Genomic DNA, 72,089 nt, shown 5'->3' on the forward strand with positions numbered 1-72,089 from the left:
TTTAATTATTTTTTAACTTCCTCAAAATTAATATTTTGATTTATTATTTTATTTTGTACCCTGAGGTTTTATAGTCCAGTTGAACACACCGTATAGTAAGATTTGGGATCAGTGAAGTATATGCCTTTCTCATGTGTAGCAGGAGTATTATAAATGCCTGTGAGCTCTCAGGTAGATCAATTTAAGAAAAATAATCGATACAAAGGTTGATGGTTTCCTTAAAACTATCTCTGCAGAAGTCTTTCCTTTGGAAAATCTTCCTGTACATTATGGCCACCTAGTTTGAAGACCACTGGAATGGTGAACTGTGGAATCCCAGATGGATAGAAATGAGGACAAGAGGGTGATTATCACTGGAGAAAAGCAGTAGGGCCACTGGTTTAGAAGCCTTGTTGGAGTCGAAGTTGAATTCCTGGCAAGGTCAAAAAAGGAAAACAAACAACAAGAACAAGATGATGACAAACAAAATGTGTTTTAAAAAAAAGACAGAGGGGTACCTGGGTGCCTCAGTCGGGTAAGCCTCTGACTCTTGATCTCAGCTCAGGCCATGATGTCACAGTTCATGAGTGTGACCCTGCATTGGGCTCCATGCTAACACTGTGGAGCCTGCTTGGGATTCTCTCTCTCTTCCTCTCTCTCTGCCCCTCCCCCGCTAATGCACTCACTCTCCCTCTCTCTCTCTCTCAAAATAAATAAATAAATGTTAAAAAGAGACAGAGAAAAAAAGAAAGAGAGGGAAAACAAGAGAAAACTCAAGCCAAGAGTTTCCGCATGCTATTTGGATGGGAGAAAGTACCAGGACCACCAGCATGTTCTGGAAGGTCTGTTTTCTCAGACATCCTCATGATGACCAAGTCCATTCCTGCTCAAGTCTATCTTGTTCATGACTGTGTACAAGTTCCCAGCACATGGGAAATACTCAGTAATTATTTGACGACTAATTGAATGGATTTAGGAAGTTTACACTGCAAGGTACTATTCAGGCAAAATTTTCTCTACCTATCTGCCTTGTCTATCAGTGCTAGAAGTGAAAATAAGATGACCATATTTATAGTTTAACAGCACCATTTTCCGAAACGTATTAATTACATGTACTTTGTATAGAAATATCTCCTTGAGCTTTTCTAAAAGACATTTTTAACACGTGGAAAAAATAGCTCACTCTGCAATAGTAACCCTATTGGGTCCACTGCTCTTCCCTCCCCTTTTCCTGAGGGGCTAATGGAAGTCTCATGCTTTATAATTCTGCACATGAAATACTCTGCTCATATTTACTGTTCTGAAAACAATCAAGGTCCAATTCTGTTTTCTTCTTTTCTTGACTTTACAGCACATTTGCTCAAGAAGCATATTTTCTCCGGCTACTGATTACTGATTCATTTTCACCTGGACGTCGGGGGAGGAGGTGCCTGCACACCAGCTCTCCACCTGACAGTCAATGCCATTCACACACAACACTCTTGATAAGAATTCCTCTGAGTAAAGCCACAAAATAAGGCAAAGGATACAGCAGATGCGTTTAGCTCAGAAACATTTCAGTAACAATCTTCTTCTATTTTCTTACAGATGATCAACTCTAGAATTGTCAAGCTAGACTGTTGTTTGTTTCTTTTTTTAAGTAGGCTCTCCAGCCAAGGTGGGGCTTGAACTCACCCCAAGATCAAGAGTTGCATGCTCCACCAACCGAGCCAGCCAGGTACCCCTATACTGCTGGGTTTTTAACTGTTTTGCCACAAGGGCAAATATATTTTAGTCATGCTGAAGGTTCCTGCCTAAGTAGATGTTCCCAATAGTGTTTGAGGGTTACACTGAGAAACGGATAGCAAAACTCTCTTGCCAGGCACTGGGAATTCCCAGTGCCAGGTATTATGGGGTAGAATTCAGCCTAAATATTTCACACACCTTTAACTCTTCCCCAACTCAACGCCCCCCCTCCCCCAACTTCTTGCTAATTCCTTCAAAGTTAGCTTTTCTATCTTAATACCTCCAGTTGCCATTTTGCTGTTATGAAATTCTAATCCGCGTCAAGGAAAACCCATCTTTGAGAAGTACCTAAGTGCCACATTATGAACTGCAAAGCTCCCACAGAGCAATTTAAAATGATGAATATCCTTTTCAAACATCCTTTTCAAAATTGCACATGGACTTCAGCCAGTCACAAGACAGAGATGTGGAGGATGCATTAAACTCCCCATCTGTTCTTCACATTGCTCATCATTGATTTATAACCCACAGTAAGTCATTTGGCCACACAAACAGAGCTGACAGGCAAGTGCAACACCCAGCAGCTGAGGTGCAAACCCTACGAAAAGATGCATCTGTGGCATTAATATTTTTTTCCTCCCTGCACCCTGATGTGACGCATTGCCATTCCAAATACAATTCTACCCACTATTCTCAGAAACACAAACAAACCAACCAACCCTGGGGTACATTTTAGACTTTGAGAAAATAAAGCTCCTCGGGGATAACTTCAGACTTCTGCTTTCATTAAAGCAGCTTCAACACATTTTCGCTCCCTTCAAACACGGCAGCAAGTGTAAATTTCTTCCTTCCTGTGTCATGTCCTATTAACAGAATCACTGTTTTTGCTTTCTAGACTGTGTACCATTCACTGATTAGGTGAGACATAAAGATATTTCCTTTTTCACAAGCCATGAGAGGGCACCGTGTGTTGCAGGAGATAAAACAAAGGCCACAGATTCATGCAAGTAACTCCAAGGCATAATTAACATTGGTGTGATTTCGGAGCATTATCTCAAAGTAGGCATATGGGATAGCCACCTTCCTCTGACACTTCCAACCGGCCCCATCTTCTATAAGAGCTGAAGGGTAACAAAAATTATGCAAGGTTATACTGTGGAACTGACAGAAGGCCGAATGTGAAGTGGGAATGTTTGGTGTTAGTGTTCACCTTGTTGCACAGCTGCCATTTTGGCCCCAGTGACCCTTCACGTTGGCAGCCACCAGGATTTTTCCCTTTTGGGAATATTCCATAGGACAGTTCTTCAGAATGTTCCACGGACCTCTCACTGACATTTTCTATTATCTTCTCTCCACCCTTCCCTTCCTGTGCCCAACCTTTCTGTTCTATACCTAGCTTCACCCATAAATATCAGACCCCTAACAGTTCCAATTTAAGAACAAACTCATGTAATATGCTCAGATGCTCATGGCTAACACAGAAATACCTCTGGCTTTTCACTCCCACAAGAAACTACAGTACATTTTAAACAGGGGCTTCTAATAAACTATTAACTTTAAGCCTAGAGAAAGGTTCTCTTGCTGGAAATTTCAAGTAAAATAGGAAAAAAGAAAGTACGTTTTTGGAGAGGAAGGTCAGTGACTTCTAAGATATACTATTTCACTATTGTTTCCTGGGTCCTAGCCATTTCATGCCTGTAATCATTGGAACGCTTTGATCCTAGAGAATAGAATCTTATCCTTGTTACTTCAAGTAAGAAGGGAGTTACTATAAGGATACATATCGCAATAAGAGCAACTGGAATTTTAAAGGACCCCAGAAATAGCCAGGGTTAATCAGCTTCACAGAAATAGAAATGTAGTTTGGAAACTGGAAAACAGTTCAGGATCCAAGACAAATCCAAGGACTGGGTTAACTTGGGGTCCTCTTGAGAGCAGGGATTCATCTATTCCCTCACCATCATGGGGACTCAGTTCCCCTTGGCTTCTGTTTCCTTGTGGCTCTGAGCCAACCACCTCTCCTCTGCATGTATGTAGATTTTTGCTAACTCATTACTTTTGCTTATTCATAACTTCTGCTTACTCATAATTTCAGCCTACACACGGTCCTTGCCGTCTCATAGTCCAGGGGTTGTGTCGTTAGCTTCTGTTCTGGATTCCAACTGACCACCTCTAATATTTCCAGTTTGAATGTCCTAGCAGGAGAAGTTACCTGAACCAGTTAATTAGCATTCTTCTTATTGAGGTGGAGCCTTGATACCCAGCGTCAGCCAAAGTATTCTTAGCTAAGAATCAAGTTGGCTGGTTTAAGCAAAAAAGGAATTTAATGAAAGGATATTGGATCAGAGAAATGCTCAGAGAATGAACACATGAACAGAAACAGAGAGGCTGAGCACCCAGAATCCCAACCAATCATACCTCCAAATCAGACAAGTGGGAACACTATTGCCATCACTGAACAGTAGGAGCCACAACTCGTAACTGACACCTGGGCACTGAAGACCCGATGTCACTGCTTGTCCCCCTTCCCCTGCTGGCCCTAGGAACTGGATGTTGTTGCATTCACTGCCACAAAGCACTCTTCTTATCTCAGCTCCCTTGTACGACCAATTTCCAATTCTATCTCTAAGGAAGGTACATTTGATGGGCCAAGTCTAGGTCACATGCTCTCGCTCTAGCTGCATTGGGGGTTGGGGTGGAGATGGGAAAAATGAGAATGTGCACGTGGCCTTTTTGGCTTCACCAATTAAGCCCATCTCATCTGCTCAGGAACAGAACATGGCTCCTCACTCAGCAGAGGACTGTGGGTAGGGTGGGCATTTTGATTGGCTGGTCCAAGACAACCTCATAAATGAAAAAGTAAAGGAAATTCTTTCACGTGCTCTATTGGCTTGACGCCCCACACAGCACGCTCAGATTCAATGTAGGTATTTATATGTTTGTCTGCCTTATTGGATCAGAAGCATTTTAGGGCAGAGACTGTCTTCTTTATTTTTATCTCCCCAGTGCCTGGGGCACTGCTTGGCATATAGCAGATGCTCCAAAAATGTCTGTTGAATTTAATAGCACTTAAGGTCCAGGAATCTGTCCATAGTGTTAGATAACATAAATTTCTCCATGTTTGGGGGAAGACTGTGATTTAAACAAACACACAAACAAACAAACAAAAAACCAAAGGACTTATTGACACGACATGAAAATGCCAAAGAAGTAAAAATTTTTATGACCTACCCTCTTCTCAGTTACCTCAGTTCCTCTACAGGGCAAAGAGCTCTGAGATTGTGGAACATGAGAACTGCTTGAAAGAAGAGAGATTAAGGCATGAGAGAGAGGATAGAGTTTGGGGAGGGAATATCAAAAGGGGGCAGAGATGATGGGATCAAGCAAAGGGGGGCAGAGAATTAGTCTAGGGAGTATTGGAAACAGAACACAAGCCTTCCTGGAAGGAAATTCGAGAATGGACAAAGTAATTCTGAATGTTGCCTTGATGACAGCACCAAGAAGGAAAGACAGAGGCAGCATTTTTATGCACTCTTTATATGCAAGACAATAGCTAGGAACTGTGTGTGTGTGTGTGTATGTGTGTGTGTGTGTGTGTGTGTGTGTGTGTGTGTGTGTTTAAGTTTCACAACAACCTATGAGAGTTCGTCTGTTATTTCTATTTTATACGTAAGGAAAATAAGACTCAGAGAGGGTGATTGGCTTAATCACACAGATAATAAGTGACAGCATCAGAATTTAATGATTCTCCATCTGATTCCAAATTCCACTCTTAAAAACAACAGCAACGACAAAACCAATCCATCCATCCCTGAGTAAGACAGAAAAGGATCAGAGAGACAGTTTGAATGATCATGAATGATCATCCTAAAAGCTAGGATTATGTCTCCAAACTGCCTGCAAACTCCCAGTAACTTGAATGGTGCCTGACCTACTTTTGAAAACTTTCTATGTAAGTAAATCTGACAATTAACATTTTTGAGATCTTTTATATATGAAATTAAAAAATAACGAAGACAAAAGAAGCTTTACCTCTCATACTGGTTGTTTTTTTGTTTTTGTTTTTTCACAGTTTGTGGTCATTTGCTTCAGTAGCCATAGGCAATTAAGTTCAGGAAATGTCAAGAAAAGCCTTACAGATTACGTATTTATTCCTTACTTCTTTTGTATTGAAACACAATCAGTATATAAAAACCGAAAATTTCTTGGATGTAACTATTTATGATGAGGTTACGTAAAAAAATCTAAGGTAGAACACTGAAGGATATAGATGGATGTGACAAAACTCATGGGAGTGGCATGTGAATGGGTCAAATTTAGAATGCAAACAGAAGTGTGTTGGGAGAGAATCTGAATCTCTGAATTCAGAGAATCTCTGAATCTGCTCTCTTTTCCATACAGCTCATTGCACTGCCCTGCATTTTACATGATACGAAAGATTCACAGAGAAAAGATGAACACAAACTCACAATTCCCCTGGAGAAGGAAGAGGGAGCAATAGAGCCTCTGCCCACTTACCAAGGGGGCCTCAGAATCTGTCCCTACCTAGAGAACCAGTACACATGGGCATGGCCAACATAATCCCAGGAGAAGGGCACTGGTAAGTAGGAGTAGTTGTGCACGTGTAAATGGTCACTAAGACGTGTGCATCATCCTTCTATACTGATTTGCATGATTCATTTTCCTAGCCATAGTTGGACCCCGCTCAGGGTGAGCAGCAGGACAGGAGGGAGCAGGGACTGGAGGAAACGGAGCCATACCTTCACAGGGGCTCGGCCCTTCACCAGGCAAATAAGTCAGAGCCAACTGGATTGTTGAATTGTCAGAGCAGAAGAGACCGCAGACATCTTAAATGATCAGTTGAAGTAAGTTTTACAGTAAAAACAAAAAACAAACAAAAAACAGGCATCCAGAGTCTTTAAGTGAAGATCACGAGGCTGACTGGTAACCGAAGTTCGTCTTGTCATTGAAAGGCTCCCTCCCTTCCCAGAGTTCTTTTAAGGTCTATGACCCTCTCTAAGCCAGTTACCCCGTAGGGACTTTTACGGTTGCCGGTTTCCCAGGCAGTGATGGAGACTGCGATCCCGTTCATTTCATCTGATGGTCTGGCAGAGGATTCAGAGGGGAAAGAAGAGAAAAGCACGGAAGGAGAGACGCGTGAGGCGAAGCCCGACACAGGATGGGGCAAAGTCCTCATGCTGCTCAGAGCTGGGCTTGCTGCGATCGACCGACCGGGGCTCGTGGTTTGGAGTGGGGGCTGCGCGGGACTCATAATAGATGTTTGAGTAAGAAACTTGGCAGGAAGCAGATGCTTTCACCTGCTGAGAAGTTCCTGAGCCCCCCAAAGAAACTGCACCCCCATAACTCCCCCCCCCCCACACACACACAAAGTTAAGGGCACCACACCTGCCTTCCCCAGATGGGGCTCCCTGTGCGAACGCCTCCTCGTCCTCCAGGATTTTCCAGCGCGGGCTCAAGCTCCTCCCTCGCCGGAGCGGGGCTGCTGTCCTCCAGCCAAGCGCCAGCCAGAGCAGCGGCTGGGGGGCGGCGGGGAGTGGGCCCCGCTCGCAGCCATTGGCTGTGCGGGCCGCAGGGGCGGAGGGAGACCCGCGGTCCCGCCGACTCGGCGGCCCCGGCTTCACTCCAGCTGCGCCCGCCGCCCGCCCGTGCGCTCCGGCAGCTCACCGCACGCTGCGCCTGACTTCCCCGCGGACGGCTTCGCGGGCGCGGATCGCAGAGACCCGGGGGCCTGCGAGGAGCTTGGCGCCGCCCTAGTCCCACCCGGGGTGCCGGAGCGCGGCCGGGGAGGTCGGAGCGTCCCGACCCGCAGGTCAGTGACAGGCTCCCGACGCCGCCCGCGCGCGGAGGCAGAGGAGTGGGGAGCCGGGGACGCGCGGGGTGCCGAGCGCCGGAGGAGGGCTCGCCCTCGGCGGGGAGCGCCCCGACTCCTCGCGTGGGGCGGCCTCGAGTTGCGGAGCTTCCACTCCCTCCGGAGCCGCCTCCCAGACTCTCCCCGGCTCCCGGAGGTTTGGCTCCTTCTCTGGACACCCCGAATCCATCCCATTTGTGGCTGACCGTGTCCTTTGCGGCCCCCAGCAACCTCCGCAGGTCGGAGGTTCCAGATTCTCGGGATGACCTCCCTGGGCGACGGAATGCCCGTGGCCCCGGGAGCACCCGCTTTTGTCCCGGACCCAGAGAGCCGGGAGGACCTGCCCCCGCGTCCGCTGCTGCACAGATTGACTCCTCTGTGCAAGTGTAGACAGTTCTACACTTTGCAGAACGTGTTTCTAGGTGCATGGTTTGCTTTTGCCTTTGTGGTTCGTGCGGTCACCTCTCCGGATTTCCAGGGTCATCCGGCCATTCCTCTACTCGCCACGCGCACACTGCCCGCTTTGCATCTTCCTGTGTTTGCGGGAGTCTTTTCACCCATCTTGGGTGGCTTCAAATCCGGGGAAGTTTTACCTGGTGCTGAACACTTGCGTTCCCCAGCGGTGGCTTCCGAGTTCCCGAAGAAGCCAGCCGCGCCAGCTACTTTCCCCTTTTCCCGGGTCTGAGGAGATGCTGGAATCCCGTGTTTCCCTGTCGAGGTGCGTGGATTACGGACAAATGACATCCTAGATATTTAGGAGAGAGGTGTGTGATGTGCCCCACTCCGGGTAGCAGAAGGATGCGTTCATTCACAGAAGCATCTTGTTGAGGACCAGGTTTGTGGCTGTACCTGCGCGCTTTCTGCCGCTGCTTGCCTGCGGCCCGCCAGGCTTGGGTTGGTGTCAGACTCCGGGGGCAGGGTCTGTTTCCTAACCTCCTTCAGGTCCTCTGCCTGTTAAATGTCCTTCGTTATTTATTTATTTATTTATTTACTTATTTATTTATTTTACTGAAGTGTGTAAGTACTTAGGTGGTTCTTTGTGGAGGATAATAGGATCCTATGGTTCTGGACATTCTCAAAGCCTTTTGGTCCAGTCCACGCTGTAGGTGCAAAGGGCAAAACCCGCAACGATTACGCCCTGGGGCCAACCCCAGGGACCACTCCTCAAGATGTTTCTCCTCTGGAGCTTTTTGCTTTACATTTTCTAGATTCGTTGTCAGACAACAGCCGATCAACAGAAAAAAAGCAAGATAAGTGATAGCGTTTTCTTAAACGGTTTACCTCCTAATGCAGTCTTGATGCCCAGTGCATCCCCCTTAAAAAGAAAGGTATTTAATTAGCTTAAAGTATGCAACTAGTCTGACTGTTTTAGCTTATTTGTACTCTAGCTCCTACAGATTCTTAAATCTATTTCGTGACTAAAATGCTTCATTTCGCTAAGTACAGAGGCGTCTTGTCCCCCTACCCCCACCATCCCACATGTACACAGCACCGCACCTAGTTATAATCAGCACCTAGTTGATCCCTTGATGCACATCGCTCTTTGAAGTGTGTATTAGTGAGTCCAGCTCGTAACCAAGTTGCACTGCCACCACTCCCACAGGGCACGTCCTTCGAATGCTGGGCACTGTGGGGATGGAGAGCCATCTGCCAGCCTCCGAACATTCTGGGAATATGGAGCTCCAGAAAATGGGTGGGGTATTCCATTTCTGTGTTTTGATTTTGAGGCTTATTACTTCTTTGGGTTATGTATTTATTATTTTTGATTCTTCTACATAAGGCAGAGTGCTCTGAAGAGCTCCACACTTGCTCATGGTTCTCATTAAAGAAGATTCATGTAAGGTAAGATTCATTCCATTTTCCCTGCTGTTAGTGCAATTCAACAGATTTCATTTGATGTCTGTGATGTGCAAAAGCTTGTCAGGGGTTAAGAGATAAATAATGGTGTGATGACATATGGCATCGAATCCATAAGAGGGTTTATTTGCAGGTTTCCTAGGACTTTTTTTTAATGAGGGCAGATGAAGGATGGCAGTTGATTGGTAAGAATGATTAACCATACTAATCATTAAGTAATGTGGAGTCATACATTTATTCTTTTTAAGTTTATTTATTTATTTTGAGAGAGAGAGAGAGAGAGCACACACATGCACACAAATGGGTAGGGGCAGAGAGAGAATCCCAAGCAGGCTCCGCACTCAGTGCCGAGCCCGACATGGGGCTCAAACTCATGAACCATGAGGTCATGACTGGAGCCAAAATCAAGAGTTGGACGCTTAACTGACTGAGCCACCCAGAAGCCCCCATTTTTTCTAAGAATGAAAGATTAACCCATCACAAGCAAAACTCTCTGATTTGGCCTCTATGTAGATCTATGTCAGCCCATTTGATAATATCCCTTCTTCTCTAGGCTTGCTCTTCTCCTTGCACTTGTATTTTAATATCTTTTTCTTTCTTTTTTTTTAAGTTGTAGACTTTAAGCATTTTTATATTTAATTTGTTATTAGGGAGAAGCAAAACTTATAATTGAGTTTTTTTATTCTGCTCCTTTGAGTTTTTAAAATAGTAATTTAAGAACCTGGAAAACTATATTCCTAAAAGTCCCTTGACATCAGGTACTGTGTAGGTCCCACTTGCCTGGCTCTTAGCACTGATGAGCCATTCAGTAAACGTCTGCTAAATGAAACCAGAACCCAAGAAAGTAGTGTTGCAGAAGAATGCCATTTTCTTCAAGTAGACATGTGTGGAGCATATTATATTATTATATTACTATGTCAATATAAAGCATCACGGGCTTAACTTTTATTATTGTTATTATTCCTAGTGACAGCTAAAAAAATAATAAAGCCTTTAACTTAATTAATGGAATAGGGAACATAACAAAGAAGCAGCTCAAACTAAGTGCATGAGTTGGCAAGATTCCTTTTAGCTAACGGATGTACCTAGAGAAATCAAGCCAGAGACATAGGTGCAGAAGTCCGTGATATGTACACATGTGGACCAGCCTTTGATTTCGAACTCAGGAAGTCTATGTATGCATTCACTGACCATGTCAGATCTAGGACAGCAGGCTGATGAGCCAAGTTCTGGGAGCCCTTCAGTTCTGATTGTGTTTTGTGGCAGGTGTGCCTATGGTATATAGTGTTCGGAGTTACTCAGTCTCAAGACACAGTATGCCTCCTTCAGGAGTTCCTATGTATACGGTCCATGCTCATGTTCACATTTGGAACCGGAAAGTAATCACTGTTTAGTCTAATAAGTTTTTTGGCAACAACAAAAACCATTAAAAAAATGGAGATTCTGAATAGTCAAGTAGCCATATACAATGTAATAGTATCTCTAAGCATGAAATGGCACGATCCAACCAAAACAGTGCCAATATTTCAAAGCTCTGAATTTATATCAGGAACAGGATAGACTGCCATTAGTATTTCCTGAATTCCTAATTTTTAAATTCTCACCTATTAAGTTATATTAAAATGGGAAATCAGTGGGCCCAGATTTGTAATTTACATTATGGGCTTGATTGTTGACCCTGTTGATGTTGTTGATATTTTTGACTGTTTGATAGTGTTATAGGCAGTAGTGAATGGGTATGGAAATTATAAGCCTGTAATACTTGCTAAACAGGGTAACTTAAAGTAAAATACCCGTGTATAATTTTTGATGTGAAACAAAAGGATAGGTGGCTGTTAGATCCTGTGTCAAATTCAGAAAGACACGAAGATGATTTATTCCAAGGTTAAAACACCAAGACAATTCATTCAACATATAAATTTGCTCCTCAGGGAAAGCCAAAATAGCAGCTTTCCTGATTAATTTGCCACAGTGGTCTGATACTGATTAGAAGTGCCTGGTAATTTATTAACTATTGCCCATTAAACCAGTTTGGTTCTTAATCACTTTCAATTTCCCCTGTGACCAGGATTCTAGCAGAGGGATCCACTCGTTTCTTTTCTTAAATAAAACATTCACGGTATCCCATAAAATGCAACTGTAATACAAAGAGCAGTTAAGCCCTAATGGGCAGATTGACTTATTTGTCTCAGCCTGAGAGTCTTAAACTTTGAAAGGAAAGGTACAAGTGAACCATTTCAAAGGTTTGTGTTAAGTATATGCAGTACAAAAAGGAATAGGAGGAGGAGGAGGAGTGGGGTGGGGGAGGGAAAAAGGAGGGGGAGGAGAAAGAGTTCTGGGCTTAAAAGCCAGTTGCCTTTTCACTGCATATGCTATCATTAAATTTTATTTCTATTTTTCTAATGAAAACACCTTTATTGGTTTTTTGCTGATTATAAAACAGTATATTTCTGTGTACCAAAATTCACATACATGCACAAAATAGGATGTAACCAAACATACCCATATTACCTGCTAACAAGAAATGTTAATAACTTGGTGCATAATCTCTTGTTTAGTTTAGTTTACTTTTGCATGCCTCTAATATTGTGTAGCAGTGCTAGTAGTTCTTATTTTGTGAAAATGGAATCACACTATGCACTATTCTGAAGCTTACTTTTTGACTTAGGCATACGCGTCCAGCATCTTTCCAGGTTCGAAAATGTAGTCCTTTTTATTATACCAGAGTCCTCCATTGCATGATCCTAACATCATTTAGTTAACCAATCCTTGACTCACGGACATCATGGTAGCTGCAGTGTTTAGCTACGGAATGCATCTTTGTGCACGCACCTTTTAAATTTGTCTAACTTTATCCCATGGGGTAAATTCTCAGAATGTATTATTTATATTGTTAGCCTACAATGCCGTACATTTTTGGATGAAATGGGAAGCACTCAAATAATTCATCAGATAAGGCTGGCACATTTTCTGCCCTTAAAAAAAAAAAAACATTCTGGAGCATCTGGGTGGTTCAGGCAGTTAAACATCCGACTTCGGCTCAGGTCATGATCTCACAGTTCATGGGTTCGAGCCCCACTTCAGGCTGTGTGCTGACAGCTTAGAGCCTGGAGTCTGTTTCCAATTCTGTGTCTCCCTCTCTCTCTGCCCTTCCCCCATCTCTCTCTCTCTCTCTCTCCACTAAATAAACATTAACAAAAATTTATAAAAAAACAAAAAACATTTTTATTGATTTTTATTGATGTTTGACATTCATATAAAGGAGCACTCAATGTGAGTATTCATGTGCTCAACACACCCATGTAAATAGAACCCAGGTTAAAAAATATATATTTACTAATACTCTCCTTGATGACCTTCATATACCTTGGTAGCCTGTCATTCTAACAATTCCTCATGAGAAAGTCCTTAGTGAGCTTGTTGACCTCGATTTCCATGAGTCAAGTGCAAGGTTAAGGGCACACTTTTAGATGACAGTGGAATATTGACAGATTCTCAGACCTTCAAAAGGACTACTTGGCAACAAAGTTGGTCTGGTTCACTGAAATGAGTTTCCAAGATCTTTCCTTCTGTCTCCTGTCTAGTATCCTTATCATTTTTGGTCTCAGATTTGGACCTTCATGGCGTATATTTTGATTCAAATGATGAATTAACCTCTGAATGACAAAGGAAACCGAGTAACATGTTTTTCACCTAATTTCTTCTTGTTGGCTGCCCAACTCAGCTCTGAGTATAGAGTGGATTTGGAACCAGGAAAGGATCCTAGGCTCCTAATTTGTGGTTTCAGCCACTAGCTATCTCCTTCCACCATCCTTTTCCAGAAGGTATATGAACAATGACCTTCAAATTTTAATTTACTTAACTTTGGAGACCTTGGCTTCCTGATTTATAAGTACTTCTAGTTACCCAATTCTATGAATAATGTTTTCCTTTTGTGGTTGCTTATTTACTTTTTGTTTTGGTATTGTTTGATTTTCTGAATAGAGGAAAATTAATATTAAGAGAGATCACAGGGAAAAAAAGAATAACTTATTATATGATAAATGACTTAAGTCAGTTCCAGAATGAATGAAAAGAAAAAAAAATTTTGCTTCTTTTCTGCTCATGTGTTTTCATTCTTTTTGTTATTTTTCCAAGAAGCTGAGGTCTGGATTAGGGTGTTAGCACAATACCGCTTAGGATATCACTGCTCACATCACCATGACTATGATCCAGATGGAATGGTATTCAGAGTATGGTCCATGCATCAGTGCCAGCCCTTGAATCGTTACTCACTCACCATGAGATATGGGACTTGAGCCAGAATATAAGGCACTAGTATACTTTTTAGTTTAGCTTTCTCCCTCCCTCCCTTCCAACCTCCCTCCCTCCCTCCTTCCCTCCTTCCTTCCTTCCTCCCTCCCTCCCTCCTCCTTCCTTCCCTCCCTCCCTCCTCCCTCCCTCCCTCCTTCCTTCCTTTCTTCCTTCCCTCCCTCCCTCCTCTCTCCCTCCCTCCCTCCTTCCATCCTTCCTTCCTTCCTTCCTTCCTTCCTTCCTTCCTTCCTTCCCTCCCTCCCTCCCTTCCTCCCTCCTTCCCTCCCTCCCTCCTTCCTTACTTCCTCCCTCTGTCTGTCTTCTTTCTGTAGTAAGACATTTTGGATGCTGGAAGCAGTGCTTTACAAGTTCCTCATTTCACAAGGACTCATGACCCACATATTCCTGACAGAGGCAAGTGGCTACTTTAAGTAGCAATGATCTCCAGTGTGGGGCTTTGTAGTTAAATTGAGAAATTTATAAAACTGTAAACATTTTCCATTTCTGTGCTGATTTTCTGTTGAATTTTGTTTTGCTCTGTTTTGGCTTTTAGGTTCTTTTGGTGAGGGGAGAGGTGAGCTAATTCTTGAGGTAGAGTGACTAACAGAGTACCACGGCATATGATGTTCCTGAATGAAGTAAATTAAAATTCTCTTCCTCTGTGATGATTGGAAAGTGGGTATTGTCCTTGATCCTGTTTGTCTCCACAGATGAATACAGTGCCAAGCGTTGTGATTGTAAGGGACTTAGTAATTTTCAAAGGATGGGATTATCATGAAGTTTAACTGAAAGAACATTTTAAATTAAAAACAATGTGTTCTATTTTATATCCAGTCAGGTCTTCACTGACTCACTATGGTAAACTCTCATGATTTTCATTGTGCTCTTCAAAATACATTTGTTACAATCCCTGATCTATGTTCACAGTAATGAATTTCAATATTTACAGCAGATTCCTACATCCTTTCCTTGGTTATCCTGGTGGATACTTGATTAAATAAAATTTTTGTTGACACAGTTCCTTGATAAAAAGTACGCTCAGAGTTTGCTCTAGAACTTGAAACTATAAATTGTATTGCCATAACTAAAATAGTTATAAAATTTAGGGTGTGTTCCACATTATTCTTTACTATTGAGTACTTATCCTTTGAGTAATTGGTATGATTTTATACAAAATCATTCATTCATTCAGTAAATATTATTGCACATCCAAAAAATAGAACAAATATGGAATACCTCTTCAAGAAGCTTCCAGTTTCTTCATTCCCTTACTCTTTTATTCACGCAACCATCCTACAAATGCTTATTGAATATCTTTATACAAGACACTGTGCTGGTTCATGGTTATAAAGATTAGTGAAATGGTATCCTCTATTTATGAGTTCATAGTCTATCAAAGTTTTAGAGAAACAGGTAAACAAATATAATAAGTATAATAAAATGTGAGAAATGCTAGTGTGAAAAGGTATAGATATTATCATGAGAATGCAGAGAAAGGAGCCAGAAATTTGCATAGAGAAAGTAGGTGGGGATTTATATTATGAGTGAATAACTAGATGAGACAGGAGGGAAGGCTTGAATAGAGTCTTGAAGAATGAACAAATTGGATTTTGGGTGGAGTTAGGGAGAAGACATATATAAATATAAGGATTAAACATATATGCTTTTTAAAAAATGTGGGAAATCAAGAACAGTTTGATATGCTTGAACCACCAATCTTAGGAACAATGGGAAAAATGAGGCTGGAAAAGTAGCAGGTAGCCTGATAAAAAGGAACATATAATATAGCACAGGTAATATAGGAAAGGTCTTTTAGATTTGTTACTCAAGATGGTCACTATAAAAATTGTATATGCAATAGACTCATGCATATAATAGTAATATTTTATCACCTTCCTGTACATAGTTAACAAGTATTTGTTGAATGAATAAATGAATGCACTAGAAAATATAGTTTTTCTTAACCAAAGGCAATACCACTGTCCCATTACTTGTATAATGAATTGTTTTTTCCCATTAGAAGTAATGAGTTAGTCTTAATATCTTTACTATCTCTTACATGTTCCCACTTTAAACCCTTTGTGCATACTGAAGTTATAGCTGGTCAAGACTATCCTTACACGGTAGCACCTGATCATGTTCCAGATTATTAGGGAATATGTTTTTGGCCACACCAGTAGCTAATTCTCATCCCTTTAAGCCTCACTCTTGCATGAAATTAAAGTTCACCAAAACATCCTCTACAATCTTCTTGCTGACCACTGCCATGAGGGGGTTTTAACATATTACATAGACAATTCATGCAACTCTAAGTTATACTCAGAATTTGGCTTCTTTAATTTCTTGAATACCAAGCATAACCTCTGCTGTCATAGTATAATAAGACCTTACATCAGTCAGTAGAAGGTAGATAATGGCTTACAACAACAAGTGCCAAGGGACACCTGGGTGGCTCAGGAGGTTAAGCATCCGACTCCTGGTTTCGGCTCAGCTCATGATCTCATAGTTCCGTTGAGTTTGAGCCCCACCTTGGGCTCTGTGCTGGCAGGGCAGAGCCTGCTTGGGATTCTCCCTCTCTCTCTCTCTGCCCCTCCCAACTTGTACTGTCTCTGTTTCTCTCAAAATAAATAAATAAACTTAAACAATTTTAACAGAAACACACACAAAAAAACAAGTGCATTCGTCATTAACACTAAGTATTGATAAGGCCAGCAAGGGTGGCGGTCCTCACCCAGCTCACCCCGGGACAGAAGCTGTCCTGCACTTAAAGAGTTACTGCAGCAAAGGGAAGGGATGTGGCAAATCTCACATGGGCCTTACATTTTCTACCTAGAAGTGACATGTCACTTTTTCCAGATTCTGTTGGCCAAAACAAGTCATGTGGCCACCCTAAATTCAGAGGGGATGGGAACATGCAATCCTACAACATGTCTGGAAGGAGAAAGGAACAGCAGAAACACATGAACAGCATGAATGACCACAAGTCTTGAAATTATCCCTCTTTTACCCTCAGGCTCCCTGGAGAGAAGGAAGGTAGTGAATATAGAGCATTTGGAGACACAGGGATACAGATTTGAATTCCAGCCCTGCCTCTAAGTGGCTGGATGATCTTGGGCAAGCTTTTAAATTCTCTGATCCTTAATTTTCTCATCCGTTAAAGAAAGGTGAGGAGCAATAATGACTACCTTAAAGAGCTGTGAAGATGAGAGAAAATACACATGCACAATGCCTGTGTACACATGAACACACATACAAAATTAGTATATGCTTTTATTTAATAAATCCTGGCTGCTATCATTGATATTCTTACTGCTGTTTTCCTAAACTGGCGTGCTGGACATTCTTTCCCCTACGTAACATCCTGGGTATACCTTCTTCTGCCTATCATATCCTGGAGCCATATATATTCCCATTCTACAATTACTAGGGTATGCTCCCCCCACTCTCTTTCTCTCCCCTCTACCTCCTCTACTCTTCTGACACGATTTGCCCCCTACATTCCAGTGCACACCATTGAAATAAAAGAGAACTAAGACTAGATATAAGACTAGTGAGGGGCGTCTGGGTGGCTCAGCCAGTTAAGTGTCCGACTCTTTTAGCTCACGTCATGATCTCATGAAGCCCCATGTCAGGCTCTGGGCTCACAGCGAGGAGCCTGCTTGGGATTCTTACTTTCCGCCCCACCCCCCCCACCTCTGTCTGCCCCTCTGCTGCTTGCTTGCATGGTCTCTCTCTCTCAAAATAAATAAATAAACATGAAAAAAAAGTAGTAGTGAGTGAAGTGTGGACATGTGCTTCTGACCAAAGCTATTCCTACAACTGAATAAAACACAGAGCCCACAACCTTAAAAGTAGATAGCCCCACCCTGATAAAGGAAAAAGTCAGTTAAATCTCATATAAGAGATACTCATGGTTCCCTTAAATAAAACAATATTCCTTTATATTTTTAAAAGAATATATAACTATTGTGGTGGTCTTTTTTCTCCAAGTAATTCCTAATTATTTTTCAATTTCACCTCCTTTTATGTTTTTAAGTTAAAAACACATTCTGGGAGAATTTGAGCCTACACTTGTTTATTGCTTCCCTATTGTCTTTGACAGATTCTTGAGTCGTTATCTAAAATGACAACAGGCTGCTAAGGACTTGATTTCCTCCTACACTTGATAGCCTGCCATATCATTTTGTTCCATGTTACAAGGAACATGTAGACATTCTCTTTGTTAGCCAGACTTTTGAGTTCACTGTACTGCCTGAGATAGAGACAGACAGACAGACAGACAGAAAACGAGGGAGATAGCATTAAGGCAAGCACTGCTGTTTGGTCCACACCAAGGATTAGGAGGACCACAGGAAGTCCCATGTGGGAATACGCTTTCCTCATGAGGACACAATGTCCTCTTTTCTGTCCCCTGCCCTCCCTGGTGTACCTGAAAATCCTGGTAGATGAGTAATTTCAGAGCCATAAGAGAGCACTTTGTCTCCTTATAGTGGTGTTTTATGTAACCCCTGTCTAAAATCTGACTCATCTCGTACTCATCATTTTAGGGTACTTACCTATATTCACAGTCATATGATTGCTGATGACTGGCAAAAAGCACTATTAATATCAGTGCCCTCTTTTTTCATTTGTAGCCGCATTTTGCAGTGATGATTGATGATTTAATCAATCATGCCTATGTAGTGAAGCCTCCATGAAAACCCAGAAAGACAGGGTTCAGAGAGCATCCGGGCCGCCGTGCTGGGACGTGCTGGGAGAGGGGATCACTCGGCATGGAAGCTCTGTGCCCTTTCCCCATACCTTGCTCTATGCATCACCTGCTGCTGTCTGGTTGTTTCTGAGTTATATCCTTTTACAATAAACTGGTAACCTAATAAGTAATATGTTTCTCTGAGTTCAGTGAGCTGCTCTAGAAAATTAATTGAAGCTGAGGAGGGGGGCTTGGGAACCTCTGATTTATCACCATTCAGAAACACATGTAACAACCTGGGGCTTAGGACTGGTGTCAGAAATGTCTATATTGCAGAGGAGGGTGTCGTAGGATTGAACCCTCAACCGGTGAAATCTGATACTATCTCCCGATAGTGTCGTCGGAATTGGGTTGAATTATAGGACACTCTGCCAGTATTCCTAGAATTGCTTGTTGGTGTGGAGAACAGCTCCCCAGTTCTGCCTCACACACTGGAATTGGTACCAGATCCTATTTAACCTGAAACTAATATAATGTTATATGTCAATTACATCTCAATAAAAAAACCCCAAAACACCAACTATTCTTTCTTGACTCAAGATGCCTCCAGAGTCCCTAATATCTTTGGGTATTTAAATTGTAGGAGAGATGTCTGGCTGCTTCTGAAGATGACTGATGATGTAAGACAAACAACTGGATTTCATGATTCTGGAGGTCCAGATTGAGATTCAGACCAGTGGGTGATGGCAGGAGTGAAGTTAGGAATAAGGCTGGCTGGCAAGTCACCATTCCTAGTGTTTAGGCAGCATCTCCCACCACCATGAATCCAGTTTCTCCGGCATATTAAACTTCCTCTAACGCTTCACCTCCAGTAACCATGGATTAGTGGGCATAATGAGCTGATGGTAGCAGCAAATATGTGAGGTTTTTCCAATGCCATTTGAAAGATTCCTTTGAAGAATCAGGCTTCTATCATTGTATATTTTTAAAAGCTCCTAACATTTTAGCTCACTTACAAATATCCTACCAAGCCTATTTTCATTAATAGCTTTGGGGACAAGTCATTTTTCCCCACAACTTGTATGTTGAGAAATTCCAAATCTACTGAAAAGTTGCAAGGATAATAACCATGCACACCTATAGATTGTTTAACTATAGACTTTAACTAGACTAAACCAATTGTGAACATTTTGACATATATGCTTTATCATATTTCTTTCTGTATGTGTGTATAAGTGTGTGTGCTTGTTTTTTGGGTTGTTTTTTTGTTTTTGTTTTTGGCTAAAACATTTGAGTGTTATTTGCTGATTATTAGGACACTTTTTGGCTACAAACTTTAACATGCATTTCCTAGTAACAGAACATTCTCCTATATCACTTAGGAAATTTAATATTTATATAATACAATTATCTAGTGTGCTATCTATGTTTAAATTTCCCCAGTTGTCCTCATAATGTCCTTTATAAGAAAGCCATTTTTTCTTCTAATTGGCCAAAGGATCTTGCATTGCATCCGGGAATGGATCTTGAAATCTGCTCCCTATTTCTTTTTCTGAATATTCATCTGACTCCTAAATAATGTAATATGGCCAAAACTGGCTGGATCCAAAACAGCCTGCCTAAGCTGCCAATTACTAATCATTCTTCCTAAATACCCATTTTACTGTGGAAAGCATCATCATTGACTGTCAGCCATAGAGGACCGGGGAAAAATGGAGAACTTATTTAGCGAAATTCATATGTATATATTATGCTAAATACTGGGCTAATATCCAGAAGGGATGGGCAATTTACATACTATGTAATCAACTAAGGTTCTATTTGTAGTTATATTATGAGGGACAATGGCTCATTAATTCAAGTAAATGCTGTGCCTTGATTAAAAATGTCATCATGTAGAAACTCTGTGAGCTTGAGACTTAAAATGTAAGACCTAAAACATTTATATACATTTGTAATATTCAAATCTATTCTTAAGGAGTAGACTAGAAAGCATCTTAGTTTAAACAAATACATGACTGTAGTTGTCATGAATAGTGGCTTACTTAATTATTTGATAATACTCAAGTTCTTTTCAGACAACCTGTGTCATCACTTTTTTTTTTTAATTGTACCTGTACATGTGATTTTATGGATAGAGGATAGCTATTAGTCTTTGGAATACTCTTATTTGCAAAACCAGAGAACTGGATATATCATATAAGTTATATTCCTCTCTTCCCTCTGCTTCAGTTATCAAGATATTTTAAGTAGAGGTGAAGTTTGGGGGTTAATTTATGGAGTGAATGAAATATTTACTACATATCCATTGTTATAAATTGAAAGTTTATGAGATGATGAAAATTTACAAGAAAGTACATATAAAACAACAGGCATTTACAGAAAGAGGCAAACCTAAAGGTCCTCATTAAACACATTAGTTTGGATGCCTATGGGAGATGGAAGGAAATGGAATGAGGAATCAAGATAAAGAGGAATCAATGAAGACAATACGCTACAAACTGAGGAATCTACCTACTTAAAGAATTAGGCAGCAGTAGACACAAACGAAAGTACTGGTTGGGAGGGATACAGCTTCACATTTTCCCCAATTATAGTGTGTGGTCCATGGCTGCCCACTTGTGAGGAATCTGCTTAGACTTAGAGGGGACTTCATTAAATGGCTGTTGAAAAACAAACGTCCAGGCTTTTCCCTATTCCCTTACAGCAGTTTTAGAGGAACCCACAGTTCCCTGGAGCCTGAGAGAGGAGACTGGGGATACGTAGTGGTCTACATGTAAAGATTGAAAGAAAATTGTAACAATCACAAAATTAGGTTTACAAGGACAAATTTTCCCAGTGTCATACTCTATAAGGGGACTGTTACGAGAAATTCCTGATTAAACAAAAAATATATTAGAGCTAAGTTATTTTAGAGGCAGAATGACAGACCATGGAAGAGGAGAAAACACCATTCCATTCTGCTACCAGAGCATGATTTAATGAAAAATTTTTTATATGTGTCCAATCTTATTAAAAATAAGTAAGGTTTTTAAGTATACTAATGGTATGATTTAACCAATTTTAGCTGCTCCAGTTCTGGTATATATGCTGCGGGAGAGTACACTAGCTGTTTTTCTTAATACACTTCTAAAATACTGGAAAAGATCAGATCCTAGTGGAGGGCGAGAACTGACCTGAAAGCCCTTACTAAAAATACTATAACATCTTGAAAGGCCAGTCTTGCTTCCTGCCTTCTTTCTTCCCACTGACTCATTTGGACATTGCCTATGATCCTCAAGTCATCATTTCTCTGGCTGTTGGCTTTTCCTTTAAATCAAGTGTTTAAGCACAGTGACCTTTCCTCCCTCTCCGTAGAAGATTTTCATTGTTCTGCTGCTTCTTACTCAGCTCATGCTTCCTTCAGCCTTCAGGGTGCTACTTTTCTCATTCTGATTTGGATTAATTGTGTTAGCCTAGATGGGTCCAATATCCCCAGAGGGTAGGACCCGAGCCCTTCCTGGTCTTTTCTACACATCATAAAAGAATCATGACAATGCTATGCCTAGACCTGTCTTTGTATTTGACCTGTTTTTTAACCAGAGAATTATGCATTTAAACTATCTTATTCTAAAAGAGTGACATTCTTTTATTATTAAGAAGCAGTGTTTTGGTCGTGAAATTTCACATGGAATATAAATACAACAAAAATTCATTAAGAATAATACTTGGAGGGGCGCCTGTGTGGCTCTGACTTCGGTTCAGGTCATGATCTCACGTTCGTGAGATGGAGCCCCGTGTCGGGCTCTGTGCTGACAGCTCAAAGCCTGGAGCCTGCTTCGGATTCTGTGTCTCCCTCTCTCTCTGCCCCTCCCCTAATCACATTCTGTCTCTCTCTCTCTTTCAAAAATAAATAAAGATTAAAAAAAAATTAAAAAGACTACTTTGATTTCTCCAGAAAAACAGTGTTATATAAATGCAAGGGAGGTCATACTATAATTACATTTGAGGTTGTACAAGATGGATGGTCAGTCATGTGTATATTCCCTTTTGAAATACTTGCTTGTATACATGTTTTTTTTTAACTTCAATCTACACCACTTTGTATATCAAGAAAGGTATATTCTGAATATTTTGTGAGTTATAATTTATGTAGATAACGATTTTTTAAAGAATTAGTACAAACAGTTCATCTAGCATAAAAGCATTCTGAGTATAATTTATTTTGTTAGGGAAATATTTTACTGGGCCTGAGAGTAATCCAGATTACCCTTACCACCAAGTCCTCACCAAGATAGAGAGAATTAGGAGACTGGTCTGGATCTAAAACAACTTAAAGACCTACCATAGAAATTGATTTTTTAAATGTTAAAAAAAATTTTTTTAGCTGATACTAAATTACTACTTTGTCATTTTAAAAATTTTCACCAAAGTACTATGAAAAAGCTCTGACTATATTCTGATCGTTCATTTGAACAGTAAAGAGAACTGTTAATTTTAATTTTTTGTCTAACATTATCAGTCCAGATCCATGAATTCCAGTGTATTATTCAGAATCTTCATATTCTATATTTCTTCTCACAAGATGGTCTTCAAATTCAATATTTGATAATACATAGACTCAGCTTATTTCATCACTTGGTTTTATTTTTTATTGGGCTATGACAGGGAATCATAAACAGAATTCACATATAATTCTACCCTGCTAAGTATTATACTGACAAGAGCAGTTCTCAGACAAATATATGGATGGCTGAATCATCTTTGAATAATTATAGCACATAAGACAATAAACTTTATTTTCATTATTCCAAGACCAGGGGTAAGTATTTGCAACTGCAAGTGACAACTGACATTTAGAGAAGTGTGGGTGGGGCATATGTATGTCAGCACCAACCTTCTCTCATCTAGCATGACCTAAAAGGCCATCAGCCAAAGAGAAAGCGTTCAGAGAGAAGATAATCGTGCAAATAGTAAAGGAGTGGCTCGAGGTCTCATAGAAAGCATATTGTTTTTTAAGTAGAACTAAAACCAGCTTTGCTTACGTGTGATAAGGTCCCTACTAGATTTTGGAAATGATAGTTTCTATGTGTTCTACAGAGAAAGAGATCCAATATATCATTATGTTAATCAAATTCTACATTTGTAGACGGAAATAAGGATTTTACCATGTCATGTTAATAACTTATCAACTCTATCAAATCATTACTGATGGTTTGAGAGGATAGCCTTTTGGAGAATGACATAGCAGGACTTGCTAATGATGAAAAGCTGATTCCGACATCCTAACAGCCAGGGTACTCTTTATGTCTGCAAGGCAACAAAGCAGCTTATCCCAGTTTTCCACAATAAAAACCTTTCAAATAGTTGTTCTTCACATAGAAATGTATTGAATAAAGGTCAGAAACAAAGCAATTGCCGTGCCAGATTTGAGGCTGACTGTGGGCTGAGTTGTGGACACCATTACGTTGTAGAAGTCAAGGCATGGCGTTGGCTCCACCCATATGCAGGCCACCAGAGGTCTTGCAGTGCTTGTGTGCGCAGACTCAGAGGTGGGGGCCTGTCGGCTCTTTTTCCTTTTACCAGGCATGAAGTACACATCAGAGGGTATGCTTTTGTTCTTCTGAAACTTTACAGTTCTCATAATGACCCCGTGGGAAGGAAAGCTTCCATTCTTCCAGAGGACTCACAGAGGCATGGTGCTGAGTGTCCTGGAACCAGAGACCCCCCAGTCTGCCCTGTCTCTACTGTCTCTCCACCTCCCTGCCCCACTGGGCTCATGGTGACATTACACATCCGCTCTTCCTCACTTAAGTAGGTGACTGCCTTTGGTAGATTCCTCCCCGGCACAGGTTTTTATTCCAAGACACAAAGGGAAAGCTGGCTGACCATGAACCAAAATATTTACACAAATCTTCATTTGTAATGTTTTGATCTAGCTGTCTCATTTCCCTTTCTCAAATATCACTTTTTGAGGATGGCTCAGAAAAAAAAAAAAAGAACATCATAATGCCCACGTGGCTTTAGGTGCCACCCGAAATGAGAGGACATCGATGCTGCCCTGAGACAGGTCAAGGCTATGCATTTAAGATGAAGTCTCTCTCTTCTTTTCTTTAAACCTAATCCGTTTGGGAGAAATGGCCCAAGGTGCATCATCTTGAAACGTTTGTTTGATTTCATTTTCACAGTGCTACCTTTGGCCTCATTCACACAGTCACAAGGCCTGAACATGTACAACCTGCTTCATCCTGAACATTTATACACAGATTGTCAAAACATTCACCAGAGAGAAGGAAGATTCACCAAATTTTTAAAACTTGAATAAGAAAATGAGAATCAGTGCCATCAAAACTAAAACACTCTCTAACAGTGCAAATATTCGGTGGTTTCAGAGTAGGACAGTGAAACAAAATTTGCATATCTGTCATTTAAAATTAAGAAGTATTCTGGAAATGATACTAAGTCTGAAATACTGGGAGGAAAACATTTAAAGGAGAAGGTATTTAATTGTGAAGTGTCGGACAATAACACAAACTTTCATTTGTTCATTTCTACCATTCTTCTAAGACCTCTTAGAAGATCAGATGCTCTCCCCAAATCTTCTTAGCCTCCTTTCCTGTAAACCATTTCACAGACAGTTGAGGCCCACAGGGGCCCTTTTGTCTGAAAGTGAAGATCTTCTTGATGTGGAAAGTTTCCTTGGAATATTTACAACGTAAAGAGATGCCTTTGTTTTAAAAAAGTGGTCTGGCAGCCAGCTGTGAGCTTCTCCACTGAACTGCTGATACCCTAGTGACACTGTCTGTGCCTCCAGCTCACCCCCAGAAAATGACAGTGTTGGGTAGCAAAGGTGGCTTTAGAAAAATCAGCCAATTCCAGCTGAATCTATGACCTGCACGTGTCAGAACTGTAGGACCAGCCGAGACTTTGAAAGTTCTAGCCATTCTAAGCATTCAGAAGGAACTATATGTCTACTGGGACTTTATGTGGGATGGTCTTTTATAATTTTCTAAGTATGTTTATGGAAATGTTATCACATCCTAGCTCAGGACCTCTTGGTGAGGTAGGAAAGGTGAGTTTTATTGCACCAACAGGAAAACTGAAATGCCAAGAGTGAACAGCAAGCTTGCCCAGAGTTAAGTGGCAGGTAGGAGCTAATGATGCAACTCTTCATCATTTTTCTCTTCCCATCACAGTTAAGAAAACTAAGAACACAGTTCAGGCATGGGGTCTAGTCCCTAGTCTGTCACTGTCTAGCTGTGTACCCTGAGTAAATCATGTCTTTGTGGCTCAGTTTCCTCATCTACAAAATGAGAATAATAATTCCTGCTCTACCAAGTAGCTGTGAGGAACACATAAACTGCTTAGTCCCCTCGTCACCCATGCTAGGAAAATAGGATGTAAAATCCTTACTACTCAAATGTCAGGAAAATTGAGACCAGATGGTATAAGGAGTGAGAATGGGCAGAAACCCCACGTCCTAGCTTATCTTTTAATGAGAGGTTTCTTTTGTCAGATCAGTTAGCTTCTTTGTCTCTCAGTTTCCTCAGCTAGATTTAGGAGGTCTTCCCAGAATACTAAGAATATTTCTTCTTATTCATTCAGCCCATAAGGTTTCCATCCTAGTTTTCTTTCCTAATGATCTTGCTGCCTCTGAGACTATTTTCCCTAAAGATGAATGGCTAGGACATTTACATAAACAGGCAAGGGACTGTCAAATCAGTGTGACACATTTTAGTCCCCTTGTGACTCTCTCTCTCTCTTTTTTTAAGGATCATTAGGAGCCTGTAGCAACTTAATGGAATTAAAATCACCAAGCAAAGTATAATGAGGAGTAGGAGTCAAATTACTTTAGGAACTACTAAGACACTGTATGTGGCCTACTCAGAGGAACTCACTAAGATCATTAGCCTGCATGACACCCAGCAGGGACAATCTTCTCAGAAGTGTCCCCTGCTTCCCAGGGATCATTAATGCTGCTCAGCTCTGGCCACAGTGGCCAATGTCAGACCCTCAAAGAATCAGCCACTTAATTAGATCTGGAGTACAGAAGGGAAAAGCAAGTTTTCAAGATAAAAATGCAGGGCAGAGTTTAGGAAGAGGGAAAGCCAGGGGCAGAGTGGATTTTTCACATTAGCATTTCATTCTATCTGACAGGAGGAGGTTTAGAAATTTACAACAAAGGGATCTAATGCCACAGAGAGCTAGGAAGAGCCTCTTTTCTCGACTTGAAGAGTCTTCTGCCCAGAGGGATCGATGCATTCCGCGCCTCCACGTGGACTTAGCGGGCTGGAGGCCGAGGCAGAAACCACTGTGACTTTGCCAGTCATGGAGGAGAGGGTGTCTGAGACATGCTACACCCACACTCGGAGCCTGGGGAATCATGCCATCTCCTGCTTGCTACCTGCCTGTCAGTCTGCTTTGCCTGTGTGTTCCTCACAAGGACCACGTTAGGAGCGAGAACGTGGTCAAGGGCATACTCTGCCTCCCGGCTGCCAGAAAATCATGCCTTCTCCACACCCAATAAACACACATACACACACTATCAACTCATTTTGGCCCAACCTCTACAATTCACAAAGTGCTCCCATGGCTGTTTTCTTGATAACCCAGGTGGGACAGGTGCTATACATTTTACAGATGGGAAAGTGAAGCTCCGAAAATGTAGGCAATTTGCCCAACTTCCCAAAGGTAAAAGGGAATTCGGACCTCAAACCTAAGTCTCTTGACAGCAAATCTTGTACTTTCCATCACTCAGAGGGAATCCAACCTTTTTTCTTCTAAATTAATCTGACGTTTTTATTCAGTGCTAAAGTATGCACTAGAACGTACACAGGTAGATAGAAAAGAAATATGAAGAAATGGCCCCTCATTTCAAGGAGATGAATTTTTATAAACAAATCAGAAAATTATAAATGTTCAACAAAAAAGCAAACTTACCTGCACGGCGTAATTCTTCAAAGTCTAGTAGAGATAAATCCTGGCTGGGAAGGTGCTAGTGGGCTAGAGGTGCACAGAGTTAATTTTCTGGAGAAGAGAGGTTTGGCACTGACTTTCTGGGTCCTATTCTCAGATCATCCACTTGGAGCATCTGTTGAAATCACAGCAGATGGAACACATCAGAAATGTATTTTCCTTTTTACTTATTTTAGTTCCTTGGAGAATCCTGGTACCTGGGGTACTGCAGCGGTAAAATGAAATAAAAGTTTATTTTTATATCATCATTTGTAATATCATAAGCATTACCTGTTCCTGGAGAAGTAATTGCATTCCCTTCCCTTCTTGAAGTGAAAACTGGAAATAAGACTGAAGTGTGATATTTTGTGAATAACGCATTCAGTTGTTCTTTTTTGTTGTCTGTTTGTTTTTGCAGTGCCAATGGACACCTGATCCCCTGCTGCCTTTGTTTGAAATCCAAGAAGTTTCCTTGTGCTGATTTAACTGCCTGCGATCTTTCCTATCATAAAAAGCAAAACAAAACAAAAAAATGCTGATTCTGTCCATTTTAACCCCTGTGTGAAACTGACTTTTAACATACTTGTGCGTTCTTTGACCCTCCATGAAAGATGTCTGAACCTGGCTCTTCATCTGTATTTTCGGGTAACGTGGAGAATGGAACTTTCCTTGAGCTCTTTCCTACATCCCTGTCCACATCGGTAGACCCTTCCTCAGGCCACCTGTCAAATGTCTACATCTATGTGTCCATATTCCTTAGCCTTTTAGCGTTTCTGCTTCTGCTTTTAATCATTGCCCTCCAGAGGCTCAAAAATATCATCTCTTCCAGTTCCTCCTACCCAGAGTACCCAAGTGATGCTGGCAGTTCTTTCACCAATTTGGAAGTCTGTAGTATTTCCTCTCAAAGGTCCACTTTCTCAAACCTTTCCTCATGAAGAAAACAGAAGAATTCTTGAATGCTGCAGCAGCCTCGGTTTTCCCTTGCGGGAAGTGTCACATGAAGAGTTGCTTCATGAAAGAAATAACCCCCTTTCTTTTCCAACCAATGAGACCTGTGTCTCCTCCTTCACCCCTAATCTCTCCTTCCAGTCATGATGCTTTCCATTTGTGAATGTAGGAGTTGATGCTGACTCAGAGAAATGTGTGCAAACCTTAAGGGGCAGAATTTCACACAAACCACCTGACCAATCCGGAGCGGACTTCTTGAGGGTGGATCAGTTCACTTCACTCTGCTGGACACCCGAGGCGGAAATCATGCGAGGCGGCCTCACAGTGGGTGCTGGATACAGACTCTTGCCCTTCATTTCCCTTACAAAACCGTGAAACCAACTGAGCTGGCAGGAACTGGCAAAATTAAGTCTGAGCTACTTAGAAGACATTTTCCATATTTAAAAGATAAAGTGGAAACATCAAATTAAAAAAAAAAGAATCAATTTAGATTTAATGTATAATATTCCTATAACCGGAGGCAAAATATGCTAAATGTTTTCACTTTAATAAATGAAAATCACATTTATTGATGAGTAAGTCACTATGGAAAAGTTTTGGAAGAGTAACTTTTAATAGCAAGACAAATATGTGTTATGATGCAGTCTGTAATGTATTTTTGCCTCTTGGTTTTTTTTTTTCTACTTATGTTATAGTCATAATACTCCTACTGTTGTAGAATTCTTTGTGATAATTGCTGTTACTAAGAGAAACACCCTAAGAGACACTAAGAAGTTTTTATTTTATAGCTATACTTTCTATTAGTGGAAATTAAGCATATGGAAAAATATTCATTTAGTTCTGTTTTCTGCAGTAATAACTCCTAGCAGTCACGTAAGCATGTTCCTTTATTCAGTTTCATAGTCTTTATAATTTTAGTGCAGAATTCTGTTAAGGCTCCCAGATGTCAGATGTTTGTTCACCCACATTAGATTGCAAAACTTAAGGGACTAAATTGCTATTTTACATATTATTATATACTCCATGAATGTGACATGTCTCTGATAATTAGTTGTTCTATGTTAACATAACACTTTGAATTAGAACCCCGGGATGTGGGTTTTTATTAGAAATTATAGACATTCAAATTGTGTAGCTGCTGAGAACTTAGTGATCCGGGGAGGCCCTACTATGTTCACCCAAACACTGAGCTTGGGGGCTTTGTCCATGAAGTGAGGCATACCTGTGAGCACAGACTTAGAAGACGGAAGAAATCAAGCTCCCCCTAAAAACAAAGCAAATAAACTACAGCTTCTTTAGAGTGAGAACTTTAATTTAATTTTAAAAATAATAAATGGCCCACAGCATAAACAATGAAATTCATCAGCCTACGGAACCCACTGCATCAACATGCCCCATCTTCCCATGGCAAGTGGATCATTTCTTGTCCAAAACATTTTCTAACCTTCAGTAGTGGAGTTTCAGTACATCCTTTGGATTGATTGTGCAGGCGACACTGTCTAGTAACTCGAATGGGATAAAGAATCCACCATTTTTACAAGGTGTATTTTTGTCATTCCAAAATGCTGAGACAGATGAGGACTGGTAATGAGGATCTGAAGGTTGTTTGTTTGTTGTTTTTTTTCTTAAATCCATAAGCTTCACTTTAAATCAGACCACATTGAACTATTTATATGAAAAAGGTTCCCAGACACCATAAGACCTGCACAGAGTTGCTGTCCTAAAATGCGTAATTAGTGAAAACGTGGTTTCTGCTGCCATTTCAAGCATGGCAATGTGTTGCAGTGTTATCATGTAGTGTAAATGCTGGACTAGAAGAACTCCATTACTTTAGATCATTATCAGCTGTCTCTGAATGTGTGTGTGTGTGTGTACTAATGTATATATATTTTTTCACACGCTCCCAATTAAAAATTCTGTAAAAACTACAGGATAACAGAGGCATCTGTGTTATCACCTTTGCTTTTTTGGTTAATTTTGTGCTATTTTGGTTATTGAGGAAGAAAGGATATGGATCAAGTGATTTAAAAAAAAAATAAAGTAACAAGTTTGCCACACAATAGGATAATCTGAGTATCATCTGTTCTAAGGGTAACTTTATATCCTTTCCTTCTGAAAAAGATACAAGGGCTTCTGAAAGTAAAACTGCCTTTAAAAAAAAAAAATCTGCAGGTAGATCCCCCTCCCTGCTGCTGCAGTGGTTCTTGCTCTCCAGATTAAGTAGAGTATTTAAAAGCAACATTCGAAAATGTGTATTAGGACTTGTCAAGCTTGCCAAGATAACGGATTGCACAATTTGAGATGAACTTGTCCAGGAAGTTCAGAAAGGTTGGAGGACTGGTTTATAAATAAAGAAGTAGAGCCCACTGAAAGCCTGGTTCTTCTCTTATTGTTTTCAGTGAGGTGGTCTTCCCTCTTAGGGAGGCTTTTCCATCACTCTGTCTGCACATCCTCTCTGAAGCAGGGTCCCTAATGAGTGAGTGACCCTGATCTCAGCCTCTCCCCACCCTGCAAGAGTCCCCACCCTTGGGCCAGTGAGTCGCACACTTCCCTGGTCAGAAGATTCACCTAGACACTTGGAAAATACCCTGGTATCCAGGCCACAGCCCAGACCTCAGGAGCGGAGCCAGAAAACTGGTATTTGTAAGAAGGGCCCTGGGTGATGCTTGTGATCAGTGGGACACATGGTGGCAAAGGAAGGGTCACATATATTGCTCTAGTGTATTTGCGGAGGTCAAGAGCTCTCACCTCTCATTTACTGCCTGAAACAACTGCTGTATCTCCAAGCTAAGTTGCCCTCCTATGCACAGCTTAAAGCACCCCCACCCCAAACCTACTCACTTTCCTGCAAGGGTCTGAACTCCAGGCCACCCTCCTCAGTGGAAAGCTATGGCCATCGTACTGGGCTCAATGCAAGAGGGACGTGAGGAAGGTCACATCCCTTCTTCCCCACAACACCATTTTCATAAGACCATGTGCATATAACAGACGATGGCAGACGACTGAGGGCTAACTGACAGGATTTATAAAATGAGAGAAAACATTTTACATTGTATTCTCACAATCCAAAGGAAAACAATGACACAACTGAAAAATGAAACATTCTCAAGGAGAAATGCCAGTTTCTAGAGTTGGCTCTGCCTCAGGTCTGCCTTTCCTGGAGAGGCTGCCACTTCAAGCCATTGCCAGGTCCCGCTCTGGTTTGCAAAGTCCTCTAGGACCCATCCCCACTGGTGCAGCACACAGACCCAAGCCCCCAGTACCACATTCCCCAGAGCCTGAGTTGCTCAGGATAGGATGCCAAGGCTGTGTGTGGAGGGGTATGGTGGGTGTTGGAGGGAAGGGAGGCTGTGGGGGAAGAGTGGAAGGGAGGCTCAGAGCCTCCCAGGACCAGCTCTCCTCAGAATCTCTCCATCTGTGAGAGAACAACTGCTTCTCTTTCCTTCTAGTTATCCAGTGGGCAGCTCTTAGAATCCCACACGTGTCTGTGTGTGTGCACAGACTCATACACACAGAGAATCCCACGCATATGTTCTCTTCCACACACAGCCCTCCTATGAACAAACAACATATCTCAATGTGCACCTCAGTTCTCAAAGTCCATCAACCTCAATTTAACCCTGCCTTCAATGTCAAGCAGAGTACAGTAGTGCCCCATGCTCATCCTTCTCTTTCAAATCTGTGTCTACACATCCACCCTTTTAAAAGAGAGAATTGCTAGTAATGCTCCTTTTTATTGCAACAGAGCTCACTGATCCCTGTAGTCACACTTGACTATATGAAGACCTTATCAAACCATTGCAAGTACTGACTGCTTTTCTATATATGCAGGTAAGAGCCCTTCTGAAGTAGGGTCTTTGCCATCCTGAACACTGTAAGGAGACAGAAGGCCCTTGTCACTAGACATAGCAAATAGATACGGTTCCTGCCCTCGTGAAGCTTACAATCTACTGAGAAAGACACAAAAGAACAAAAAATATGCATATTTACAACTGCAATTAGCACTATGAAGAGAATAAAATGGTGGAATGACAGACAACAAGGTGAAGTCACTTAAAATATGGTGGTCAGGGAGAGCCTTTTTGATGAGATCATATGTAAGTACTGAAGTGTGTTGGGAAGAATATTCTCTCAAAAGGAGTAGCATGGGGGTGCCTGGGTGGCTCAGTCGTTTGAGCGTCTGACTTCGGCTCAGGTCATGATCTCACCGTCTGTGGGTTCAAGCCCCACATCGGGCTCTGTGCTGACAGCTCAGAGCCTGGAGCCTGCTTCGGATTCTGTGTCTTCCTCTCTCTCTACCCCTCCCCTGCTCATGCTCTGTCTCTCTCTGTCTCTCAAAAATAAATAAAAACATTAAAAAAAATAATTAAAAAAAAACAGGAGTAGCATGTACAAAAGCCCTGTGGCAGGAAAGTTCTCCGCTTATTGGCGTAGAGAAGTCAGAGTGTTGTGGTGCAGAGCAGTGAGTTGAAGGTGGGTAAGGGCAGATTATGTAGGGCCTGGTAGGTTATAGTAAGAGTTTAGGTTTTATTCTGAGTGCAGTGGGAATCCACAGAAGGATTTTAAGCAGAGCTGTTAAATAACTAACTTTACATTTAAGAAATATTACACTAGCTGTTTTGTGGAAAATAGACTAGAGATGGACAAAAAGCCTTATTCAGATCCAACCTGGGTGGGGTATGCGAGTGGGTGGAGAGTTGTTCTCCCAGCTACAAATATCATATCTGTTCATCTTCTAGCCATGGAAACGGTCTTAGCTTAGAATTAGTGTCAGCACACAACTCCCTTCCCCTCCTCCTCCACCACATACTCATCTCCCTCACTCCTCCCATCTTTCTGTCTCTTTTACACGCACACGCATACGCACTCCTACCGTTTCCCTCCTCTCCTCACTTGTCCGCATTTGGCCCTCACTGACGTTCTTTCGATCATTTTCAGTCCATGGTATCTCTTATTCCAGTATCTTCAACATGATGTGTGACTAATGTTCCAATAAAACAATTAATATTCTAATACTGGAGTAAAGTTGAAGCATTAGAGCATTTAAAGTTTTGCTCCTTTCAAAATTCCATTCCCGAAAAAGCTGTCATTCTTTATGCACTCTATGGCTTAACCCTTATGATTCTAGCCTCTCGTGAATAGTTGACATTTTTGAAAAGTTTCTCCTCAGTTATCTGCCTGCCCTGTTTAACTAAGTCTACGTGCCATAGAACTCAGGGTGTATATTCAGAGTTTTGTTCAAATCCCCAAGTCCTAAAGACTACCTTCATGACCACAGGCAATCTTCCTGAGTCTCCAAACCTTGGTAACCTAAAGAGAAGAGTCATTTCCTTATGGGTTGTGAGGATAAGGAGAAACTGTATGTAAACTGTCTAACGCTACATTGCTTTCTACGTGGTAATATTACAGATGCAAATACCAAGCAAACATCACTTAGAACTTTTGGTCCCTGAAGGTTCAACTTTTCCCATTTTTTTCTGCTTACCATCTACTCTCCTTGCCTTCATGAATTCGATCCCTCTTCCAGTCTTATCTTTAAGCAGTGTTTAAGACTTTAAGCAGTCCACTGTACTGCTTTCACCTACCCCCTATCTAAATCTCCCTGTGACCTCAGTGAAGATCCATGAACGGAAGAAGTTGCACAGCAGTTTCTCTCAACAACGTACTTACTTATTCAGCCTTTCCCCTTCCCAAGGACTGTGCATGTTAGGGACAGAGTAATGTGTCATAATGTAAGCAATAGTGGGGGAGAGACAGATCAAGAACCAAGACTGCTGGTGAGCACCATCTGATTTATGAAGCATAGTAAATATGCTGGAGGGATTTGGGGTTGCAATCAGATGGATGATTTAGGAAAATCAGATTGGGAAGAGTCAAGCAACACTAAGGCCTCTGCACATTTGCCCAAATCATCCAGTGTTGGCCCAGTTAAGCAGCACCTCTGGACTCCCAGTATGAGCTGCTCAGCCGCACAGCATACTGTTGGTTCCCAAACTGTCTTTGTTTCCTTACTGTTAGGGTAGTCTTTGTGCCACTTATCCCTTGCATTCAAGAATGTAAACTTACTGAAGAATTTTTGCACATTGCTACTTCTGGATTACTATATTTCATAAAAGCAGTTTCTAGTTGCTTTTTATAATACAATCCACTTCAGGGGTGCTTGGGTAGCTCAGTCGGTTGGCCATCTGACTTCACCTTAGGTCATGATCTCAAGGTTAATGAGTTCAAGGCCAGTGTTGGGCTCTGTGCTGACAGCTCAGAGCCTGGAGCCTGCTTCGGATTCTGTGTCTCCCTTTCTCTCTGTCCCTCCCCTGCTCACGCTCTGTCTCTCTCTCTCTCAAAAATAAAACAAACATTAAAATCCACTTGACCCCAGAGCTGTACTTACCCTGAGAATTCAGAAGATAAGTCAAGATTTCCCAGTAACCCAGACATATCATTATAAACATCATTCTTATACCAGTCCACAGGGAACTCTGGTTAATAAAATGCCAGATTCATTTACTATAATATCAGTTGTAATAAAATTAAAAGTATCTAGACATGCCTACCATTAGTAATAAAAGTAAACTTAGCTCAAGACCGTTATTCAAGCAGAAATACTACTGATAATAATATTAATTGCCAACATTTATTAGTCATTGTAAGACAATCTTTTAAGTGCTTTATGTGTTCACTCACAACACTCCATAAAATAGGTACAATTAACATTCCCATTTTACAGATGTGGAAATTGAGGAAGGTCACAAAGCTAGTGAGTGGCAGAATCAGGGCTTCCACTAAAAGGAAATCAGGTTTTAAGTTCTACAACTTCATCATTATGCTTTACTCCTCCCTTCCTTTCATTCAGAAATAGTAATTTTTAATAGAAATATTTGGGAAACTGTTTACTCACAAAGGCAGGTTGAGGAGGAATAAATAAATAAATAACCAAATGTTAAACTTTATATAATATGTCCCAGACCAGTATAAACACGTACTTGCTAAAAATGGAGAAAAGATCATAGGCTATTGCTCTCTTACCTAACTATGGCACCAGGTCCCACACAGTCCCTTTTGTCATTGACATGCCTGAGGCTGACCCTGTAGATACGGAGCAAGGGCCCTGCTTCTGGAGTCTGGACAGAAAGACATCTCAGTTCCATGGGCAGCATGGCAGCATGGGAACATACATGCAAGATGCACAGGGAAACCCTCCTTGCAGTAGATTCATTTCAGATGAAAGGAAGAGGTGTTAATTCATTTAGCAAATATTTATTGATCATCTATTATATACGCCAGGCATTGTTTTTTGGTCTTGGGATTCAAGAGCAAACAAAACAGACAAAAACCCTTCAAGAAGTTGACATTCTAGTGGAGGACAGACAGTAACAAAATAAATAAGTCAAATACATAACAGGTTTGATAATTTAAGTGAACAGGAGAAAAAACAAAGTGGGAAAATGGGATAGAAAGAATTAAATGTGACTGAAAGTTTAGAGAGGGGTAGAAAAGGTGATTTTTCTGAGAAGATGCTATTTGAGTTGCAAAGAGGAACTTTTTGTGCCCTTTCCCCCCCAAATTAAATTATAACCCAAAAGACAATCATCTGAAGATTACAGAGTAAAAATGTTGAACCCCATGATTTCAATCACTCAGAGTCAGCCAACATAAAACCATAAACCAAACAAAGCTTTCACAGATTTATGTGGGGGAAAAAAAGGAACAGAAAAAAAATAGATTTCCTCACACATTGAATTGACTTCTTGCTCTGTCTTCCATCTGCTGATGTGGTCTAACATGCTCTCCTTACTTGCACAGAGGATATATGCATGAAAACAACTGGCTGGAGAGTTGAAAATGATATTAACCACTTGCTTTTGCTATCCAATTCCAAATATTGTGGTGATTATTTTCACTTAATAGAAATGAATGCACACGGGTGTCATGCCAACCTAGCCTCAGCTACTTGGCTAGAAGTGGGAACAGACTGCTATTAGAACTTACTAACTATAAAATTAGCTCTAATGGAAGTAAATATAAGGTACAGCAGACACACGAAGAAGGAAGTCTGTTCCCAAGTGGAGGATGCTTGAGCCAGCTGTTTGCTATATGGAATGCTGAAGGAAGCACTCTAGCAGCAACACCAAGTCCAAAGGCATGGAGGTCTGAGAAGGCTTAGCGTGTCTGAGGAACCACACGGTAGCCCATGTTGTTAGCACATAACACACAGGAAGGAAGGCACAGCACCACAGGACCACCTTTCAAAACGTCTCCGCCCTCCACTCCCGGCACAACATCTTAATTCTTGGTGTCCTGGTGTCTGAATAGCACTTCACAGCCTGTAGCTAGATACCCACTGGGGCACTTTTGCAGGGCTGAGAGAGAGAACCTGAAATCCAAGATCAAGGACAAAGGGCTTGCATGAGAAGGTCACTCGTCCTTTCCATCTTACCCCATACACCTCTATCTCTGAGGGTCTGAGGGTGAGCCTCACTGATGACCCTGGGATGACAAAATTGCTAGTTATGGCTCTTCCAGAGACTGGCGGAAGACAGCGCTGGACAGCCAGGGCTTAAACCTAATGCCACATTAGGTTCAGGCATTATTCTACAGCAGGGGATTGCTGCTGGGCGCTCCTAACCAGGGGAATGACATGATCATATGCTTCACACGTTTATTTTAAAGTTGGAATAATAATACATTTGAAAGTGCTTTGCAAACCTTAAAGTCTTATTTTCCCCCCAGTTCTTGGCACATAGGATGACTTAGTAACATTTGTAGAATGAATGAGGGAGTGAAAGACCAACCGCGCAGAAACAAATTCCCTCTGCTCCCAGAAGAACACCTTTAGAGCCCTTAAGCCTGTGAGGAGAACTGATCCCCAGTGATTTCACAGGCACCATCTAAAAACTCTATGGAAACTAGTTGAATTGGAAGGCTTTCCAATGTTCTATTTCATCATAGAAGCTATAACAAATATTCACTTGCTTAGAAAAGTGAGCGGAAAGAAGTCAGACTGGAAGATATGTAACCACAGCTTGGATCACTGAGTTTTTGAATTGAGAACTTTTGATAAAGCAGGGCATACCATATGCCATGAACATGTTCATGAGGACACGAGGAAAGTAGGATTAAGCCAAAGAATCAAATAAATGGCTGAACAGGAAAAAGGATCCTATTTGGCTCAGTAAACCCAACGTTTATGAGACTTTAAACTTTTCTGTCTGTCCTACTGCAGCTCTCAATCAGCCGTTCCATATAAATAGCAAAATATTTCTAGCTTATTTGTACTCTTTGCTTCAGTGACCATACAGGCAATTTATCTTACACTGTTTCCAAGGCTGAATGAAATCCACAGTTCTGCCTGAATTCCTTTCTCCCTTTAGAGATTTTGCTGCCTCCTAGTTTGGGTCCTCTCCAACTTGCGAGAATAATGTGTTTTCTCCCCCTTCCTCTCTCCCCCTTCCTTCTGATGCTATCCTTCATTAACTCCAAAGTTTCCTCTTCTCCAGAGATTCCACTGGCTTCTTCACCTTTCCCCAGGAACGAGCAGCTCTCTCATTTAGGGACTTGTCTACCTTGTGCTCAGAATTAGCAACATCTGCTAGTTTGTTTTTCTGCACGCTGGGCTGCTTAAAACTATCCTGACTTGTAATCCCAGCAAAACTAAGGTCCAGGGGGCATTTATGCTCCAATCTACAAAAAGCTTCTCCATAAGATCTGATTTACAATTACACTGCCATGATGAGAAAGCACTGAAGGAAACTGATTTATGATATCAGTACTCATGTTCCAATCATTTGTGACACAGCTCACTGTCTCATCATAAAATAATAATAATAATAATAATAATAATAACAACAAACATTCAGAATGATCATATTTGCTTTGGTGACAAAATGGCTTTTTCTTACTTTTAGTAGTACTTCTGTTCTAAAGTATAACTAAAATATGTAAGAATATTTCACTCTAATTTTAATAGCACTCTTTTCTTCCTACATTAATGCCACATTCAGTATCTCAAATTCGACACAATAATTTAGTCAAAGAATGTCATCATATATGAAGAGTAGCGTTTTTAAAAGTCCTCATTTCCTTATAACACACCCTGTTGTTCTCTGGATGGGCCTCCCTTGTCCTAACTTGACTTGGGAGGGAGAGGGCAAGTAAGAAAAATGACAAGACCTTAGGAGAACAGCTCAGGAAGTCAGGGGGAGGCGAAGGCTGCCAGGAACAGGCAAAGCAATTGTGGAGAGAAAGTATCCGGTCGATAAAGGCTGGTCCTTAGGAGGGCACTTGAGTGAGTGAATGCAAATTGTCCAAGGCAGCAATGGGATCTTGGCTCTTACTCTCTTCCTGTTGTGATCTAGACTTTATTGAAAGGGTTTCCTCCACTTACTCCCTCAGCTTCGTTCACTTCTCTACCTACTGCAGCCTGCTTTCTGTACGTACACACACACACACACACACACCTTTGACTGAAATCATTGTGCTCTTTGACAGTCACCAGCTTTTTTTGTCATTAAATCCAGTGGACACATCTCAGTTGCTCCCTTGTCTGAATTGCCTGCAACACTGACACACTGTGGAGCGTCCCTACCTCAAAACTCTCTCTTCCCCATGCTTTATTACCCCACGTTCCCCAGGCATTCCTCTGGCCACTGCTTTCCAATACCTTTCTCTGCATCTCTTGTCTTGACTCGTCTTTTAAATGTTAGTGTCCACCAGATATTTGCCATTGGTATTTTCTTCTTTTCATTCTACACAATCACATCCATTCTCATGGAATTCATTTCCGTTTTCCTCCTGACAACTCTCAGCCAACCCATAATCCAACTGCCTCCTGACCCAAACTCAGCATATCTAAAACTAAATTTCTCATTTTCCTGCCAATGCCCCCCCTCCCACCCCCAACCTGCCTCTCTCTTGTATCTGCCGTGCTGACTCCTCCTAAGGCCTCACTGGCACTCTAACACTCACAGAATCCTGACCATCAGACCTACTAAGATCTTGAATTCAGCCACATCTCCCTTTATCCACTGTTGTCTTTCAGGCCACTTTTCTCCAATCCTTCACTGGTCTTCCAGCTTTCTCTCTCACTCTCCTCCAATCTATCCTACAATCTGCAGCCAAAGTCATCCTAAGAAAATGCGAATCTGATCCATCATTTACCATCCTTCAGTGACTCTCCACTAAATGCAGATCTAAAGATAAATTTTCTCTACTGGTTATAAGGCCTTCAGGTCCTTATTTCTTACTATCCCAGCCTTCTCTCTGGGTCCTCCCACTCAGTCCTGCCCACATGCTCCACCCACATTAATATGGAAGGAAAGACTTATAGTCTCAATCAATCTCTGTCTCTCTCTTTCTCTCTGTCTCTTCCCCAGATCTTTGCACAGATGTCTGGCCAAAATATATACATAAATATATGCTTATAAATATATACCTTTTCACTTAGATGTCAGGTCCTCAAGGGGACTTCTGTGACCCTCCCAGGAGGGGTCAGTCATCCCCTATGGGTTTCATACTGCCCCTGTTCCCGTGTTGGTGGAATACACAGCACCCATCACTGTGCTGGTTCATGTGTCTCCCCTCACACACGATACACAGAGCTCCTTGCAGGCAAAGCTGCAAGTTATCCTCACAGCCCTGGGCCTGGCACATAAGATACCTTCAATAAAGGGTCCACAAATAAATGAGTGATAATCTAAGAAAAGAGAATTAAATTTTCCTCACACACATTAATATTTCCATACAGAATTCACTGAGAGTAACAAACCAAATAAAATTCCCTTTAAATGTTTTTTTTAGGGGTGCCTGGGTGGCTCATTCAGTGAAGTGTCAGACTCCTGATTTCAGCTCAGGTCATGATCTCATGGTTGTGAGATTGAGCCCCATATCAGGCTCTGAGCTAAACATGGAGCCTGCTTAAGATTCTCTTACGCTCTCTCTACTTCTGCCCCTCTTCCCTGCTCACACACTCTCTCTCTCAAAAAAAAAAAAAAAAGCTATGTAATACCTCATAAAACCAGTGAAAACAAGAGAAAAAAAATTAAGCTTAAATGGCATTTCCAAGTCATTTAACTGCATAAAGTTCAGGGCTTTTCAGTGTTTGCACTTTCCTGACCTGTGAGCTGTCCAAGGCAGGACCTATTACTTTTAGCTTCTTTGGAGACTAGAGAACTATTATATACTCCCCTCCATGCCCTTGCTGTAGACTGTGTGTGCCCCCAACTGTCACTAATTCTCTTGGACCCACTTGTTCTTTATCAAAGGAATCTCTATGACTCACCAGCTTTCAACCTGCCTTCTTAAACAAGTGGACCTTTTTGCTCAAAGCAATTGAACACAATGAGGCACTACATACCACACAACAATTGAGTTAGGAAAACACTCAATAGACAGATCTCTACATAATCAGAAAATATCTGCTTATAAGCTGCAGGTATCTAGAATCATTTTTTTTTTCAGCACAAAGTCACAATTCAGCCACACTTTTCCACATTGTCATACTGAATGCTAAAATACAATAAATAATTCCTTGTGAGGGAAATATGTTCTTAGTGCTCAGTGCTGATTTTTTCCCCACAGGAAAATGATATTTTACCAAAAATAATTTATACCTTGGCATCCGAAGTAATGCAAATTGATGAAAATATGAGACTCTGTTAAAATTAAGGATATGAAATCCCTTGGCTCACACAATATGTAGATTTGAGAACTTTGGTGAATGTTAGAAATGTGGGCTGCACATTGTGTTCTGGGTGCATTTATATAGGTTGTACAGGTCTGTTCCCAATCCATGTGAAAACATACCCTAAGTAAAACCGTTAACGAATGTTTACTGCAATGACCATGTAGAGTTTATTCTAAATTTGAACTTCTTTGTACTTCCAACAGCAGGAATACAGAAGGTTGAAAGGCTGGCAGCCTCAAAGATTTTTAAACACAGAATTAGAGGGTCCATTTTTTAGGTCCTTGTTACATAGGTTCTGTGATTCACTAATCAATTACTCCTCATCAGAAATAAGGAAGGTACGGACCCTGTCCTCAGGTTGCTCGTGGTCTGATGAGAAGAGAAGGAGAGGAAAAAAGAAAAAGAAAGAACAAATATATGTTGAGTGTCTGCTATAGGTCAGGTAGTATATAAAATGTTATGTACCATTTCATTTAATCTTCATGATAACTCCATGCGGTTGGGATTATTAGCTCTGTCTGTCACAGAAAGAGATGTTCAGAGAGATCTTCTTTCCAAGATTAATCTTCTGGGAACTTGCTGCAAAGCAATGTGGTAAGAGCAAGAGAAGCCAGAGAAGGAGGCAGGCCCATGTAACTGAGTGGATAATATTATTAACTGACATAAGAAATAAGAGTATGGGAAGGAGATTTGCATGGTTAGACATAAGGAATTTGGAGATCCCCATTTTGATGTCTCTGCTCCTGAGATGACAGCTAGAAATATGGGTCTGGAGTTCAGGGGAATTCAGGGCTAAAGCCATGAATGAGATCCTTAGGGATTAGGTACAAATCCAGTAGAGAAAAGGCTGGGGACTGAAATTTGGGCTTAAAAACAAAACAAAACAAAACAACAACGAAAACACTGCCTAAGAAGAAGAATTCACCAAAAAGGCTATGATGGAATTGTATGAAGTGCAAAAACAGGAACAGGAGAACACTGTGTTATGAAATAAGGACTACAAAGTAGAAGCAGATGTTAAAAGAGGGCTGCATAGATATTTACGTCTCATATGGGGGGGAGGGGGAACTGGTTGAGTTATGGACTGAGGAGGAGCCTGCTGAGGTGGAGACAGGGAAGATGGACCAGAAAGGAGGTAATCTGTTGATTTGCAAACTGGCCCCCATACAGGAAGGACGAGAAAAGACCAAAGAAAGAGGCAGACCATTCCAGATTGGTAGGTAGCTGTTTTCATAAGCAATAAGAAGCAAGTAAGGGAACATATGAAGCTTGTTGTAGAGGCTACAGATGAGTAGATCTCCACACTTGCCTGCCAGAATCTTAAAAGTTTATACAGAAGCCTTAGCTGGGTTCAGTCACATATACCATCCAGATGGTCTCAACAACACCTTATTATCTCAAGGCTGTGTCCTTTAGGCAGCTTCTAGTACAGGGAAGGCAAGTGGAATGCACACTCCATGGACAGACAAAGTTAGGGTCCTATGATTACATGGGTCCAACTCTCAGGTCAACCAAAGGTCATACCCTCCTCATGATGACCTCCTCCAACACAGGTTTCTCCCACTGGGTGGCACACTCCAGACCTAGCAGAGGGCTGTGTACAAAGTCTCAGAAATGTTTTTTAATGACTGAAGTATTTAATTAATTAATACTTGAAGGACCCCAGAGAAGATGGGGCAAAATGAGATCCAGAGTGCAGATGATTGAGATCAGCCCTGGACATGAGAGACATCACATCTTCCTTTCAAACTGGCATCACCAATGATAAGCATGGTGCTTGAATAGAGGAGACACTCAAATGTTTGTGGGCAAAAGGAAGGAAGTTATATTAAGGGTGCTATCAAAATAGAGTTCATCGGTGTTCCTTAATTTCAGTTAGAAAATTCTATTTAAAAAAAGTCTATTGATCAAGTCGAATTTTGGTAATCTACAGCAATTTTGTAGTAGGCATGCTAAAATTGCCTTCTCTTGATTTTTCACCAAGAGTGACATAAGCCTTTCACTGTTGATAGTTTAATACTATGCTTGAAAAAGGAAATAGGTTATTGAGCATTGTAGAAATTAAGTTATTTTTAAATATGAATATTCTCATGCTTCTATACTATAGGGTATGTTCATGGATAAAAAGAAAAAAAAAGTTGGGATGCATAAAAACAAGAATGAAATGTGGACATCTGCTCTTCTAAGTTGGTGTTTATCCAGTGAGTAAGGACAAAGGCCATAGGAAGAAAAGGTGTTAAGAAACTCTAAAAAATATAACCATACAGGCCTGCAATCCTATGGCTATGTCAGTAGAAATGTAAATGTATAGAGAATTTAGATACTGCTTAGCAGAGTTTATCTTTTCTATTCATATCCTTCAAATACCATCTGAGACAGCACTCGGACCATGGCCCCCAGGTAAGAGCAGATTCTGTGACTTGCGGCTCTCTGTCACAAAAATGCCAGCCACCTCCTTTCCCTTTGGATTTGAATTTTGTTCTCTACCTTGGAAAGTCTGCATTTCCACTCATATTGACTTCTATGCTCCCTGCCTAGGTTTCCACTGACAGGAATGCAAGCCAACCATTTTCGAACGATGCAGGTTATAGAACACTGGAGAATCGTGTTATCTTCCCAAACTGTTCAGTGGATAAACTTGTTTAGTTATTCTCCGAGATTCCTAATGAGACACCAATTTTCTCCAATGCCCCCCAACCACTACTAATGTTTGCAAGAAGTAATATCTGGATAACGAAAGGTCGTAAACTAATCTCCTTTCCTCCCCATTCCCATTGTTACCATGTGGTCAACTGGAATTGAATAACTGCAATAACTTCAAAACCCAACTACAGTCTGCAGACTGCTTTCTCCCAGGTGTTGTTTATTCTCTACTACGCTGCCAGATCAATCTTCCAGACACAAGCATAATTTACCATGTTGAGGCCCTGTTGAAGAACCTACAATGGCTCCTATTGTCTGCCATGTTAAGTCTCAATTCCTTTGTGCAGTTTTGAGATCTTCAGAATTTGGCTCCACTCCTACTTATACTACTTATACTCCTGCACTCCAAGGCACCCTCCTCTTGAACAGAACCATCTTCTTCCCGTTCAGTGCCTTCTCATCTCTGACCCATGCCTACCCTGTCCTGTCCCCATTTCCCTACCAGTTGGAATGCTTTCCTTCCCCCTCCATCCCCCTCCCAACTCCTTCTCCATCCCTCCAAGACCAGGATAAGCTCTACACCTTCCAGAAAGTTCTCCAGCTCTTCCAGTCCCTGTTGGACACTCTTCCTGCCAGTGGCAGACAAAGTCAAAACTAGGTAATATTTGGAAAGGAGATGGCACACTTAACTGTTCTTTGCTGGGGCCTCTTTGGAAATACATCTTACACTTCTTTCTGTATTCTGTACATAATCTAGGAAAGGGCAAAGCAAGTATTAGACCTAAATACTTACTAGGCCTTGACTGTAGAGTGTGTACCTGTCCTTTAGCTCTGAGGCCACAATGGTTTACCTCTGGTTAAATGTCAGCAGCTGGAGGACTAGTTACTAACATTCTTACTACAAACCCAGTTCTCACATTACATCTTTAGTAAACGCAAGTCTATAGCTGGATGAGTCAGAGAGAAGCTTCTATAACTTCATTCAATGTTAACCAAAATGAAATGTTTGCCTCTGGCTGGCTTTTACCACTTTTCTCAGAGAGATGCAGTTGGTTTGGAATCTGAGCTCTATGTTAAGTGCGGTAAGAAGCTAAAGAAAAATAATGTGGGAGCTCATGGCTGTGGAACCACTGAGCTTTGGTCATCCCTAACTCCTTTATGTCATCTGCTAGCCTGGGCTCAGTTCATGTGGCCATGTTGCCTACAAACCATTTCCATGACTTTGAATGGCACCATTTCAGGGCTACTGATGTTTAGTGCCTGTTTTAATACTTTTGACTCACTTAGGAAAGATATGGCTGATGTGGAATGAAATGAAACTTGGGATTCTTGATTGAACTCTTAAAGTCCTGTTCATCAGATACTTAAAGAAGACAGAGGCCTTTCCTAGACTCTCCTCAATCTGTTTCCTCAATCATTTCAAATATTAGAATTAGTTTCCCCCTGGATTGTTATTTTAAATGTTAATTATATATTAACAGAAGAACCAGAATAAATAGCGTTTATATTTTTGGTTTTCTGTGATTATTTATGTCTCTGCCTTCAGAATGAAATCATTTCCTTCCTGACTAATCAGAAGGCTGAATTTAGGTAACAGAGTATAGCTGTGGACCTAAGCTAGATTTCTACAAAGAAAAATAATTTCATAGCTGACTATGCATGTCTTAGTTGAATGCCATCCTACACTCACTGGCAGCTACACAGGCATTCTTCAGGACCCAGTTCTTCTCTGGCTTCCCCAAGCCAGAGTCTGGCTTCTCTAGCTTCCCCAAGCAGAGTGAAGCCTTCTCTAGCCTTCCCCAAGTAGAGTCTGGCATCTCTCCTTCATATTCCAACGGCACTTTTTTTTATTCCTTGAAGTCACAAATATTTACTGAGCACCTACTTTCTATTACTCAGTCTCTTATACCCTTGCCATGATGTACTTTATGGAGTTTATCAGTTCGCCCATCTGTCTCCCCCTCCCACTCAACTTCCAGAGGGTGAGTACTATGTTTTACTCATTTTCCTACCCTCTGCACAATGCTTGCACACAGTATATGCTCAATGGGGTGATTTACATCATAAACTACAGGAGGCAGCGGTGCCTGAGCAGCCCATGAGTAACATTAAAGACAGGCAGACCAAGTCATCAGATCTGAGGTTGTGAAGTAGAAGCCAGTGTCTGGGCTTCTAGCCTTAGGCACCAGAGGGAAAGGATGGGAAGATGGAGTTTAGGCCTGAAAGTTTGACCTGTCAACAGAAATCATCTAAATAGCTCCTGAATTTGCCTCCTACTACCTTTCTATTACCACAGCCTCTAACTTTTTCAGGCATTCCTAGCTTCCTGTCTGAATTTACTGATGACCTCTCAATCGGTCCCTCTAACTCCACAGTATTCTTTTCCTCCCTCATCTCTTCGAATCCATCTTTAACATAACCCTTAGCCTGATCTTTCAAAAAACAAGTACTTGTTTTTCATCACGGTTACTCCTACTCCTCCACACACACCCTTTTCTCCAATTACACTAAACTACTGGAAGCTCTCTGAAAGTTCTAAACCATCTTGCTTTTATATCTTGGCATATGATGCTTCTTTTTCCTGGATTGAAATCTTTCATATCCTTTATCTTACTCAATTCACTCTTTCAGGTTATATCTAAGGTGGTACCTTACCTGAGATGCTTTCCTTAACCTTCCCCCCACATCCCAACTGGATTAGGTGCCCAATGCATGAACTTTCATACCACCTGCGCATTCCCCTAACACAGAATATCTCACAGTGCTACAACACTTGGCTGACTTGTCCAGGACACTGAGCTTCTTAAAGATTAGCACACTTTCTTATTTGCATCTGTCACTGTCTCAGTGGGTTCTTCCCTGATCAGCCCACTTAACGTCACACACACACACACACACACACACACACACACACACACACAGAGTTTCCTATTTGCATTCCCTGCTCTTCAACACTTCTAACAAACTATACAATGTACTAACTTATTTTGTTTATTATCTATTTATGCACTAGAGATTAATTGCATGAGAGCAAGAATTTGAAAATCTGTATTTTTCAAAACCATCTTGAATTTCCCTGGTTTCATGATGGTTTTTCCCTTCTACCTGGCTCTAAGTTATAGTTACATTACTAAGAAATAACCACTTGCACTTTTCTGAGGGAAACTGCTGGAGTCCTTTTCTTCTTGCACATGCCTACCTATATCACCAATATCTTATTTTGCTAACATGTGAATGCCAGGATGCTTGAAACTTCGCTCTGGTTTATTGTCAAAATTTCGGTTACCTGTTCATAGACTGACACCTTCTTACAACACTATAAAATTTTGTCCCTACTTAATCACTCCAAAGCAGCTACTTTAGAAGGTGTCTCCTCTGCTGCCAGCCAAGTTCATAAAGAGAAACCTTTAACCTTTGATTCCTCCATTTTGCTCATGTGTTTGTTTTTTGCTTGTCTCAAAAGATTTTGTCAGTTTCTTTCATTGCTAGATTCTGAGAGTCTAGAACAGTGCCTAACATAAGAGCAGGTGTCCATGAAATATTTGTTAAAGAAATGAATTTGTATCTTCAGTGATTAGTAAGACACTTGGACATAATAGACCCTTAATACATGTTAACTGAATAAACTAATGGCAGATTAGAAGAAACAGGGATGCAGAATCACATCAAAGACAGAGGATAAAAATGCCATGCTAAATTTCTCCTTCTTTCCCATGTTCTGTATCAAATCAATTGCCACACTGTGATTCACTTCTTAAAAGCCTTCCTAATACTCTGTCACCTTCATTACTTCGTTCATGTCCCTCCACCTCCATTTTGGACTATGAAAATATTCTGCTAGTTAGTTTCCATGTCTTCAGTCTTGTTCTCCTCTAGTCGATCCTATTCTAAGTGCCGTTTCTAAAATGTGTCCAGGAGCATCACTCCCCTGACTGACGAACTCCATTATCTGAGGGATCAAGTATAGATTCTTTTGCAAGAATGAGGCCCTTCATGACTTGGCTCCTTCCCATCCTCACCTTCTACCCAGCTCTACCCTTCCCCACGTGTGCTCTGCACTCCTGCCTTTCCCAACTATTGCAATTCTTTACACATTTTTTTTTTCACATTGCTGTGCCTCTGTTCTCTTTGCTTGGAGCAGCCCTCATCTATTTTGTACACCTGATGAACTTTATCTTCCAAAATTTAACTTAATGTGGCTTCCTCTTTGAAGTTCCCTTTAACCCCCAAAACTGTTGCTCCTTCGTATGCCTCCCAAAGCACCCATCACCCTGTAAACTGTCATCATTTTATCACGTGTCTGTCTTCCTCTCAGGATTATGTCTTATACACCTTCGTATACCCAGAGCTTCACTCCATGGATGGCATCCAGTAACTGGACTATATCTATATTTGTATATTTTTTTAAACTAGAAAGACTCGCACACTAAGCTAAACATCAAAGTCCTTTGTACTTTGTGTAAATTAGTCAATTCTTGAGTCTTTATGAAACCTATCTGGAAACCCATGACATCAGTGCTCTGACAATTCTCCTGGGCTCACTGTTACACTGAAGGGCAGGGTGAGGATTTGAGCATGGACGTTTTCTAAATTATAGGAAGGCAGGCTTAGCAATTTTTAAAAGCCTCTCAGCCTTTCCTCACAAACTGATCCATCCCAGTCTTAGTTTATGACTTAAGTTATACTTTTGGCAGTCTCTGAAATGGTTATTAACTCTTCTTCCTGCTTAAAAAGCAAAATGAAAAATACAGTTGGCGTTTATGATAATTTACCAAAAGGGAATTGATAATATTAAGCAAACAAGGCAATGTTAGATTTGGTATTAATCTGTATTTATAGATTATAAATATAGAGTCAAGGAAAAAGACAAAATGATATTCAGGAGGGAAACAGAGATTGGAAGGCAGAAGACACAGCATGGAGCATTTGGGCAAAAAGGTAAGACAAGGGCACTGATGGGTAATGAGGGTGGTGGCTTAGAGTACCAAGAAAACAAAGCACAGAGTAGAGTAGGAGAGACTTGGCTGTTCAGGAAATTCAGCCGTAAATATTTCACATTCCAGGTTCCTGTCTAAGTACCTTCCTTCAAAGGCACCATACCAGATTTCTCACTCTCTGTGTACTCAGGGTAGCAGGCTAGTCAGGGAAAGGCTAGGGTTTCCCTAGGTTTCCTTGGTAGAACTTTGTGGAAAGTTTGTGGGTGTGCTACAGGTGGGACACACGCTTGCACTTCAGGCCACAGCACAGGGGGGCAGACCCCTGTACGGCTGGGCTTCCAGGCCCCCAGGGAGCTCCACCTCCTTGACTACTGCTCAGGTCTAGAGAACCTATGGTCCAGGGAGGGTTTCAGGTGTTCCAGGCTTAGCAAGGAGAAACAAAATGCCACATAGATAGAGTTTTACAGATGAGGGAAACAGGAAACAGCAGCCCTGCGATGAGCCTGTGAATCCATCCTCCGGTTTTCAGCAGGCCCCAATGGCGTAAGTTGGAGAGTGGAAGACCTTGAGGCTCTGTACCAGTCCTTATGTGCCAGGAGTTACCTTGTATGTACCTGTCCTACGGGCATCATCTTGATGATAATAAGGGTGAGACTCCTTAAAGGCATTACACCAATCTAACATACAGAAGGGCAGATCTCAAATGACCCATGTACCTGAAATGTATTGTACCAATACAACAACAATTCTTCAAAGGCAGCTTCACTTGTAGGAGACCTCAAGGCTGAGATGACTAGCAGAATGTCCCCATTAAGAGTGCCAAGTCTGAGGCCCTTGACTTCCAACTCTTCAGCCAAGCTCACCGTGGTCACCTGCAAAATTATACCTCTCAGGGAATATATTCTAATGAAGCTTTAAACCACTTAAGTTACATATGTGCAAATTTCCCATGCCAACCTTCATTAGAATTCTTCCTCCTTGAGCCCTCTACTATAACCTTCTTCCCACTTCTAACTCCTTTAACTTGGTTCTTATGAGATTTTTTTCCTTTTTTAATTTTTCTTAAGTTTATTTACTTATTTTGAGAAAGAAGGAGAAAAAACAGGGGAGAGGCATGGAGACAGGGAGAGAATTCCAAGCAGTCTCCCCACTGTCAGCATGGAGTCCGATGTGGGGATCAATCTTACAGAAGTATGAGATCATGACCTGAGCTGAAATCAAGAGTGGGATGCTTAACCAACTGAGCCACCCAGGTACCCCAAGATTATTTTTTCTTATTATCCTGAGATGAAGGGCAGTAGAAGAAGGAAAGTGTGTATCTAACTAAGAGTAGAAAAGTTTAGCACTAATAAAAATGGCTGAGGTCAATAAATACTTAAAAGCCAAAACGTAATGAAGCAAGACTTTTGAAATCTCATTTCCAGTCCAAAGCAGGAAAATCATAATCCTAGGTTAAAATTCCCCTGTATCATCTTTTTTCGTATGGCCAGTCATTGAGAGAGGATCCTGGAGGACAGCCAGTAAAGCTAAGCATGTATTGGTTCTTTGCCTCCCCAGGGGAAAGAACTCGAGGATTCCTTGGTCTTGGGATTCACTTCAGTAGAGGCAGATTAAAGCTGAAGTCATTTCTGAACTACCAAAGGGAGTTTCCTAGTCACACTCCAATCACAGATGGGTGGACTGGCGAATAGGACTGTCTCAGATCAAAATGTGAATCTGGAGAAGTTTATGATTCCTTTTGAGAATGTGAATCCTTACCAAACTTTCCCTGGGCAGGTTTCTCATACCACCCAGGCCCAGTCCTTCTTCTACCCCCTCTCACAGATCTTATCTGCCCTGCAGGCACATACTTGTCCTGGACACGCTGGGCTTTCCAAGGAGAAGAGTTAGCTAACTCAGTAAATTAACTTGCCCTCTGCTAATAGACAAATGGAGGAAGCTAAAAGAACCCCTGTAAGACCAGGCCTCTCTGGAAATCATTTTGCTTTGTTAACAATGACCTCCTAGAGGCAATGACTTAGAAGAGAAGCAATTCTGATGGCAAAGTACTTCTAGTTGTGTAGAAAGGGACACCGGAGCCATAAAAGATAATGGGACAGGGGCGCCTGGGTGGCTCAGTCAGTTGGGTGTCCCACTTCAGCTCAGGTCATGATCTCACGACTGGTGAGTTCGAGCCCCACGTCGGGCTCTGTGCTGACAGCTTGGAGCCTGGAGCCTGCTTTGGATTTTGTGTCTCCCTCCCACTCTGACCCTCCCCTGCTTGTGCTCACTCTCTCTCCGTCTCTCTCTCAAAAATAAATACACATTAAAAAAAAGTTTTTGGGGCACCTGGGTGGCTCAGTCGGTTAAGCGTCCGACTTCAGCTCAGGTCACGATCTCGCGGTCCGTGAGTTCAAGCCCCGCGTCGGGCTCTGGGCTGATGGCTCAGAGCCTGGAGCCTGCTTCCGATTCTGTGTCTCCCTCTCTCTCTGCCCCTCCCCCATTCATGCTCTGTCTCTCTCTGTCTCAAAAGTAAATAAAACGTTAAAAAAAAATTAAAAAAAAAAAAAAGAAAGTTTTTAATAAAATAAAAAGATAATGGGCCAGATACTTTGGGGCAGGCAGGTCCTTGTAGAGCTCCTCAGAAGTAAGCTCTGCATCTGCTGTCCTGACTATGTGTGGAAACCTGACAGAGGAATTCTGAGCTGTTCATTTATTTACTCACACAGTCATTTAACAATAGTAATGAAAGGCTTACTATGTGAGGTCCTGTGCCACAGAAATATAAAAGTAAACAAAAGAGATATGTCTTTACCCACAGGGAGCTTACAGTCTAATGGGAAGACAAACCAAAAATAAATGTAAGCAGACCAAAATCTGTAAAGTTGGAGATGTAAGTTACCAATCTGTAAGGTTGGAGTTGTATTTTAAACAGAGAATGTCCAGGAAGTCTTCTTTAAGGAGCAGACATTTAGGCAGTCTCAAAAATGAAAGGAGCCAGCCAGGCAAAGAGAAGGGGACCAGTGCTCCAGGCAAAGGAAACAATGTGTGGTGAATACTGAAAGAGCTTAGCATACTCAAAAAACAGAAGAAAGACCAAAGAGGTTGGAGATTGCTGGCAAGGCGAGAGTGACACAAATGAGGTTAGACACCGAGGTAGGAGCTACAGAAAGTTGGCAGTAAGTTTTATCAGAACTTATAGGCTTGGGGTTTATTCAAAGTGAAATGAAAACACATCAAAGGTATTAACTAAGGGATTATGCTTTGGTATGCATTTAGAAAACTCTTGCTACTCTGGAAAATAGATTGTAGGTAGACAAGAGAGGCCAGGGAGAAACAAGCTGAGCGTCTGTTATATTTGCCCAGGAGGGAGATGATGGTGGTCTGGACTTATCTGAAAGCAGTTGATAGATGTGAAATGTATTCTGGGGTGCCTGGGTGACTCAGTCAGTTGAGGGTCCAACTTGGGCTCAGGTCATGATCTCAGGGTCCGTGAGTCAGAGTAGTCCCACATGGGATTCCACACTGTCAGTGGGATTCTCTCTCTCTGCCCCTGCCCCTCCCTAACTCATGCTCTCTCATTCTCAAAATAAATAAGTAAACCTAAGAAAAAAGATGTGAAATATATTTTAGAGAAAAAAATCAATAGGATCTGCTGATAAAAGGTATATATGAGCTGAGGGAGGGGAAAGAATCAAAAATGACTTCAACACATCAAAGGGAACAAGGGAATGTCACAGCCCCTTCATTTTCACTCTTGGCTGTGACTCCTGAAGCCTTCTTGAGTTTCTCAGAACTTACAGGTCTTGAGAAAAAGCTCTTGTTTGTATCCATCAAAGGCTTCCTTCTCCATGAGCAAAACCATCTAAGAGACCCATCCATGTAAAGTTTTCAACATGAATTAGGAATTCTGAGAAGGCACAAAGAAATTAAAAAAATAAAATTCTTACCTGTGTGAATCTTATTGAAATTGGCAAAATAAAATGATGCCTTGCTTTGAGATTGTGAAAGATTCTTATTTAATTGCTCGGAGTAGTTATCAAAGGGTTTAACAAACATGTCAAGAAGTCCAGTGGAATCTGGGAGACTGAGTGAGAACTCTGATTCTAAAAGTGGGCATAATTTCTTTTCCTGATAAGCCACAAAATATAAAAGTATTTAAGTAATCTCTTCAAAGAATATAATGGAATAAATAAATTGTAAGAGCAGTAAGCATATAGTAGTATTTGGCACTTTGTGTGTGTGTGTGTGTGTGTGTGTGTGTGTGTTTAGTTGAACGTGATCTCTTCCTATAGATGGCCTTAGAAAATATTCACAAATAAATATGGACTCTCTTTTCTAGCATAATCACTATCAGTGGGACATATGGTGCATCTCTAAAAGTAATCCCAGTATTTTTCCCCACTTCCTTTTAAAACAATGCTGTTGCTAAAGTTTGGTGAATGAAGAAAATATATCCTATTTGGTAACCACTTGCAAACAATGTGCTTTCTTCCTTCAAAACTATTATATTAACCCTATTTATATCCAATAATTAGTCTTTCACACAATCAAGTGATTACTTTGGGCTTGGATCCTCAAGAAATTCCACTGCTGTGCTGAATAGTGGCTGGTCAAGAAATAAAGGGGTAGGTTTTATTTTTTTTTATTTTTTTATTTTTAATTTTTTTTTCAACGTTTTTTATTTATTTTTGGGACAGAGAGAGACAGAGCATGAACGGGGGAGGGGCAGAGAGAGGGAGACACAGAATCGGAAACAGGCTCCAGGCTCCGAGCCATCAGCCCAGAGCCTGACGCGGGGCTTGAACTCACGGACCGCGAGATCGTGACCTGGCTGAAGTCGGACGCTTAACCGACTGCGCCACCCAGGCGCCCCAAAAAGGGGTAGGTTTTAAAAACTGTCATATCTCCTTATTTCTACCATTAAAAAATGACAATAGAAAATCATATCCTGATTCCCAGATCCAGGAATGCCAGTGTAATCAATATCACTACGTTAGTAGCAAATAAGAACCCACCAAGAGCAGAGAAGGGCAAGGTGGTGGGATGCAAAGAGACTTAAGGGATGGGCAATGCCCTCAGGGAGTTTACAATTTCTTCCTATCACTGCAGTCAGCCTAGCTCCTTCCTGCCTCTGGACCTTTGTCCTGGCCATTGCTTTTACATTCAATAGCTTCCCCAGACCTCTGACTTGGCAAACTCCAACAGTGTCATTGATTCTCAGCTTAAACACCACTTTATCAGAGTAAGGGGGTTTGGGGTTATTTCCTGTCTCTCTAAGACAAGATCCTTTGTTTCTAGTATCCTGTGCATTCCTTCATTGCATCTGTCATGGTTGTTATCATACAGATATCTGTGAGGTTTTTTTGACTCATGTCATTTAATGATTATCTCCCCAGATAGACTGCAAAGTCCATGGAGACAAATGACCTTGTGCACCACTCTACCCTCAGCCTTAACACACTGCATGGCACATAGTGGGGTCTCAGTAAGTATTTGTGGGGTGAATAGATTTATTGATGACATGAATACAAATTGTCAAAAAGCACTTCAGGGTAGGATAACTACCATAATAGCTACCTTGTGAGATTAAGGGAGGGAATATCCAACCTGAAGCTGAAATGGTCACTATCAAAAGAAGAACCTAGAGGGAGATGGATCTAGAAGAAAGAATAGGATTTATTCCAGAGAAGATATGGAAAAGTGTCTGTGACTGGAGGAACAGAATAGTGTGTATGGCAAACGGGAGGGGACATGAGAACACTTGTATGGTTAAATAGAAGGGTCTATAAGAAAGTGGTGGGAGTAAGAAGTCCGTTACATTTAGGCAAATCTAGGCAATAATAGTCCCATTAAACGTTTTGAGCAAAGTGATTACTATACAAACCTAATATTTTGACATCTAAACTACAAAGCAGTTAAAATAAAGGGTTTAATTTCCACTGTAAAGATCTCTTGGCTTTACTAAAAGATGATGGAAGGATTATTTTAGACAACATCACTTTGGAAAGATTAAAATATTTGTTTACAACTAAAACAGAGCTAGAGTTGTGAGAGATTAATAATTAATGAGCCGAGTGGCTAAGTTAATTAAAGACCATTTAAAAAGTAGGGTAACACTTCAATTCTAAACATGAAAATTGACATTTGTGATTTGATTTACAAAATTTTAATTTATGTAAAACTTTTCAAAATCACATCTACCACATTTGGCAAAGTACCTTTCAGATTCTAAAATACCACTTGCTGAAGAATATTCCAGAATATTTTCAAAAACACAGTCAATTAATTACTCTGCTAATTGTAGAAAAATAGAACTGCAGCTCAGATGCCAGCTGAGGTACCTTGCCTTCAAATAAAATTGACAGTAAAATACCTGGCTTCCTCTCAGTTTCCCTGAGGACGACAGGAGATGGCTTCTGCCTAGTGACTTCTCTCTTGAGTGTCTCTCAAGAGTGTTATTGTCTGACAATAAGCTGTCTATTTTTAAAAATACTACATTTCCCCAAATGTGGAACATGTGGCCAACTCTTCTTAGGGACTTATCAATATAAAATAAATGAAACTATGCAAAGGAAATGATCAACATCCACCCAAACTCTTGATTCTTAGATTAATGCCCCCTAAAGTGCAGTTCCCCTTCTTTTTTTTTTTTTTTTAATATTTATTTTTAAGAGAGTGCAAGCAGGGGAGGGGCAGAGAGAGGCAGACAGAAGATCCGAAGTAGGCTCTGCACTGACAGACTGATAGAAACAAGCCTGATATGGGGCTCAAACTCAGGTGCCGTTCCCCCTTCTAAACTACACAGAACGTATCACCACTCACCACTGGAGAAGAATCATTTCATGTGGCTCAACCTAATATCATCTTTCCTTGATAATCCATGTGTCTGAAAAATGTCTACATGTGGTCAGTAGTTCCAATACAGAAATTCAGAGATACATTACATGTCATGTCTTATTCTCAACTAATGGTATGACTTCAGTGATCCCACAGCAAATCCAAAGCATCTGACATTGAAATATACTCTATGAAATACACCACTGAAATACAGTCACCTCTTCAAAAGGAATTTCACAGCATGACTGAAAAACTTACAAAGTACAACTATTCTGCCATGGAACCTAAAAAACTTGGCTGTGGAGAGAGAAAATGAAAATTATTTTCAAGCTGGGATGTTTACAAAGGTAATGTATCATGGATTAAGGACTACTTGAGCAGAAATGAATATAATTGACTAAAATAAGTTTCAGTGTTGTCTGAATACAAATTGTAAATTTAGACTGAGCATTTCCATGAATTTAGTACTCAACCACATCCGATATAGAAATCTCTAGGGTTGGTAGGCTTTCTCATCCCAGGCACTGCCTTCCTAGGTATGAGCACTAGAGGCCGCCATATGGGAAAAAGCTGAATTGGAAGACAGTGACTCTGATCTACATATATGGCAATTTGCCTGGAGATTTCTATTCAAAATGGTCTCCCAGAGTCTCTCCTAGGAAAAAGGAAAAGCAGCTAATTAATTCACCACTCCTAGAGTTGACTGGAATAGCAGATCGATGTGTATGCTATGAATTTAACTTCAAGGAAGAAAAGCCTAATTTTGGAAATGCGAGTATTTTAGGAGCATCATAACAGATATCTAAGGATGTTTTCTTTGCCTGGTGAAACATGCGACTTTCTATTACAGTATCCCAGACCTGGGCCTTCCGTTGTCTCACAAAAGGGCATGTGGCCTTTCAAGAGGTTGTGCTACTCTTATGACAGAAGAATTTGTAGCACAAAGAGCCCAGTACACTCTAAGAACACATACAGGGCAATCCAGATCTCTTCCATTCAAAATACTCTAAAATAGTGCTGTCCAGTAGAGCAATTTTATGTATATATATAATCTCAATAACTTTTTACATTGATCACATGTTAATATGACAATATCCTATCATATGATAATATTTTAGGTTAAATACATTACTATAGTTTTACCTTTTAAAAAATGTTGCTACTAGGAAATCTAAAATTATGTATGTATCATGAATTATATTTCTAGTAGACAGTGGTCCTTAAAAACTGGGAAAACCCATCCTCTTCTTAACTACTAGGGTTGGATGGAGCCCAGCAGGCATGCCAGCTTCGAAAACCCGAGCTGTAACTTGTGATGCTAGATGCTGAAATGAAGGCTTATACAACAGTGCAGAAGAATTTATCCTAGTAAGCAACGTGACAGGGAAAGAAATGGTCTAATAGATCACAAGGGCCAGGTTTCTATGACTGTTTCAGAAGGGAAGCTGTGGTTCTCAAATTGTGGTCCTTAGACTAGCAGCATCAGCATCACCTTGGAACCTGACAGATAGCAATTCCTCAGACCGATCCTTCACCAACTGAATCAAACTCTGGAAGTGGGTTCTAGTAATCTCTGTTTTTAACAAGCCCTCCCAGGTGATTCTGATGCACTCTCAAATTGAGAACCACTGTTATATCTCATTTAATATCCCACTTGCTCTGAGGGGTTGGGAATAGTTACCATTCCATTTACCAAGTGAGGAAACTGTGTGAAAAAGAATTTGAGAAATATACCCCAGTTATGTAACTATTAAGTGGCCAAAAAAAAAAAAAAATCAGCCTTTCAATTCCTGTGTTTCTAATCCTAGAGTGGATGTTTTTTGTCAAATCAGCGAGGAGAAGGAGAAGGAGAAGGAAAGTACGAGGAAAAAGAGGAAGAAGGGGGGGGAGAAGGGAGGAGAAGAAGAAGAGGAGGAGGAGAAACAAGGAAGCTAGATCAGTTGTGGTTAAACTTTTTGGAGTAATCAACCTAAAAATCTGGTGAAATTCTGGTCTGTCTTCAACAAAAATGCACTTTTGCACAACACTGATAAATTTCAGGAGGCTACTTGACCCTTGAATGCTCGGCCCACATCTAATTTTATAACCCTTCATCTAGAACCCCAAATAGGATGATGAGTCATTATTCATAGTAAACTAGTCTCCCTTTATAGGAAGAGGGTTTTATATATATAATGTTTCCTACTAGATACATTGAAGAGAAAATTTGGTCTTAGGTGTTGGATGAATAAGGACTGTGTGTTTCTTTTAACATAGGCAGTAATCACTTGGACATCAGCCTTAACAACAAATATACAGATCTGTCTCCTCAGGCAAAAGAAACAAAAGCAAAAATAACTATTGGGGCTACACCGAAATAAAAAGCTTTTGCAGAGCAAGTGGAACTATCAGTAAAATGAAAGGCAACCTAGTGAATGAAAGAAGATATGTGCAAATGATATATCTGATAAAGGATTAATAACCAAAATATATAAAGAACTTATACAACTCAATACCAAAAAACAAACACTCCAATTTAAAAAAATGGGAAGGTGAACTGAATAGACATTTTTCCAAAGAAGACATACAGATGGCCAACAGACACATGAAAAGATACTCAACGTGACTCATTATCAGGGAAATGCAAATCAAACCATAATGAGGTATCACCTCACACCCATCAGAATGAATGGCTAAAACCAAAAACACAAGAAACAAAAAGTATGGGTGAGAATGTAGAGAAAAGGACACTTGTGCACTGTTGGTGGGAGTACAAATGGGTGCAACCCCTGTAGAAAACAGCATGGAGGTTTCTCAAAAAATTAAAAGACAGAAATACCATATGATCCAATAATTCCACTACTGGGTATTTACCGAAAGGAAACAAAAACACTCATTTGAAACGTTACAAGTACCCTATGTTTATTGTGGCATTATTTACAATAGCCAAAATATGGAAGCAACTCAAGCGTCCATCAATAGACGAATGGATAAAAAAGAGGTGATACACACAAACCACACACACACACACACACACACACACACACACAGTGGACTATTTCTCAGCCATAAATAATAAAATCTTACCATCTGTGACAACATGGATGAACCTAGAGGGTATTATGTTAAGTGAAATAAGAACAGAGAAAAACAAATACCATATGATTTCACTTATATGTGGAATTAAAAAAAAAGATGAACAAACAGACTTAAATACAGAGAATGAAAAGTACAGTATAGAGAATGTAGTCAGTAATATTGTAATTACTTTGTATGGTGACAGATTGTGACCTGTATTTCCTCCATTGGCTTAACTAGGAACAAAATGTTCATTTGTGGTTTATAATCCCAACTGCCTTTTAGCAGAGGGAGTAGCAAGCATTGAACTGATCCTGAAATCTGAAAAGGGCAGGGTCTTAAGGGAGAAGGAGGGCCAGTGGCTTGGTTGCATTTGGCTGTAATGTCAAAGCACTGCTATAAAACAAGTAAAAAAAACCTTACTAATAATGTCTGTGTTTTCCACTTGAAGATAACGTTAATGACAGGAATTTCTACTTGTGTTGGCTTTGGGAGCAAATTAGCCTGAGAAAATGGATGTACAATGAACATGTCTTTGTTGTTTGTGGTGCAGAAGGTATTTGCAGAGCCTGAGGCTCTTTGATAAGCACAATACAGCTCGTTTTTAACCTGACATGGAACTTTTATAATTTATTTCCAGACAATGGTGATCAAGTACTTGGAAATGGTGAAGGAGGGGAGGCTGGTCTTTTATCAACCTGCAAAAATAAAGCGAAAAATTTATTCTTTCATAAAAGGGAAAGTAGGCTATCTTGACTGTTATATTGATAAATCCTTATTGTTTCTTTAATAAGTAATTCTACATTTCAGAAGATAGGAAAATATTAAGGGTGAATATATACCTCTGTTCATTTGGCATTTATTTAATGCCTTGAAATAACAGGCAATCACTGATATAAATGGATTGAGTTCTGAAAGTTTGTACTGTAGAAAATTTTCCATAAAAATTATAAATGCCATTATAATAATATATATCCTATTATAATTATATATTATTGTAATTATATACATAATTACATTAATAATGGATTATATTTGTTTTTCTAACTACATCAAAATTAGCTAGAATACATGTTTTTGGAATCAACCTGCAAATAATCTAACCATTATTTATGGCACTATTTCCATGAGAAAGACAATTAATGTTAGAAACCGATTTAAACCTACGATTGGAAAAAGTAGAGACTTTTAATACCTTCTACGACTCTGGAAAAAACAGATCAGGAATTTTTCTTTTGACTGGCTCTGGTGGAAGAACTTTCTCTCCTCTGGCAGCTAGTTTTACAAAAGGAAGGGAATTCGCCCCCTGGTGGTGATCATATACATGCATGCAATATTCATAAACCAGTGTTTATATATTACAAACTGTTTATGTATTCCTTTTCTCCCCCACCATGGGATTTTTAAATACACCTTTATATCTCCCAAAACTTGTAGGGCATTATCTTGCATATGGCAGACCATCTGAAAGTTTGCTGAATTAATTATTAAAGATACTGATTTTCCACTAAACATCAGACAAGAGTGAATGACTTATTTTTACAAGCTCTTAGCACAGAATCATAAGCAAAATTATTTTTCTTACAATATGAGGACACTACCAAAGGAATTGTTTTAAAGTAGTTCATAGTAGTATCAATAAATTTCTAACAAACTAGTTGCTAAGTTGAAACTTCTATGCCCAGCTTTTTTAAGTGCCACCCCACCACCAAACACAAACACACACCCTACCTATCAAATTAATGTTTTAGTTAAACTGGTTCTCCTGTAATTCCCCAGATGCAATTTTCACTGACCAACCCCCTCCCACCCCACCCCCCCAACTGCCTTTAACTTGTAGTTATCCTTTGGCCTTACCACCTAGAAAGGGATTCTTTTTTTCTTTCCATATTGTTAAATCTCACTGTCTAACACTCTTACCCTCTGGCAATATGAATAACCATTCTGTCTTTTCTGAATATTGAAAACCTAGAACATGTAATGCTGGGGGCTGTTATCTCTCTTGTATTCAAAAACAAAAACAAAAAACAAAAAACAAACAAACAAAAAAAACACCCTTCTGTATGAATTACCCTACCCAGACTATATAATTAGCACCTTCTTATATATCACCTTATCTTCAATTTTTTACCCATACAATTCAAAACTTTATTACACAATGTTGTGTTCAGATGTTTCTAAATTAAATTATAAGCTATTGTGTAGAGAACTTTTCTTACACTTCTACATTTATTTATTCACTTCAGGAATTATGGCATTCGTTCATTCATCACATAATTCACTCATTTGAATAATAAATATCTATGAAACATGAATGAGACACTATTGATGATGTCATTGGGTTCACTGCATCTAGTACGGGGCTATTATACATCATCTATGACATGGAAAGCTTGTTGCTATAAAACAGCAACAACAACAACAAAAAAGTAACTGCAAAAAGATGTTTCCCAGTGTTCTGATATGATGATCGAAGTTTTTCTGCCTCAGTTTAACATAATCTTATGTCTAGTTGAGATCTTACTTTGTGTGTGAACCAAATGATATAGTGGAGGAAAACATGGACCCTGAGAAGGAAGTCCCTGAAAAACTGCAACTTCTCACTGTAACACATGAGGCAATGTCACCTGCTAAGAAAGGAGGTCAGTATTTACGAAAAAGTGAATAAACCCATGAAGAAAGTGAGAGACTGCCTCCTAGAATCACTTTGAGCATCTCACTCAGATTTGGGGACCAAAACTATGCAGTAACAACATGTGATTTCCTCCAGCAATATTCAGTACCTAGGTGTAGGGCAGAAAAGGTCCATTTTGCCTTTTAGACAAGGTCAGGACTTGGGAGGCTGATACCATTGGAGGAAAATAAGGCCCAGGCAAGAGAATAGTTGGAGAGATGTTTCTAGCCAAGGAAGAGGGGGAAGCAATGAAGGAACACAAGCTTGAGGAACCAGGGAACTCAACAGGGCATGATGGTAGGTGAAAGTTGGATGACTAAGAAGCTGCAGTCAGAGACAGAGTTTAAAATTTTTTTTTTTAATATTTATTTATTTTTGAAAGAGATAGAGAGCGAGCAGGGAAGGGGCAGAGAGAGAGAGGGGGAGACACAGAATCTGAAGCAGGCTCAGAGCTGTCAGCACAGAACCTGACACAAGGCTAGGACTCAGAAACCATGTGATTTGACCTGCGCTGAAGCCAGATGCTTAACTGACTGAGCCACCCAGGCGCCCCTAGCAACAATGTTTATATTGGAGTTTCCAACTTCAGGAATGATTAGTGAGGATGAGTTTGTGGATGGGTTGCTGACATAGAATGGAAGTTAAGCTTTGTTAAGTTAAGGAGGTCAAGTTGAACCTTGAGAGACTGCTCACCAGAATGTTAATGTTATCTGTGATTATGGCAGGGGTTCTAGAAGTCATGACTCCTATGAGTTGGTGCCAAAATCTTCAATAAATGAAGGCTTATGGGATGGGAAGAGTGGTAGAACTACATGGTACAAAACTCAAAGAAGAGTCATCAGAAAAATGCAAAAGGGAATTCTGCCTGCTAGTGAAGTCTCATTGGTTTATAGTTTTTTTCATTCTATGAAGCTTCTTTCCTTATTTAACAAATCAGAAAACACAAGTGTGGTTGATACGTATTTGAAAAGTATACAAATTCAGGTGCAAATACTTGGAAAGGACCTACAGTTTTATTCTGTGATTTTTTTTTAATTGAGAGACAATTTACCAGTCATGATGCATTTCCTATCTCATTTAAAAATCACAAAAAACTAGGGGTGCCTGGGTGGCTTAGTCGGTTGAGGGTCCAACTCTTGATTTCAGCTCAGGTCATGATCCCAGGGTCATGGGATCAAGTCCTGCATCGTGCTTCACAATGAGCTTGGAGCTGCTTGGGATTCTCTCTCTCTCTCCCCCTCTGTCCCTCTCCCCAACTCATGCTCTCTCTCTAAAATAAATAATAATAATAATAATAATAATAAATAATCACACAAACTAACATTTTATTAATGCATTATACCTGATCAAAATCATATTCTGTTTTATCTATGATACAGGTAGCATTTAAGTATTCTACTGGGAAACCTGCTTACAATGATTAAGCCCAAGATTAAATTTTTAAATGATTAGACATGAGGATGTTCTCTTTCTGTATCACTTCTCACCCAACTTAGGATATAAAGTACAAACCTTATTGCCACATAGCAAAGCTCCTTGAGAATCAGTCTTATTTCAAAACTGAGAAAATATCATACTAAGTTTTTTAAACTTAAATTAAAATGATAGTATGGGAACTCAAAGTGATAATATTAAATGCTAGGCATAAATCTTTATCTCTTCATCAAATAAATGAGGAAGTACAATCTATTGGTTAAAGCCTCATTGTAAGTAATCTCTATTTTGTAAGAGAGATCATGGAGAGGGTTATCACCCCCATCATTTATGCTCTTTTAATTTCTCAAGAATATTGCTTGACTTGTCTAAATAATAATCAGGTTACTATTGAGAATTGTTTGTTCTCACCTAAACAATGACCAGGAACAATCAAGGCATATAGCTACAATTCCAAGTGCATAAGACAGAAGAGGGAGGCAGTGAACCTCTTGATATGTTCACTTGATATGAAGTCAGGCATTTTGGTTGGGGATGAGCAGGTTTAGAAAGGAATGGGAGCAGGCAGGAGAAAGTGTTGCAAGTTGGTAGAGTTGGAATGGTGACGGTTCCAGTTAGTTCTCAAAATTTCTATAAGCCTATCCTGATGGGAACTTGAGCTTGTTAGGCCCTTAACTATACAAGAACACTTAGAAGAAACCTGGCCAGCCAAATCTTCCCAATAACCTTGTACTCCTATGCCTCAGCCATATCCTCACCTCCATATTTGTTCCTCTAAAGAAACTCCACCTCATCCATCACATACCAACGAAATCATTGTGAGTAACTCGTGAATTATGTCCTATGCATACAAGATTAAAAATCTCTATTAGGCCTTACCCTCACCAACATGAAATGGGGTGATGTTGGTGAAGCGTCCCCTGGTATCTTTACTGTTTTTGAGAAGGCTAAGGTTCACCTGAAGGTGAAGCCACAAAAGCCCTCATCTTTGTACCTTATGTTGATCCCTCATGTGTGCAATGGGAATTTTCATGCGCAAGGAGAAACATGAGAACCCTCTCAAGATTGTAAGCAATGCCATCTGAACCCTAATTGTATGGCTCTCCTGGCCAACATCATCCATAAAAATTTCAAATCATGGAGAAACTCATAATCACAGTCTATGCCATCAATGCCACGAAGACACTGTGGGTGTCCCCTGTCGTGAACCATGATGTCATGGTGCTTCCCAGAGTATCATCCCCATAACCAGTGGCACTTCCAAGACTATGTCATGGATCCGACGCCATCTGAAGAAAGCTTCTAAGTTCAACGTCAAGAATGTGGTAGAGCAGGAGTTGGGGGGCCCTCTGAAGAAAGTCCTGAGCAATACTGAAGACTAGATTGTCTCCCATGATTAACAGAGTCACCCACTCCTCCACCTTGATGCAGGGCATTGTCCTCAATGACCACTTTGGTAAGCTTATTTTTAGGTATGAATTTGACTACAGCAACGAGGTGGTAGACCACTCATGGTCCATTAGGTTCCACAGAGTAAGAATCCCCTGGGCAACAAGCCAAATAGTCCTGAGGTAGAGAGTGACTCTCAGCTGCTGGGAAGTCCTTGACTCACATCCAATCCCCAATCCACTGAGAAACTCCCAACCCTTCACAGTTCCCATTCCAAGCCCCTGAAGAACCCTACCATATATATATAATATATATAATATATATTATATATATAAACTATATATATAATATATTATATTATATATATATATACCTTCATCACACAATCAATATTATATATATTATATATATAAATTATATATATAATATATTATATATATTATATATATTATATATATAATATATATAATATATTATATTATATATATATATATACCTTCATCACACAATCAATATTATACACTGTGCCCAGAGAAGGAAAATCTACCAGTTTCCCATTAAGAATCACACCTAAGCTTTTTAGTATGGCATTTTGCTTCCTTATTAAGCTCTCAGATTACTTTTCTGTGCTCAACTCTAACCATTCATACAACCCAATATCCTATATGTCAGCCATACTGGCCTTTTTGCTGCATTTTATTAACTCTGTTTTAGTGAATACTGTTTCCTTTTCTTGAATGTTCTTTCTATGATCCTGGTCTACCTGACAAATGATAGATAATCTTGAGGTAATTGGTGTAACTGTCAAAGAAAAGTCAGAAGGGGCTATGGGAGAAAGGTCTCAATAATAAAGAGTTAGCAGCATGTTATTACTTATTGATGGAGCAAATCAGTGATGATCTTGGTTGTGAAATAGCTACACATATGAGGCTACTGAAGAGGCATGACCCAAATGTCACCTCTTCTCCATTGCTTTCCCTAGCCTCACTACCCACCTCCCGAGAAAAGGTCTTCAGCTACAATTATTTTCCCTCTATTTTAATGAGAAAAGCATTTATGAGTTCCTTCATTTCTAAGCTTCTAATGAAGAAAATAAAGTTTCTTCATTTCTAAGTAAACCTTAGTAAATCCCACTCCTGGGGCATCTGGGTGGCTCAGTCAGTTAAGTGTCCAACTCTTGATATCGGTTCAGGGCATGATTTCATGGTTGTGAGATCAAGTCCCACATCAGGCTCTGCACTGAGAATGGAGCCTCTAGGGATTCTCTTTCACCTTCTCTCTCTCTGCCCCTCCCCTCCCCTGCTCATGCCCATGACCATGCTCTCTCTCACTTTCTCAAAATAAACATTAAAAAAATAATAATAAAAATCCCATTCCTTCCAGACTGTTCTCTGAGTCCTTCTTGCAACATTATATCTATCCTTTCCCTTTTTATTGGAGTCTTCCAGTCTATCCACAAATATGCACAGATGTCTGTACCCTAAATCACTTAACTTTAGTGCCCTTCCAGCTAATATCATATTTCTAACCTTCCACACCCAGCAATTCCAGTGGACAATATATTATTATTGCCTCCATTTTGTTATAAGGCATCTACTGCCCCTTTTAGCTTCTTTCTTCATCTTCTTCACTATTACCTCAGGTTATCTGATGACAACAACAAAAAATCCAGATACCAAATGCAGTGCCTTATTTTCAGTTTCCATTGAACATAGGTGATCTATCCTAGTTCTTGAAATGATCTCCTAGTCTTTTGGGACATAACTCCTTTGCTTTCCTCCTATCCTTCTAAGCATACCTTTTCAGACTCTGTTCACAGGCGTTCCTCCCTTCTTTCCTCCTTCATCCTAGATATGTCATTGATTCTCTTCTCTTTCATTAGATATTTCACTTTCACAACTTCAACCACCATTCCTGCATGGACTAGTCCTATATATAAGCCTTGACCTCTCTAACACATTCTGGCTCTGATTTCTGTCTGCATATGGGATGTGACCCCCTACAGATACCACCAACACCTGAAACAATATCCTTGCAACTAATTTTCATCACCTCTTCATCATCTCTATCTCTTACATTTCCCTTCCAGCAGAACCACATTAAAACCATAAATAAGAGATAAAATGTCTCCTTTACTTTTAAAGGCTTTCAGAAATTATAATATCCTAAAACTTCTTTGGCAAACAAACTTTATAAACCAGGCTACAGAGAACTAAAGAGGAAATGATGTTTTTACACCTCAAGGTAGATACAATTCTGCAATTTAAGATAAAAAATGTCTCATTTTACAAAGAAAATCACTTCTAGGGAAGCACATAAAGAGAGTTAGATGGATTCCTAAAAGACTAGAGAGGCTCAGGAGTACTTACCTTAGAGGAATCATTTATTTAAGATACAAGGCAAAAAGAGATCTTAGAAAAAATAAGATGCTATATGAATGCAAAGATTGGTTCTATTGAAATTATGTTAATTTAATTCATTTACTCCATGGGGATTATGCCACTAAAGAGTTCAAAAGATTTAGTCATCTTCCTCTGTTACAGATTTATTTTAAATCCTTATGTTTTCAGCTGTCTACCTTTTGGTCTAGTGGCCTTTTGTACAAAATACTCCCATTAGAAGAAATATTTCTGACTAACCCTTTAAAATATGAACAAAATAGCATCTATTCTGAATTGCTAGCTGCTCTCTGAATAATAAATCTTCCTACAGTTAAACACGGATAATTAAGGTCTGTTTTAGAGACTTGATTTCAGAGAAAGGAGGCTCAGTAATTAAAGTGAAAATGAAAAAAATGAAAATGGAAACTGATCAGGAGTGAATTTCCATTTCCATTTAACAGAATCTCTCAGGCACTAAGTTTTATTAAAATTACCCAGGAGGCTACTCAAGCTATTTGCTTTCCAAATAACCTCTGATTTTGAATAAACAAAATGTAAGCTATGTTATTTTGGTTCTATAACAGAACTAGGAATGAAACGCAATTGAAAATTCAGGTTGCAGTGGAGGTTGAAAAAGATGAAAAAAAAAAAAAGAGCAAAGATTTGTTGATCAGGAGTACCTGGCGAAGCCCCTCTGCTCCCTCCCCACAATAGCCTCTTCCGGGGAGAACCCCAGCCAGGAAAGGTCACTGCACAGTTTTAAAGTTGCTGCTCCTTAAAGCCTATCTACCTGTTAACCTCCATGGCTGGCAAGGGGCTGCTGACCACCAAGGGGCTGCTGCAGTCCTCCAGGACGGCCTCTTCCAGTCAAGGGTTGCAGACAGAACTAGCCTCAAAGATGCCCTGTATCTACTCGCGTGGTGTGACAGTCAAGTATGTTCAACATCATGGTGGCAGTTAGTTCAGCCCCAACAACAGATGAGAAGTACTGAATGCTGCAGGTCTGGGAGAGAATCCCAAAACACATGAACCATCCTCTCTAAGAAAGTCTCAAAATCTCATGGAAACAAAAAGGAGAGGACCAAAAGATGAAGGTAAATCTCACTTCTTTTTTCTAGGTTAATAATGTTTACATTTCCAATTACAATTCAAAACATTCACACCAAACTAAAGTGATTAATTTATCTTATTTGTCACCTTCATAATATTTAAGTTCTACTTTAAATGAATGGAAAACAGCTTAGCAAAAATAAACAAAAACCAAAAATACTAATTGCCCAGTATTAGTTTAAGGAGCTTCATTCTTCATATAACCTTTATTCCCCAAATTCTATTTAATGAAGAAACTAAAGTATTATGCCAATTCTCGTAGGTTTCAGACACTATGAAAAATCTAGAGATAATCAGAAAGGCCTATTATTAAGGGTCATGCATGGGAAACTTGGAGGTGGGGGTCTCGTGCACTCCAGAGTGGTACCAACCAGCATTTTGCTACATGTTTGTGTAAGTGTTCAATCTGCTTGGTGATCATGCACACTCTATGATAACCACTATCTTTGTATTAATCATTTTGTCCAGATAGCTTTGAGGGTTATAAAGAAGTATCTTTCCAAATGATTTTTGTGTAACAGGAGGACTATGCCCAAAACATTGGATCATTTATTTTTGTTCCATTATTTCCCCCATATATGCCAAACTCAATTGGATTAACATACTTGAAACTTCTCATAATAGTAATTCATTTTTTAAAATATCTTAGCATTGCACATTACAGAATAGAATAGTATGACAACTAGAAGGCACAATTCCTGATGTGAAAAAAGTTTTACTTGGATAGGCAACCAATCTTGAACAAAGGAAACAATTAGGAGATAATTTCACAATTATGAATTATGTAAGTCTTAACATAAGTAAGTATATTATGACTTAATATGAACATTTAAGGTCACTGTCATATTTTCTTGGATTTACTTCTAATTCTTTATATGTTTTTCTTTTTTAAATGGCATGTTTTATTTAACCATATGTCTTAAAATTTATTTTTTATAGAATATGTATCTAGTACACTTGTTGATGTCCCTTATAAATTTTTCCCATTATCTTTATAAAGCTTTATTGAAACCTGTATGTCAAGGTGACAATAATACAGTGTTTGGAAAATAGTAACAAAAAAAGGGTATCCCAGAGTCAGGTTTACCAAATACATACTGGAAACCAGGGAGCATCTTCTTCCATTTCCCAGCAGGAACAGAGGGCATAACAATAGCTTCTGCTGACTTATATGCCATTATTTTCTCTTTTTTAAATCATTATCTATGAGTAATTACAACTTTATTCATATATCTTTAATACATTTTTTCTTATTTTTCAACTGGGACCTCCAATTCAATGTTGAAATGATATAGCAGGCATCCTTGTGTCATGCCAATTTTAAAGGAGATGATGTTTCTAATGATGTACCACTAAGCATGATATTTGCTGTAAGTTTTTGGTAAATACATTTTAGGTATTTTTCATTTACTGTGATAACTTTTAATAAAAAAATTTACAAACAGCTTAAAACTATCATGAAACAATTTATATTTACCCATATTAATTTGCTCATCATTCCTTCTTGTGTTGCACACACATCTTCCTTTTTTCTTCTTCCTCAAGTGAGTCCTTTAGAAGCTCCTTTGAAGAGTGCCTACTGGTACTACACTCTCAATATTTCTTAGCTGAAAATGTCTTTATTTTGCCCTTATGCTTGCCTGAAGTTTTAACTAGGTATGTGTTACCGTATTGACAGTTCTTTTCTTTCAGCATTTTGAAAATATTATCCATTTAGGGCCTCTCTCCATTGTTGATGTTGAAAAGTCAGCCCTCGCATTAGTACTGCCACCCAAAAGTATGGTCTACGGAGCTTGTCAGATGTGTGGATCTCAGATCCCATCCTAGACCAATTGAATCAGAACTCTGAAATGGTGGAGACACTTCTCCATGCTTACTTACTAACTTTACAGGTGATTCGGGGGCTCATTAGAGGTTGAGAACCTAAGAGTAACTTGATCTCTTCCTACTTTTAAGATCTTCAAGACATTATGATGTATCTAGACGTAGATTTATTTTATTTATTATACCTGGGAATTTTTACTTCTTGCATCTAAAGATTCACATCTTTCAATAATTCTGGAAAATCATCAGCCATTATCTCACCAAATATTTTCTCCTTCTGTAACTCCAATAACGTGTGTTTTAAACATTTTCATTTTTACTTTCCTATAGTTTTTAATGTAGATCTCTAAATATTAATATCTCTAATGTTTTCATAGGAAAACAATTTCTGAATAGGGGTATCTGTAAATGACTACATCTGCAGAAATTTAATTCAACAACTTACACAACGGATGCTGAGTGACCCACACACACACTTCTAATCTCCGAGTTGGGAAATAACTTTCCACTAAAATAGTATAGCATTTTACAATTACTGCAGTACCTTAAAGTTTAATCAAAACAGCACTACCAAAAACTACACTGTAAAATGGAACGACTGAGACCCTTCTATTGTTTGTTTATGAAGTAAAATCTCTTAGAAAACATTCAAGACAAGTTGATACTTCATTTTCATATCACAGTGTGTTCTTTTACAAAAAGGTACCCACGTATCATATCTTTGTCAAAAAGGAGTAACTTATTTTTTTTAAGTAGGCTTCACATCCAGTGTGGAGCCCAATGCAGGGTTTGAACTCATGACCCAGAGAGACCAACACTTGAGCTGAGATCAAGAGCCAGATGCCCAACTGACTACACCACCCAGGCACCCTTGCAGTAAATTATTTTTAAAATACTTCTCAGTGAAGAAAACAGCCAAGCTAAGAAAAAAAAATCCAAGATATTTTCCTGTGACTTTAAAATTCATTTCATTAATAGTTGTATTGACTCCACAGAAAATCTGTTTCCTGATATTTCAGGGACCTTTCATCAAATTTGGTGATTCAATGACTTTCACAGAAAAGAATGTCAGCAGTTTTAGAATGCCAGAACAATAGCTTCATCTGAACCTCTCAGTGCTTCCCCTCCACTCGAAAACATGAGGACAAAGAGCTTGAGCAGAAATAAAACCAGGCATAGAACCTAATGGGGGAGGGGGCATATTCTTCCTTAACATGCTGATGGATAAATAGGAAATTTAGAACTTGATTTGTTTTAAAAGCTAATGCTTTCGAGACTAATTATCTGTAATGACAATATGTCTGTGTGCTATGTAAATAAGAACCTACAATGAGACACATCTGTCATAATGAAATGTGACACAGGAGAGATTAGACTAAAGCTTTCCTTACAGTGAGCTTTTAGACAAACTTTTTCTCTGATTAATAAAATGTCCCATTGTTTGAGACGCTTGCAGTAAGATGTGGATGGAAATAGGATTGGATTATTATAGGAATTTTTGTGGATGAGTTATGCAGATTTGATCTGATTAGTTCATTTGTGCTCAGCAGAGGCTATGATTGCTCCCTCTCAGTCAGCCATTGCCATGTTCTTCAGAAAGGCACAGGATCCTCTGGGAGCTGAAGTCTCGTACGTGACATTAATGTATGGGCTTGTTTACATCAAGAAGCTCATTCAGAAGAAATTCTCTCTCTCTCTCTCTCTCTCTCTCTCTCTCTCTCTCTCTCTCTTTCTTCATCTAGAGACCATCATAAAACAAACAGAAACTACCATGATCTGAGGCTTTACCTCATCTCACTCTCTTCTCTCACCTGTAACCTCCACCTCTCCCTTTCTGCTGGTTCTTTCCCATTAGCCTAGAAATGTGCACATGTCTCTGTCATCTTAAAAAAATAAAATAACAGAAACAAGAAAGTCCTCCTTGAATTCTGCCAATTTAATTCACACTTGACTCACTGAAAGAACAGTGCATTTCTCCATCGTCACTTTTGTACTTCCCTTTCATTCAGACCCCATTGTCATCTGGCTTCTTCCCAGATTAGAAATATTGCTGGGACGCTTGGGTGGCTCAGTCAGTTAAGTGTCCAACTCTTGATCTTGGCTCAAGTCATAATCTCAAGGTTCATAAGATCAAGCTCAGCACTGGGCTCTGCAATGAGAGCAAAGAGCCTGCTTGGGATTCTCTCTCTCTCTTTCTGCCGTTCCCCTACTCATGAAAACTCACACACTATCTCTCAAAATTAATAAATAAACTTAAAACCAAACAAACAAAAAAATAAATCTTGTTAACGACTGTAATAACAACAAGGTGTCTATTTTTCAGCCCCTACCTTGTTTGACCACTCCAGGGACCCAACACTATTGATGACTCCTCTTTGTGAGGTTCTTTACACAGTGGGTGTCTAGGACTCCAGTTTTTCTTCTAGATCTCAGTTCTACTCTTCCATGGGCTCCTCATCATCAATCCTCCTACTAAACAGTGGTGAGCTCCAGACCTGCATCATGAGGCCCTTCTCTTCACATTCTGCCTGGGCAATTGCATCACTGCTCACAGCTTCTCCTTAAGTTGAGAATTCCAGCATCTGCATCTGCTGTGCAAACCCTCTCCTCAGCTCCTGAGCTCCAAATCTATACATCCCACAGCTCATGTGGATGTTAAATAGACACCGCAACTCAATGTAACCAGAGAGGCTTTATTTTGAAAGAAGGAAAGTTTTTCCTACTATATTCTTTATCCTCTCAGTTCTTCAACCAGTAACCAAAGAACCAGCTTGGCCGCTTCTCTTTCCCCTTTGTCTGACCTCAATATCACTAAGACTTGTTAGTTTTCCTTATCCCCTTCTCACC

At 40.3% G+C, this 72,089-nt stretch overlaps 1 protein-coding gene across 1 annotated transcript; it reads left to right on the top strand.

The window, feature by feature from the left end:
- The first annotated feature begins 27,958 nt into the window (after positions 1-27,958).
- SERTM1 (serine rich and transmembrane domain containing 1) lies at positions 27,959-28,809 on the top strand. The gene has a single exon (XM_015544567.2). The coding sequence runs from the start codon at positions 27,959-27,961 to the stop codon at positions 28,280-28,282; it is 324 nt and encodes a 107-aa protein (XP_015400053.1). The 3' UTR covers positions 28,283-28,809.
- Positions 28,810-72,089: the final 43,280 nt, after the last annotated feature.

Source organism: Panthera tigris, chromosome A1, assembly GCF_018350195.1.
Source record: "Panthera tigris isolate Pti1 chromosome A1, P.tigris_Pti1_mat1.1, whole genome shotgun sequence".
Taxonomy (NCBI): domain Eukaryota; kingdom Metazoa; phylum Chordata; class Mammalia; order Carnivora; family Felidae; genus Panthera; species Panthera tigris.

Coding starts and splice junctions, on each gene's coding strand:
- SERTM1 (XM_015544567.2), top strand. CDS start 27,959: ATGTCTGAACCTGGCTCTTCATCTGTATTTTCGGGTAACGTGGAGAAT.